The sequence below is a fragment of the Mustelus asterias genome, unplaced genomic scaffold (genome assembly GCF_964213995.1).
Source record: "Mustelus asterias unplaced genomic scaffold, sMusAst1.hap1.1 HAP1_SCAFFOLD_983, whole genome shotgun sequence".
NCBI lineage: Eukaryota > Metazoa > Chordata > Chondrichthyes > Carcharhiniformes > Triakidae > Mustelus > Mustelus asterias.
In genome coordinates, this window is record NW_027590929.1 from 80,166 (window position 1) to 142,231 (window position 62,066).

A 62,066-nucleotide genomic window follows, 5' to 3' on the forward strand; every position below is an offset into this window, starting at 1 on the left:
GTTTCTATATAAATATCTATATGATTATTAAATTTATATACACTGACAGATAATAAATATTAAAGTGTTTCTATATAAATATCTATATGATTAAATTTATATACACTGACAGATAATAAATATTAAAGTGTTTCTATCTATAAATGTCTATATGATTATTAAATTTATATACACTAACAGATAATAAATATTAAAGTGTTTCTATATAAATATCTATATGATTATTAAATTTATATACACTAACAGATAATAAATATTAAAGTGTTTCTATATAAATATCTATATGATTCTCTGTGTGAGGAGGTGGGAGTGAGAAGCGCGCCCCCTCCGGCCGGGAGGAGATGCTGCAGCTGGGAGGACCAGCCCCGCCCCGGCCGCTCCCATTGGCTGGAGGACCAACCTCCGGACCGCGGTCCTCCGAAGGGGGCGTGTCCCGCGCTGCTGCTGCTCCCGGCCCTGATTGGTGGAGAGCGCCTGTCACTCCCAGGGGATGGTCACGTGGGGGGGGGGCGGAGCTGGTGTGGGGGTCACGTGGCCGGGCTGAGGGATCAGAAGGCGCTCTGGTGTTTCTGTGTCTCTCTCACAGTCTCCGGTTCCCGCCTGGAGGAGACATTCGGATGCTCCGGTTGGTATTCAGTCAATGATATAAACAAACCCCCTCTCCCCCCCCCCTCCCAGAGTGCCCCACCGGCCGGATCACACTGCGCAGGCGCGGCTCAGGCAGAGGAATAGGGCGGATTCCCAGGCGCGGGGCAGCCTGGGTAGGGCCACCTGCCATTGTGACCCCGCCCAGGTATTGTGATCCCACCCCCCAGCCATTGTGACCCCGCCCAGGTATTGTGATCCCACCCCCCAGCCATTGTGACCCCGCCCAGGTATTGTGATCCCACCCCCCAGCCATTGTGACCCCGCCCAGGTATTGTGATCCCACCCCCCAGCCATTGTGACCCCGCCCAGGTATTGTGACCCCACCCAGGCCATTGTGACCTCACCCTGCCATTGTGACCCACCCCCACAGCCGTTGTGACCTCACCCAGCCATTGAGGCCTCACCCAGCCATTGAGACCCCGCCCAGGCCATTGTGACCCCACCCAACCATTGTGACCCCGCCCAGGCCATTGTGACCCCACCCAGCCATTGTGAACCAACCCAACCATTGTGACCTCACCCAACCATTGTGACCTCACCCAACCATTGTGACCTCACCCAACCATTGTGACCTCGCCCGGCCATTGTGACCCCACCCAGCCATTGTGAACCAACCCAACCATTGTGACCTCACCCAACCATTGTGACCCCACCCAGGCCATTGAGACCCCACCCAGCCATTGTGAACCAACCCAACCATTGTGACCTCACCCAACCATTGTGACCTCACCCAACCATTGTGACCTCGCCCGGCCATTGTGACCCCACCCAGCCATTGTGAACCAACCCAACCATTGTGACCTCACCCAACCATTGTGACCCCACCCAGGCCATTGAGACCCCACCCAGGCCATTGAGACCCCACCCAGGCCATTGTGACCCCACCCAGGCCATTGAGATCCCGCCCAGGCCATTGTGACCCCACCCAGGCCATTGAGATCCCGCCCAGGCCATTGTGACCCCACCCAACCATTGTGACCCCACCCAACCATTGTGACCCCACCCAACCATTGTGACCCCACCCAACCATTGTGACCCCACCCAACCATTGTGACCTCACCCAGCCATTGTGACCCCACCCAACCATTGTGACCTCACCCAGCCATTGTGACCTCACTGATCCATTGTGACCCCACCCAGGCCATTGAGACCCCGCCCAGGCCATTGAGACCCCGCCCAGGCCATTGTGACCCCGCCCAGGCCATTGTGACCCCGCCCAGGCCATTGTGACCCCGCCCAGGCCATTGTGACCCCGCCCAGGCCATTGTGACCCCACCCAGGCCATTGAGACCCCGCCCAGGCCATTGAGACCCCGCCCAGGCCATTGAGACCCCGCCCAGCCAAAACATTGAATGTATTCAAGGGGCGGCTGGATATCACCCTTGGGGCGAATGGGATCAAAGGTTTTCTTTTGACTTTGATTTATTATTGTCATATGTATCGGGATACAGTGAAAAGTATTGTTTCTTGCGCGCTGTACAGACAAAGCATACCGTTCATAGAGAAGGAAAGGGGGAGGTGCAGAATGTAGTCACAGCTAGGGTGCAGAGAAAGCTCAACTTTAATGTGAGGTTATGGGGGGAAAGCAGGATTAGGCTATTGAGTTGGATGATCAGCCATGATGGTGATGAATGGGGGAGCAGGCTCGAAGGGCCGAATGGCCTCCTCTCGCTCCTAACTTCTATGTTTCTGTGATATTTACTTTTGGGGGGTTTTTCGCGCGTGGGCTGGTCTCACGCAAACACACGCGCGCGCGCACACGACCGAAGGCTCGCGCTGTGTGACCCGCTCTCCATTCACCTTGCAGGGATGTTGCAGGGGGACACTCGGAGGCGGGAAGCGCCGGCGGAACGTCGTGCCGAGATCTGACGCGGGCAGCTTGCTCTGTCGGGGGGCCGGCGCGGATGGAAGGAGAGAAGACCGCCGCTGGCAGAGATGACCCAGGTCAGGCCGACAGCCGGTGCGGACAGAGCTTCGGCCCGCCAGCCGGTCTGGAGGGGGGCGCCGGCGGGGGCCAGCCGGGGGCCAAGCCCTTCCCCTGCCTCACGTGTGGCAAGGGGTTCCCCTACCCCTCCTGCCTGCGGGTCCACCAGCTGGCCCACACCGAGGAGCGGCCCTGCCGGTGCGCCGACTGTGGCAAGCGCTTCAAGAGCCCCCAGGAGCTGCGGCGTCACGGGCGACTGCACTCGGGCACGCGCCCCTACCCCTGCACGGTCTGTGGCAAGCGGTTCGCCCAGTCCTCCAACCTGCTGGCCCACCAGCGGGTCCACACCGGGGAGCGACCCTTCGCCTGCCCGGTCTGCGGCCGGGGCTTTGGCCGCTCCTCCCACCTGCTGCGGCACCGGCTGGTCCACACCGACGCCACTCCCCACGCCTGCTTTGACTGCGGCAAGGCCTTCAAGAGCGGGCAGGAGCTGAAGCGCCACCTGCAGGAGAAGGTGGGCGAGAGGCCCTTCAGCTGCGCCGAGTGTGGCCGGGGCTTTGCCCGCGCCTCCAACCTGCGGGCGCACCGCCGGCTCCACACCGACTCCCGGCCCCACCGCTGCGGGGCCTGCGGCAAGAGCTTCAAGCTGGCCAAGTACCTGAACCGGCACCAGGCCGCACACGCCGGGGGCCGCCCCTGCGTCTGCACCGTGTGCACCAAAGCCTTCGCCCTGCCCTCCTCCCTGCTGGCCCACCGGGAGACCCACACCCAGGAGACCCCCTTCCGCTGCCCCGTCTGCGGCAAGAGCTTCAAGCTGGCCAAGTACCTGAACCGGCACCGCACCAGCCACCGGGGGGACAGTCCCACGGCAAAGCCAACCGGGCACACTGGCACTGCCTCCCAGTAACTCGTACGCGACGCACTTTTTAAAAGTTAAAAGTTTATTTATTAGTGTCACACGTAAGGCTTACATTAACACCGCAATAAAGTTACTGCGAAAATCCCCCAGTCGCCACACTCTGACGCCAGCTTGGGTACACTGACGGAGAATTTAGCATGGCCAATCCACCCAACCTACACATCTTTGGATACTAAGGGACAATTTAGCATGGCCAATCCACCCAACCTACACATCTTTGGACACTAAGGGACAATTTAGCATGGCCAATCCACCTAACCTACACATCTTTGGATACTAAGGGGCAATTTAGCATGGCCAATCCACCTAACCTACACATCTTTGGACACTAAGGGACAATTTAGCATGGCCAATCCACCTAACCTACACATCTTTGGACACTAAGGGGACAATTTAGCATGGCCAATCCACCTAACCTACACATCTTTGGATACTAAGGGACAATTTAGCATGGCCAATCCACCTAACCTACACATCTTTGGATACTAAGGGGCAATTTAGCATGGCCAATCCACCTAACCGACACATCTTTGGACACTAAGGGGCAATTTAGCACGGCCAATCCACCTAACCTACACATCTTTGGATACTAAGGGGCAATTTAGCATGGCCAATCCACCCTAACCTACACATCTTTGGACACTAAGGGACAATTTAGCACGGCCCAATGCACCCTAACCAACACGTCTTTCGGACTGTGGGAGGAAACCGGAGCACCCGGAGGAAACCCACGCAGACACAGGGAGAATGTGCAAACTCCGCACAGACAGTGACCCGAGCCGGGAATCGAACCCGGGTCCCTGGCTCTGTGAGGCAGCAGTGCTAACCACTGTGCCACCCTGCCTATCCACCCAGTCCATGCCCCTCATAATCTTCAACACCTCAATTAGGTCGCCCCCTCAGTCTTCTCTGCTCCAACGCAAACAACCCACGCCTATCCAAAGTTTGTTTATTAATCGCAAGGAGGCTTACATTAACGCTGCAATGAAGTTACTGTGAAAATCCCCTTAGTAGCCACACTCCGGCGCCTGTTCGGGTAACACTGAGGGAGAATTTAGCACGGCCGATGCACCCTAACCAGCACGTCTCCCAGACTGTGGGAGGAAACCGGAGCACCCGGAGGAAACCCACACAGACACGAGGAGAACGTGCAGACTCCGCACAGACAGTGACCCGAGCCGGGAATCGAACCCGGGTCCCTGGCTCTGTGAGGCAGCAGTGCTAACCCACTGTGCCACCGTGCCTCCCTCTTCCTCTCTCCCGACGCACTTGATGGAAAGGTTGACCACGGGTCACAGAATCACACTGAATACTACAGTGCAGAAGAGGCCTTTCGGCCCATCGAGTCTGCGCCAACATGAAAGGCCCAGACCTGGCCACCTAATCCTACTTGCCAGCACTTGGCCCAAAGCTTCAAATGTTATGGCGTGCCAAGTACTCGGATACCAAAAACATAGGAGCAGAATGAGGCCACTCGGCCCATCGAGTCTGCTCCGCCATTGATCCTGGCTGATATTTTTCCCATCCCCATTCTCCTGCCTTTTCCCCATCACCCCCTGATCCCCTTTTTAATCAAGAACCTATCTATCTCTGTCTTAAAGACACTCAATGACCCGGCCTCCACAGCCTTCTGCGGCAAAGAGTTCCACACATTCACCACTCTCTGGCTGAAGAAATTCCTCCTCATCTCTGTTTTAAAGGATCGTCCCTTTAGCCTGAGGCTGTGCCCTCTGGTTCTAGTTTTTCCCACTAGTGGAAACATCCTCTCCACGTCCACTCTATCCAGGCCTCGCAGTATCCTGTAAGTTTCAATAAGATCTCCCCCTCATCCTTCTAAACTCCAATAGCTTCCTTTCATGGCAACTTGTCAAAGGCCTTCTGGAGATCTAAGGTGGAGCAGGTTCAGGACTGAGTTGAGGAGGAACTTCTTCACACAAAGGGTTGTGAATCTGTGGAATTCCCGGCCCAGTTGAGGCTACCTCATTGAATGTTTTTAAGGCAAGGATGGATAGATTTTTGAACAGTGAAGGAATTAAGGGTTATGGTGAGCGGGCGGGTAAGTGGAGCTGAGTCCACGGAAAGATCAGCCATGATCTTATTGAATGGCGGGGCAGGCTCGAGGGGCCAGATGGCCCACTCCTGCTCCTAGTCCTTATGTTCTCGTTATGTTCAATCTGTAATCGCTTTGCAATTGTGTCTTGGCCTCTATACGCCGTGTTTGTGAACTCGCCTCTCCTCTCACCTGGTGAAGGAGCGGCGCTCCGAAAGCTCGTGATTCCAAATAAACCTGTTGGACTTTAACCTGGTGTTGTGAGACTTCTTACTGTGCCCCACCCCGGTCCAACTCCGGCATCTCCTCATCATGGTTAGACCTCTTCAACGATGGAGTGACAACCATATCCCCGTCTGGGGGCAGAGAATTCCAAAGATTCACGACCCCTTTTGAGTGAAAACATTTCTCCTCATCTCATCCAAGATGGCCGCTCCCTTCTCCTGACACTGTTGCTACCCTCCCAACCCCTCCCTCATAGACTCGTAGAGGTTTGCAGCATGGAAACAGGCCCTTCGGCCCAACTTGTCCATGCCGCCCCCTTTTTTTTCAAACCCCTAAGCTAGTCCCAATTGCCCGCGTTTGCCCCATATCCCTCTATACCCATCTTACCCATGTAACTGTCTAAATGCTTTTTAAAAGACAAAATTGTACCCGCCTCTACTACTGCCTCTGGCAGCTCGTTCCAGACACTCACCACCCTCTGTGAAAAAATTGCCCCTCTGGACCCTTTTGTATCTCTCCCCTCTCACCTTAAACCTATGCCCTCTAGTTTTAGACTCCCCTACCTTTGGGAAAAGATATTGACTATCTAGCTGATCTGTGCCCCTCATTATTTTATAGACCTCTATAAGGTCACCCCTCAGCCTCCTACGCTCCAGAGAAAAAAGTCCCAGTCTATCCAGCCTCTCCTTATAACTCAATCCATCAAGTCCCGGTAGCATCCTAGTAAATCTTTTCTGCACTCTTTCTAGTTTAATCATATCCTTTCTATAATAGGGTGAGCAGAACTGTACACAGTATTCCAAGTGTGGCCTTACCAATGTCTTGTACAGCTTCAACAAGACATCCCAACTCATAGAGTCATAGAGGTTTACAGCATGGAAACAGGCCCTTCGGCCCAACTTGTCCATGCTGCCCTTTTAAAACCCCGAAGCTAGTCCCAACTGCCCGCGTTTGCCCCATATCCCTCTATACCCACGGTATCCATATAACTGTCGAAATGATTTTTAAAAGACAAAATTGTACCCGCCTCTACTACTACCTCTGGCAGCTCGTTCCAGACACTCACCACCCTCTGTGTGAAAAAATTGCCCCTCTGGACACTTTTGTATCTCTCCCCTCTCACCTTAAACCTGTGCCCTCTAGCTTTAGACTCCCCTACCTTTGGGAAAAGATATTGACTATCTCGCTGATCTGTGTCCCTCATTATTTTATAGACCTCTATAAGATCACCCCTCAGCCTCCTACGCTCCAGAGAAAAAAGTCCCAGTCAATCCAGCCTCTCCTTATAACTCAAACCATCAAGTCCCGGTAGCATCCTAGTAAATCTTTTCTGCACTCTTTCTAGTTTAATAATATCCTTTCTGTAATGAGATGCCCACACGAGATCTAGTTGATCCAGTATGTATAACATGAGATTCATTGGCTAACCACAACTACTAGTGTGAAACAGGTTCCTGAATGTGACCGAATCCACTGTCACTCCTGCTTTCATCAGGTCCAGGGCTCAACCAGCTTATTTCTGAATACGAGTTTACATAAACCTGGGTCTACCACGATAGGTACAACACGGGGTTAGATACAGAGTAAAGCTCCCTCTACACTGTCCCCATCAAACACTCCCAGGACAGGTACAGCACGGGTTTAGATACAGGGTAAAGCTCCCTCTACACTGTCCCCATCAAACACTCCCAGGACAGGTACAGCACGGGGTTAGATACAGAGTAAAGCTCCCTCTACACTGTCCTCCATCAAACACTCCCAGGACAGGTACAGCACGGGGTTAGATACAGAGTAAAGCTCCCTCTACACTGTCCCCCATCAAACACTCCCAGGACAGGTACAGCACGGGGTTAGATACAGAGTAAAGCTCCCTCTACACTGTAGCCCATCAAACACTCCCAGGACAGGTACAGCACGGGGTTAGATACAGAGTAAAGCTCCCTCTACACTGTCCCCATCAAACACTCCCAGGACAGGTACAGCACGGGGTTAGATACAGAGTAAAGCTCCCTCTACACTGTCCTCCATCAAACACTCCCAGGACAGGTACAGCACGGGGTTAGATACAGAGTAAAGCTCCCTCTACACTGTCCCCCATCAAACACTCCCAGGACAGGTACAGCACGGGGTTAGATACAGAGTAAAGCTCCCTCTACACTGTAGCCCATCAAACACTCCCAGGACAGGTACAGCACGGGGTTAGATACAGAGTAAAGCTCCCTCTACACTGTCCCCCATCAAACACTCCCAGGACAGGTACAGCACGGGGTTAGATACAGAGTAAAGCTCCCTCTACACTGTCCCCCATCAAACACTCCCAGGACAGGTACAGCGCGGGGTTAGATACAGAGTAAAGCTTCCTCTACACTGTCCCCCATCAAACACTCCCAGGACAGGTACAGCACGGGGTTAGATACAGAGGAAAGGTCCCTCTACACTATCCCCCATCAAACACTCCCAGGACAGGTACAGCACGGGGTTAGATACAGAGTAAAGCTCCCTCTACACTTTCCCCCTTCAAACACTCCCAGGACAGGTACAGCACGGGATTAGATACAGAGTAAAGCTCCCTCTACACTATCCCCCATCAAACACTCCCAGGACAAGTACAGCACGGGGTTAGATACAGAGTAAAGCTCCCTCTACACTGTCCCCCATCTAACACTCCCAGGACAGGTACAGCACACGGTTCGATACAGAGTAAAACTGCCTCTATACTGTCCCATCAAACACTCCCAGGACAGGTACAGCATGGGGTGAGATACAGAGTAAAGCTCCCTCTACACTTTCCCCCATCAAACATTCCCAGGAGAGGTACAGCATGGGGTAGACACAGAGTAAAGCTCCCTCTGCACTGTCCCCATCAAACACTCCCAGGATACGTACAGCACGGGGTTAGATACAGAGTAAAGCTCCCTCTACACTGTCCCCCATCAAACACTCCCAGGACAGGTACAGCACGGGGTTAGATACAGAGTAAAGCTCCCTCTACACTGTCCCCCATCAAACACTCCCAGGACAGGTACAGCACGGGGTTAGATACAGAGTAAAGCTTCCTCTACACTGTCCCCCATCAAACACTCCCAGGACAGGTACAGCACGGGGTTAGATACAGAGTAAAGCTCCCTCTACACTGTCCCCATCAAACACTCCCAGGACAGGTACAGCATGGGGTTAGATACAGAGTAAAGCTACCTCTACACTGTCCCCCATCAAACACTCCCAGGACAGGTACAGCACGGGGTTAGATACAGAGTAAAGCTCCCTCTACACTGTCCCCATCAAACACTCCCAGGACAGGTACAGCACGGGGTTAGATACAGAGTAAAGCTCCCTCTACACTCTCCCCCATCAAACACTCCCAGGACAGGTACAGCACGGGGTTAGATACAGAGTAAAGCTTCCTCTACACTGTCCCCCATCAAACACTCCCAGGACAGGTACAGCACGCGGTTAGATACAGAGTAAAGCTTCCTCTACACTGTCCCCATCAAACACTCCCAGGACAGGTACAGCACGGGGTTAGATACAGAGTAAAGCTCCCTCTACACTGTCCCCCATCAAACACTCCCAGGACAGGTACAGCACGGGGTTAGATACAGAGTAAAGCTCCCTCTACACTGTCCCCATCAAACACTCCCAGGACAGGTACAGCACGGGGTTAGATACAGAGTAAAGCTACCTCTACACTGTCCCCCATCAAACACTCCCAGGACAGGTACAGCACGGGGTTAGATACAGAGTAAAGCTCACTCTACACTGTCCCCATCAAACACTCCCAGGACAGGTACAGCACGGGGTTAGATACAGAGTAAAGCTCCCTCTACACTCTCCCCCATCAAACACTCCCAGGACAGGTACAGCACGGGGTTAGATACAGAGTAAAGCTTCCTCTACACTGTCCCCCATCAAACACTCCCAGGACAGGTACAGCACGGGGTTAGATACAGAGTAAAGCTCCCTCTACACTGTCCCCCATCAAACACTCCCAGGAGAGGTACAGCACGGGGTTAGATACAGAGTAAAGCTCCCTCTACATTGTCCCCCATCAAACACTCCCAGGACAGGTACAGCACGGGGTTAGATACAGAGTAAAGCTCCCTCTACACTGTCCCCCATCAAACACTCCCAGGAGAGGTACTGACTCTGGATTGGACAGGACGGAAGAACAACAGAAAGTGCTGGAAAATCTCAGCAGGTCTGACGGCATCTGTGGAGACGGGGAATCTAACCAACGTTTCAAGTCGGGATGACCCTTCGTCAGAACAAAGATAATCAGAAAGGTTTAATTCCGTGTGGGTGAGGCCGGGTGGTTTAACTGGACACTGGGAGTGTAACTGAGGGCACAGGAGGCTGAGAAAGGTGTCCATTTTAGTGATCAGAATGTGTGAATGGCAGAACAGAGGTACAGATGGTTCAGGCGGTTGACTTGAGAAGGGAGAGGGGGTGCGAGAAGGAGAGCGGGAAAGGAGAAGTGGAAATTGGAAGTATGGAAAGGTATCATAAAATCCCTGCAGTCCAGAAGGAGGCCATTCGTCCCATCGAGTCTGTGGACAAAGAAAGAACGTCTACAATAATTTAACAACAAGAATGGCAACAGTGGTTTTAAAATGGCTATTCTGTCTGAGAGTGAAGCACGCTGGGAATCTTGGTCAACCTATAGAAAGCACCCCGGACATTCTCTCTTCCACCTTCTTCCGTCGGGAAGAAGATACAAAAGTCTGAGGTCACGTACCGACCGACTCAAGAACAGCTTCTTCCCTGCTGCTGCTGTCAGACTTTTGAATGGACCTACCTCGCATTAAGTTGATCTTTCTCTACACCCTAGCTGTGACTGTAACACTACATTCTGTACTCTCTCCTTTCCTTCTCTATGAACGGTATGCTTTGTCTGTATAGTGCGCAAGAAGCAAAAGTTTTCACTCTATACTAAGACATGTGACAATAATAAATCAAAATCAAATCAGACCCTACACCCCTCCCTATCTCTGTAACCTCCTCCAGCCCCCTACACCCCCTCCCTATCTCTGTAACCTCCTCCAGCCCCCTACACCCCCTCCCTATCTCTGTAACCTCCTCCAGCCCCCTACACCCCCTCCCTATCTCTGTAACCCTCTCCAGCCCCCTACACCCCTCCCTATCTCTGTAACCTCCACCAACCCCTACACCCCTCCCAATCTCTGTAACTTCCTCCAGCCCCCTACAACACTCCCTATCTCTGTAACCTCCTCCAGCCACTACACCCCCTCCCTATCTCTGTAACCTCCTCCAGTCTCTACACCCCTCCCTATCTCTGTAACCTCCTCCAGCCCCTACACCCCCTCCCTATCTCTGTAACCTCCTCCAGCCCCCTACACCCCTCCCTATCTCTGTAACCTCCCCCAGCCCCCTACACCCCTCCCTATCTCTGTAACCCCCTCCAGCCCCCTACACCCCTCCCTATCTCTGTAACCTCCTCCAGTCTCTGCACCGCTCCCTATCTCTCTTACCCTCTCCATCAGCCTACAATCCTCTCTATCTCTATACTCCTTATACACCTCTGACTGTGCGGCCAAATTCCCCTCCAACTCGATTTCCAAGTTTGCTGACGACACCACCGTAGTGGGTCGGATCTCAGACAGTGACGGGACAGAGTACAGGAATGAGATAGAGAATCTGGTGAACTGGTGCGGCAACAATAATCTCTCCCTCAATGTCAACAAAACGAAGGAGATTATCATCGACTTCAGGAAGTGTAAAGGAGAACATGCTCCTGTCTACATCAACGGGGACGAAGTAGAAAGGGTCGAGAGCTTCAAGTTTTTAGGTGTCCAGATCACCAACAACCTGTCCTGGTCCCCCCCATCCCGACACTATGGTTAAGAAAGCCCCACCAACGCCTCTACTTTCTCAGAAGACTCAGGAAATTTGGCATGTCAGCTACGACTCTCTCCAACTTTTACAGATGCCCCATAGAAAGCATTCTTTCTGGTTGTATCACAGCTTGGTCTGGGGCTCCTGCTCTGCCCAAGACCGCAAGGAACTACAAAAGGGTCGTGAATGTAGCCCAATCCATCACACAAACCAGCCTCCCATCCATTGACTCTGTCTACACTTCCCGCTGCCTCGGGGAAAAGCAGCCGGCATAATTAAGGACCCCCCCCCACGCACCCCGGACATTCTCTCTTCCACCTTCTTCCATCGGGGGGAAAAAGATACAAAAGTCTGAGGTCACGCACCGACCGACTCAAGAACAGCTTCTTCCCTGCTGCTGCTGTCAGACTTTTGAATGGACCTACCTCGTATTGAGTTGATCTTTCTCTACACCCCTAGCTGTGACTGTAACACTGCATTCTACACCCTCTCCTTTCCTTCTCTATGAACGGTATGCTTTGTATTGCGCGCAAGAAACAATACTTTTCACTGTAAATACATGTAACAATAATAAACAAATCAAAATCAAATCAAATAAAGCTGCATATCAAATCTGTGCCAATGACAATCCCACTCAGGCCCTATTCCCGTAACCCTAATTTACCCCGCTAACCCCCCCTGCCACTAAGGGGCAATTTTAGCATGGTCAATCCACCTAACCCGCACATCTTTGGAGTGTGGGAGGAAACCGGAGCACCCGGAGGAAACCCACGCAGACACGGGGAGAACGTGCAGACTCCCCACAGACAGTGACCCGAGGCCGGGGATCGATCCGGGTCCCTGGTGCTGTGAGGCAGCAGCGCTAACCCACTGTGCCACCATGCGAGAAAGTCATAGAGGTTTACAATATGGAAACAGGCCCTTCGGCCCAACTTGTCCATGCCGCCCTTTTTTTTTAAACCCCTAAGTTAGTCCCAATTGCCCCCGTTTGCCCCATATCCCTCTATACCCATCTTACCTGTGTAACTGTCTAAACGCTTTTTAAAAGACAAAATTGTACCCGCCTCTACTACTACCAGGCGACACGGTGGCACAGTGGGTTAGCGCTGCTGCCTCACAGCGCCAGGGACCCGGGTTCGATTCCCCGCACGGTGGCACAGTGGGTTAGCGCTGCTGCCTCACAGCTCCAGGGACCCGGGTTCGATTCCCCGCACGGTGGCACAGTGGGTTAGCACTGCTACCTCACAGCGCCAGGGACCCGGGTTCGATTCCCGGCTTGGGTCACTGTCTGTGCGGAGTCTGCACGTTCTTCCCGTGTCTGTGTGGGTGTTTCCTCCGGGTGCTCCGGTTTCCTCCCACGGTCCAAAAGATGTGCTGGTTAGGTGACTTGGCCGTGATAAATTGTCCTTTAGTGTCAGGGGGACGAGCTGGGGTAAATGCTTGGGGTTGTGGGGGTAGGGCCAGGGTGGGATTGTGGTCGGTGCAGACTCGATGGGCCGAATGGCCTCCTTCTGCACTGTAGGGATTCTATGATTCTATACCTCTGGCAGCTCGTTCCAGACACTCACCACCCTCTGTGTGAAACAATTGCCCCTCTGGACCCTTCTGTATCTCTCCCCTCTCACCTTAAACCTATGCCCTCTAGTTTTAGACTTCCCTACCTTTGGGAAAAGATGTTGACTATCTAGCTGATCTGTGCCCCTCATTATTTTATAGACCTCTATAAGATCACCCCTCAGCCTCCTACGCTCCAGAGAAAAAAGTCCCAGTCTCTCCAGCCTCTCCTTATAACTCAAACCATCAAGTCCTGGTAGCATCCGAGTAAATCTTTTCTGCACTCTTTCTAGTTTAAGAATATACTTTCTGTAATGAGATGCCCACACGAGATCTAGTTGATCCAGTATGTGTAACATGAGATTCATTGGCTAACCACAACTACTAGTGTGAAACAGGTTCCTGAATGTGACCGAATCCACTGTCACTCCTGCTTTCATCAGGTCCAGGGCTCAACCAGCTTATTTCTGAATACGAGTTTACATAAACCTGGGTCTACCACGATAGGTACAACACGGGGTTAGATACAGAGTAAAGCTCCCTCTACACCGTCCCCATCAAACACTCCCAGGACAGGTACAGCACGGGGTTAGATACAGAGTAAAGCTCCCTCTACACTGTCCCCCAACAAACACTCGCAGGACAGGTACAGCACGGGGTTAGATACAGAGTAAAGCTCCCTCTACACTGTCCCCATCAAACACTCCCAGGACAGGTACAGCACGGGTTTAGATACAGGGTAAAGCTCCCTCTACATTGTCCTCCATCAAACACTCCCAGGACAGGTACAGCACGGGGTTAGATACAGAGTAAAGCTCCCTCTACACTGTCCCCCATCAAACACTCCCAGGACAGGTACAGCACGGGGTTAGATACAGAGTAAAGCTCCCTCTACACTGTCCCCCATCAAACACTCCCAGGACAGGTACAGCACGGGGTTAGATACAGAGTAAAGCTCCCTCTACACTGTCCCCCAACAAACACTCGCAGGACAGGTACAGCACGGGGTTAGATACAGAGTAAAGCTCCCTCTACACTGTCCCCATCAAACACTCCCAGGACAGGTACAGCACGGGTTTAGATACAGAGTAAAGCTCCCTCTACACTATCCCCCATCAAACACTCCCAGGACAGGTACAGCACGGGGTTAGATACAGAGTAAAGCCCCCTCTACACTATCCCCCATCAAACACTCCCAGGACAGGTACAGCACGGGGTTAGATACAGAGTAAAGCTCCCTCTACACTGTCCCCCATCAAACACTCCCAGGACAGGTACAGCACGGGGTTAGATACAGAATAAAGCTCCCTCTACACTTTCCCCCTTCAAACACTCCCAGGACAGGTACAGCACGGGATTAGATACAGAGTAAAGCTCCCTCTACACTATCCCCCATCAAACACTCCCAGGACAAGTACAGCACGGGGTTAGATACAGAGTAAAGCTCCCTCTACACTGTCCCCCATCTAACACTCCCAGGACAGGTACAGCACACGGTTCGATACAGAGTAAAACTGCCTCTATACTGTCCCATCAAACACTCCCAGGACAGGTACAGCATGGGGTTAGATACAGAGTAAAGCTCCCTCTACACTTTCCCCCATCAAACATTCCCAGGAGAGGTACAGCACGGGGTAGACACAGAGTAAAGCTCCCTCTGCACTGTCCCCATCAAACACTCCCAGGAGACGTACAGCACGGGGTTAGATACAGAGTAAAGCTCCCTCTACACTGTCCCCCATCAAACACTCCCAGGACAGGTACAGCACGGGGTTAGATACAGAGTAAAGCTCCCTCTACACTGTCCCCATCAAACACTCCCAGGACAGGTACAGCACGGGGTTAGATACAGAGTAAAGCTCCCTCTACACTGTCCCCATCAAACACTCCCAGGACAGGTACAGCACGGGGTTAGATACAGAGTAAAGCTCCCTCTACACTGTCCCCCATCAAACACTCCCAGGACAGGTCCAGCACGGGGTTAGATACAGAGTAAAGCTCCCTCTACACTGTCCCCATCAAACACTCCCAGGACAGGTACAGCACGGGGTTAGATACAGAGTAAAGCTCCCTTTACACTGTCCCCATCAAACACTCCCAGGACAGCTACAGCACGGGGTTAGATACAGAGTAAAGCTCCCTCTACACTGTCCCCCATCAAACACTCCCAGGAGAGGTACAGCACGGGGTTAGATACAGAGTAAAGCTCCCTCTACACTGTCCCCCATCAAACACTCCCAGGACAGGTACAGCACGGGGTTAGATACAGAGTAAAGCTCCCTCTACACTGTCCCCCATCAAACACTCCCAGGAGAGGTACTGACTCTGGATTGGACAGGACGGAAGAACAACAGAAAGTGCTGGAAAATCTCAGCAGGTCTGACGGCATCTGTGGAGACGGGGAATCGAACCAACGTTTCAAGTCGGGATGACCCTTCGTCAGAACAAAGAGAATCAGAAAGGTTTAATTCCGTGTGGGTGAGGCCGGGTGGTTTAACTGGACACTGGGAGTGTAACTGAGGGCACAGGAGGCTGAGAAAGGTGTCCATTTTAGTGATCAGAATGTGTGAATGGCAGAACAGAGGTACAGATGGTTCAGGCGGTTGACTTGAGAAGGGAGAGGGGGTGCGAGAAGGAGAGCGGGAAAGGAGAAGTGGAAATTGGAAGTATGGAAAGGTATCATAAAATCCCTGCAGTCCAGAAGGAGGCCATTCGTCCCATCGAGTCTGTGGACAAAGAAAGAACGTCTACAATAATTTAACAACAAGAATGGCAACAGTGGTTTTAAAATGGCTATTCTGTCTGAGAGTGAAGCACGCTGGGAATCTTGGTCAACCTATAGAAAGCACCCCGGACATTCTCTCATAGAATCATAGAAACCCTACAGTGCAGAAGGAGCCCAATCCATCACGCAAACCAGCCTCCCATCCATTGACTCTGTCTACACTTCCCGCTGCCTCGGAAAAAGCAGCCAGCATAATTAAGGACCCCCCCCCACGCACCCCGGACATTCTCTCTTCCACCTTCTTCCGTCGGGAAGAAGATACAAAAGTCTGAGGTCACGTACCGACCGACTCAAGAACAGCTTCTTCCCTGCTGCTGCTGTCAGACTTTTGAATGGACCGACCTCGCATTAAGTTGATCTTTCTCTACACCCTAGCTGTGACTGTAACACTACATTCTGCACCCTCTCCTTTCCTTCTCTATGAACGGTATGCTTTGTCTGTATAGTGCGCAAGAAGCAAAAGTTTTCACTCTATACTAAGACATGTGACAATAATAAATCAAAATCAAATCAGACCCTACACCCCTCCCTATCTCTGTAACCTCCTCCAGCCCCTACACCCCTCCCTATCTCTGTAACCTCCTCCAGCCCCCTACACCCCCTCCCTATCTCTGTAACCTCCTCCAGCCCCCTACACCCCCTCCCTATCTCTGTAACCTCCTCCAGCCCCCTACACCCCCTCCCTATCTCTGTAACCTCCTCCAGCCCCCTACAACACTCCCTATCTCTGTAACCTCCTCCAGCCACTACACCCCCTCCCTATCTCTGTAACCTCCTCCAGTCTCTACACCCCTCCCTATCTCTGTAACCTCCTCCAGCCCCTACACCCCTTCCTATCTCTGTACCCTCCTCCAGCCCCCTACAACACTCCCTATCTCTGTAACCTCCTCCAGTCTCTACACCCCTCCCTATCTCTGTAACCTCCTCCAGTCTCTACACCCCTTCCTATCTCTGTACCCTCCTCCAGCCCCCTACAACACTCCCTATCTCTGTAACCTCCTCCAGCCCCTACGCCCCTCTCTATCTCTGTAACCTCCCCCAGCCCCCTACACCCCTCTCTATCTCTGTAACCCCCTCCAGCCCCCTACACCCCTCCCTATCTCTGTAACCCCCTCCAGTCTCTGCACCGCTCCCTATCTCTCTTACCCTCTCCATCAGCCTACAATCCTCTCTATCTCTATACTCCTTATACACCTGTGACTGTGCGGCCAAATTCCCCTCCAACTCGATTTCCAAGTTTGCTGACGACACCACCGTAGTGGGTCGGATCTCAGACAGTGACGGGACAGAGAACAGGAATGAGATAGAGAATCTGGTGAACTGGTGCAGCAACAATAATCCCTCCCTCAATGTCAACAAAACGAAGGAGATTGTCATCGACTCCAGGAAGTGTAAAGGAGAACATGCCCCTGTCTACATCAACGGGGACGAAGGAGAAAGGATCGAGAGCTTCAGGTTTCTAGGTGTCCAGATCACCAACAACCTGTCCTGGTCCCCCCCATGCCGACACTATAGTTAAGAAAGCCCCACCAACGCCTCTACTTTCTCAGAAGACTAAGGAAATTTGGCATGTCAGCTACAACTCTCACCAACTTTTACAGATGCTCCATAGAAAGCATTCTTTCTGGGTGTATCACAGCTCGGTCTGGGGTTCCTGCTCTGCCCAAGACCGCAAGGATCTACAAAAGGGTCGTGAATGTAGCCCAATCCATCACGCAAACCAGCCTCCCATCCATTGACTCTGTCTACACTTCCCGCTGCCTCGGGGAAAAGCAGCCGGCATAATTAAGGACCCCCCCACACACCCCGGACATTCTCTCTTCCACCTTCTTCGGTCGGGGAAAAGATACAAAAGTCTGAGGTCACGTACCGACCGACTCAAGAACAGCTTCTTCCCTGCTGCTGCTGTCAGACTTTTGAATGGACCTACCCCGCATTAAGTTGATCTTTCTCTGCACCCTAGCTGTGACTGTAACACTGCATTCTACACCCTCTCCTTTCCTTCTCTATGAACGGTATGCTTTGTATAGCGCGCAAGAAACAATACTTTTCACTGTAAATACATGTAACAATAATAAATCAAATCAAAATCAAATCAAATAAAGCTGCATATCAAATCTGTGCCAATGACAATCCCACTCAGGCCCTATTCCCGTAACCCTAATTTACCCCGCTAACCCCCCCTGCCACTAAGGGGCAATTTTAGCATGGTCAATCCACCTAACCCGCACATCTTTGGAGTGTGGGAGGAAACCGGAGCACCCGGAGGAAACCCACGCAGACACGGGGAGAACGTGCAGACTCCCCACAGACAGTGACCCGAGGCCGGGGATCGATCCGGGTCCCTGGTGCTGTGAGGCAGCAGCGCTAACCCACTGTGCCACCATGCGAGAAAGTCATAGAGGTTTACAATATGGAAACAGGCCCTTCGGCCCAACTTGTCCATGCCGCCCTTTTTTTTTAAACCCCTAAGTTAGTCCCAATTGCCCCCGTTTGCCCCATATCCCTCTATACCCATCTTACCTGTGTAACTGTCTAAACGCTTTTTAAAAGACAAAATTGTACCCGCCTCTACTACTGCCAGGCGACACGGTGGCACAGTGGGTTAGCGCTGCTGCCTCACAGCGCCAGGGACCCGGGTTCGATTCCCCGCACGGTGGCACAGTGGGTTAGCGCTGCTGCCTCACAGCGCCAGGGACCCGGGTTCGATTCCCCGCACGGTGGCACAGTGGGTTAGCACTGCTACCTCACAGCGCCAGGGACCCGGGTTCGATTCCCCGCACGGTGACACAGTGGGTTAGCGCTGCTGCCTCACAGCGCCAGGGACCCGGGTTCGATTCCCGGCTCGGGTCACTGTCTGTGCGGAGTCTGCACGTTCTTCCCGTGTCTGCGTGGGTGTTTCCTCCGGGTGCTCCGGTTTCCTCCCACCGTCCAAAAGATGTGCGGGTTAGGTGACTTGGCCGTGATAAATTGTCCTTTAGTGTCAGGGGGACGAGCTGGGGTAAATGCTTGGGGTTGTGGGGGTAGGGCCAGGGTGGGATTATGGTCGGTGCAGACTCGATGGGCCGAATGGCCTCCTTCTGCACTGTCGGGATTCTACGATTCTATACCTCTGGCAGCTCGTTCCAGACACTCACCACCCTCTGTGTGAAACAATTGCCCCTCTGGACCCTTCTGTATCTCTCCCCTCTCACCTTAAACCTATGCCCTCTAGTTTTAGACTCCCCTACCTTTGGGAAAAGATATTGACTATCTAGCTGATCTGTGCCCCTCATTATTTTATGGACCTATCATAGTCATAGAGTATGGAAACAGGCCCTTCGGCCCAACTTGTCCATGCCACCCTTTTTTTTTTAAAACCCCCTAAGCTAGTCCCAATTGCCCGTGTTTGGCCCGTATCCCTCTATACCCATCTTAACCACGTAACTGGGTAAGTGAGAAAGAAGGCTGATTAAGATGGATGAACAAAGAACAAAGAACAATACAGCACAAGGACAGGCCCTTCGGCCCTCCAAGCCTGCACCGATCATGTGTTCCTAACGAGACCATCCGTTTGTATCCCTCTATTCCCAGTCTGTTCATATGGCTGTCTAGATAAGTCTTAAACGATCCCAGTGTGTCCGCCTCAATCACCTTGCTTGGCAGCGCATTCCAGGCCCCCACCACCCTCTGTGTAAAATACGTCCCCCTGACATCTGTGTTGGACCTTGCCTCCCCTCACCTTGAACCCGTGACCCCTTGTGTTCGTCACCTCCGACCTGGGAAAAAGCTTCCCACTGTTCACTCTATCTATGCCCGTCATAATTTTATACACCTCTATTAGGTCACCCTTCAACCTCCATCTTTCCAGGGAGAACAACCCCAGTTTACCCAATCTCTCCTCATAGCTAAGACCCTCCATACCAGGCAACATCCTGGTAAACCTTCTCTGTACTCTCTCCAAAGCCTCCACGTCCTTCTGGTAGTGCGGCGACCAGAACTGGACGCAGTATTCCAAATGTGGCCTAACCAGCGTTCTATACAGCTGCAACATCATATGCCAACTTTTATACTCTATGCCCCGTCCAATAAAGGCAAGCATACCATATGCCTTCTTCACCACCCTCTCCACCTGTGCTGCCACCTTTAAGGATCTGTGGACTTGTACACCCAGGTCCCTCTGTGTGTCTATACTTGTATAGCTCCCCCTGCATTAGATCTATCAAAATGCATCACTTCGCATTTATCTGGATTAAATTCCATCTGCCATTTCTCCGCCCAATGTTCCAGCCTATCTACATCCTGCTGTATTCTCTGACAATGTTCATCACTATCCGCAACTCCAGCAATCTTTGTGTCGTCCACAAACTGACTGATCACACCAGCTACATCTTCCTCCAAATCATTTATATATATCACAAACAGCAGAGGTCCCAGTACATAAGAACATAAGAAATAGGAGCAGGAGTAGGCCATCTAGCCCCTCGAGCCTGCCCCGCCATTCAATAAGATCATGGCTGATCTGACGTGGATCAGTACCACTTACCCGCCTGATCCCCATAACCCTTAATTCCCTTACCGATCAGGAATCCATCCATCCGCGCTTTAAACATATTCAGCGAGGTAGCCTCCACCACCTCAGTGGGCAGAGAATTCCAGAGATTCACCACCCTCTCGGAGAAGAAGTTCCTCCTCAACTCTGTCTTAAACCGACCCCCCTTTATTTTGAGGCTGTGTCCTCTAGTTTTAACTTCCTTACTAAGTGGAAAGAATCTCTCTGCCTCCACCCTATCCAGCCCCCGCATTATCTTATAAGTCTCCATAAGATCCCCCCTCATCCTTCTAAACTCCAACGAGTACAAACCCAATCTCCTCAGCCTCTCCTCATAATCCAAACCCCTCATCTCCGGTATCAACCTGGTGAACCTTCTCTGCACTCCCTCCAAGGCCAATATATCCTTCCTCATATAAGGGGACCAATACTGCACACAGTATTCCAGCTGCGGCCTCACCAATGCCCTGTACAGGTGCATCAAGACATCCCTGCTTTTATATTCTATCCCCCTCGCAATATAGGCCAACATCCCATTTGCCTTCTTGATCACCTGTTGTACCTGCAGACTGGGCTTTTGCGTCTCATGCACAAGGACCCCCAGGTCCCTTTGCATGGTAGCATGTTTTAATTTGTTTCCATTGAGATAGTAATCCCATTTGTTATTATTTCCTCCAAAGTGTATAACCTCGCATTTATCAACGTTATACTCCATTTGCCATATCCTCGCCCACTCACTCAGCCTGTCCAAATCTCTCTGCAGATCTTCTCCGTCCTCCACACGATTCACTTTTCCACTTATCTTTGTGTCGTCTGCAAACTTCGTTACCCTACACTCCGTCCCCTCCTCCAGATCATCTATATAAATGGTAAATAGTTGCGGCCCGAGTACCGATCCCTGCGTCACGCCACTAGTTACCTTCCTCCAACCGGAAAAACACCCATTTATTCCGACTCTTTGCTTCCTGTCGGATAGCCAGTCCCCAATCCACTTTAACACACTACCCCCAACTCCGTGTGCCCTAATCTTCTTCAGCAGCCTTTTATGGGGCACCTTATCAAACGCCTTTTGGAAATCCAAAAACACCGCATCCACCGGTTCTCCTCCATCAACCGCCCTAGTCACATCTTCATAAAAATGAAGCCCTGCGGAACACCACTAGTAAGAAGTTTAACAACACCAGGTTAAAGTCCAACAGGTTTATTTGGTAGCAAAAGCCACACAAGCTTTCGGAGCCCCAAGCCCCTTCTTCAGGTGAGTGGGAATTCTGTTCACAAACAGGACCTGAAGAAGGAGCTTAAGGCTCCGAAAGCTTGTGTGGCTTTTGCTACCAAATAAACCTGTTGGACTTTAACCTGGTGTTGTTAAACTTCTTACTGTGTTTACCCCAGTCCAACGCCGGCATCTCCACATCATGAACACCACTAGTCACAGACCTCCAATCAGAAAAAGACCCCTCCACTGCTACCCTCTGTCTTCTATGGCCAAGCCAGTTCTCCACCCATCGAGCTAGTTCATCTTTGATCCCATGGGATTTAACCTTTTGCACCAGCCTGCCATGAGGGACCTTGTCAAACGCTTTGCTAAAATCCATACAGACGACATCCACGGCCCTTCCCTCGTCAATCGTTTTTGTCACCTCCTCAAAGAACGCAACCAAATTTGTGAGGCATGACCTCCCTGGTACAAAACCATGCTGTCTATCGCTGATGAGATGAATGGGATGAAAGGAGGAAGGAGAACAAAATTAAATAAATGTAAATGGGGTGAAGGTGGAAGGGAGAGAGAGTTCGTGCTCGGAAGTTGTTGCACTCAATGCTCAGTCCAGAAGGCTGTAAAGTGGACCAGAAAATGCTGGAAAATCTCAGCAGGTCTGGCAGCAGTTGTTATTGATTTAATTTGATTTGCTTTTGTCACGTGTATTAACACACAGTGAAAAGTATTGTTTCTCGCGCGCTATACAGACAAAGCATACCGTTCATAGAGAAGGAAAGGAGAGAGTGCAGAATGTAGTGTTACAGTCAGAGCGAGTCATCGAGGGTTTACAGCATGGAAACAGGCCCTTCGGCCCAACTTGTCCATGCCGCCCTTTTTTTTTAAAACCCCATAGCTACTCCCAATTGCCCACATTTGGCCCATATCCCTCTATACCCATCTTACCCATGTAACTGTCTGAATGCTTTTTAAAAGACAAAATTGTACCCGCCTCTACTACTACCTCTGGCAGCTCGTTCCAGACACTCACCACCCTCTGTGTGAACAAAATTGCCCCTCTGGACACTTTTGTATCTCTCCCCTCTCACCTTAAACCTATGCCCTCTAGTTTTAGACTCCCCTACCTTTGGGAAAAGATATTGACTATCTAGCTGATCTGTGCCCCTCATTATTTTATAGACCTCTATAAGATCACCCCTCAGCCTCCTACGCTCCAGAGAAAATAGTCCCAGTCTATCCAGCCTCTCCTTATAACTCAATCCATCAAGTCCCGGTAGCATCCTAGTAAATCTTTTCCGCACTCTTTCTAGTTTAATAATATCCTTTCTATAATAGGGTGACCAGAACTGTACACAGTATTCCAAGTGTGGCCTTACCAATGTCTTGTACAACTTTAACAAGACATCCCAACTCGCTAGGGTGCAGAGAAAGATCAACTCAATATTTGATTTATTATTGTCACATGTATTGGGATACAGTGAAAAATATTGTTTCCTGCGCGCTATACAGACAAAGCATACCGTTCATAGAGAAGGAAAGGAGAGGGTGCAGAATGTAGTGTTACAGTCATAGCTAGGGTGTAGAGAAAGATCAACTTAATGCGAGGTCGGTCCATTCAAAAGTCTGACAGCAGCAGCAGGGAAGAAGCTGTTCTTGAGTCGGTCGGTACGTGACTTCAGACTTTTGTATCTTTTCCCCGACGGAAGAAGGTGGAAGAGAGAATGTCCGGGGTGCGTGGGGGTCCTTAATTATGCCGGCTGCTTTTCCCCGAGGCAGCGGGAAGTGTAGACAGAGTCAATGGATGGGAGGCTGGTTTGTGTGATGGATTGGGTTTCGTTCTGTATTCCGTGGGAGAGAGAATACAGCCAACGCTTCGGGTCTGGATGACCCTTCATCAGAGCTAAGAGCCAAGAACTAAGAGCTGTAAAATGCCCCTGACGAAGGGTCATCCAGACTCGAAACATTGGCTTTATTCTCCCTCCACAGATGCGGTCAGACTTGTTGGGATTTTCCAGCATTTTCTGTTTTTGTTTCAGATTCCAGCATCCACAGTATCGTGCTGAGGTTTTCCAGGACTTTCTGTTCTTATTTCAGATTCCAGCATCTGCAATATTTTGCTGAGATTCCCCAGCACTGATTTTCCAGCACTTTCTGTTTTTGTCTCCGATTCCAGCATCTGCGGTATTCTGCTGAGGTTTTCCAGCACTGTTTGGTTTTATCTCCAATTGCAGCATCTGCAGTATTGTGCTGAGGTTTTCCAGCAGTGTTGTTGTCTCCGATTGCAGCATCTGCAGTATTGTGCTGAGGTTTTCCAGCACTGTCTGTTTTTGTCTCCAATTGCAGCATCTGCAGTATTGTGCTGAGGTTTTCCAGCACTGTCTGTTTTTGTCTCACTCAACACTTGTCTCGTCAACTCAACACTCTGATCAAGACCTTTGATCCGGACCTTCAGAGCACCCTCCGTGCTCTCATCCCACGTACTCCCCGCGTTGGAGATCTCTACTGCCTCCCGAAGATACACAAGGCAAACACACCCGGCCGTCCCATCGTATCGGGCAATGGGACCCTGTGTGAGAACCTCTCCGGCTATGTCGAGGGCATCCTGAAACCCATTGTACAAAGAACCCCCAGCTTTTGTCGCGACACGACGGACTTCCTACAGAAACTCGGCACACATGGAGCAGTTGAACCAGGAGCGCTCCTCGTCACAATGGATGTCTCGGCACTCTACACCAGCATCCCCCATGACGATGGCATTGCTGCAACGGCCTCAGTGCTCAGCGCCAACAACTGCCAGTTTCCAGATGCAATTTTACATCTCATCCGCTTCATCCTGGACCACAATATCTTCACCTTCAACAACCAGTTCTTCATCCAGACACATGGAACAGCCATGGGGACCAAATTTGCACCTCAATATGCCAACATCTTCATGCACAGGTTCGAACAAGACTTCTTCACCGCACGGGACCTTCAACCGATGCTATACACTAGATACATCGATGACATTTTCTTCCTTTGGACTCATGGTGAACAATCACTGAAACAACTCTATGATGACATCAACAAGTTCCATCCCACCATCAGGCTCACCATAGACTACTCTCCGGAATCGGTTGCATTCTTGGACACACGCATCTCCATTAAGGACGGTCACCTCAGCACCTCACTGTACCGCAAGCCCACGGATAACCTCACGATGCTCCACTTCTCCAGCTTCCACCCGAAACACGTTAAAGAAGCCATCCCCTACGGACAAGCCCTCCGAATACACAGGATCTGCTCGGATGAGGAGGATCGCAACAGACACCTCCAGACGCTGAAAGATGCCCTCATAAGAACAGGATATGGCGCTAGACTCATTGATCAACAGTTCCAACGCGCCACAGCGAAAAACCGCACCGACCTCCTCAGAAGACAAACACGGGACACAGTGGACTTCGTTGTCCAGTACGTCCCCGGAGCGGAGAAGCTACGGCATCTCCTCCGGAGCCTTCAACATGTCATTGATGAAGACGAACATCTCGCCAAGGTCATCCCCACACCCCCACTTCTTGCCTTCAAACAACCGCACAACCTCAAACAGACCATTGTCCGCAGCAAACTACCCAGCCTTCAGGAGAACAGTGACCACGACACCACACAACCCTGCCACAGCAACCTCTGCAAGACGTGCCGGATCATCGACACAGATGCCATCATCTCACGTGAGAACACCATCCACCAGGTACACGGTACATACTCTTGCAACTCGGCCAACGTTGTCTACCTGATACGCTGCAAGAAAGGATGTCCCGAGGCATGGTACATTGGGGAAGCTATGCAGACGCTGCGACAACGGATGAATGAACACCGCTCGACAATCACCAGGCAAGACTGTTCTCTTCCTGTTGGGGAGCACTTCAGCGGTCACGGGCATTCGGCCTCTGATATTCGGGTAAGCGTTCTCCAAGGCGGCCTTCGCGACACACGACAGCGCAGAGTCGCTGAGCAGAAACTGATAGCCAAGTTCCGCACACATGAGGACGGCCTCAACCGGGATATTGGGTTCATGTCACACTATCTGTAACCCCCACGACTTGCGTGGACCTGCAGAGTTTCACTGGCTGTCTTGTCTGGAGACAATACACATCTTTTTAGCCTGTCTTGATGCTCTCTCCACTCCCATTGTTTTGTTTCTTAAAGACTTGATTAGTTGTAAGTATTCGCATTCCAACCATTATTCATGTAAATTGAGTCTGTGTCTTTATAAGCTCTGTTTGTGAACAGAATTCCCACTCACCTGAAGAAGGGGCTCCGAGCCTCGAAAGCTTGTGTGGCTTTTGCTACCAAATAAACCTGTTGGACTTTAACCTGGTGTTGTTAAACTTCTTACTGGGGAGGGGAGGTACAGAGCCGTCCAGGCCCCGCCCCCTCTCTGCTCCCATTGGTTGGAGGACCAGCGGGCAGTGTTGGTCCTCCAGGCCCCGCCCCCTCTCTGCTCCCATTGGTTGGAGGACCAGCGGGGCAGTGTCGGTCCTCCAGGCCCCGCCCCCTCGCTGCGGCTCCCGTCAATCAGGCGCGGGGTCACGTGTCGGGGCGGCACTGACGGTTGCGGCGGCTGCGGAGGCGGCGCGAGCGCGGCTTGGACTCGGCGCCTCAGGTGAATCTTCAGCCGCTTTCTTAACCTCCCGGAGCCGCGCCATTTCGGGACGATTCTCTTTCCCGAACAACAACTCCCGGCCCGATCTGAATCGCCGCTTTAATCCCCCCCCACCTTCATTTGTTCGGGAGGGACGGCGGGTCGGCCGTTAGCGCGCAGGCGCGGACCACGGCAGTCCTCATCGATGGGGGGGGGGGGAGGGGACGGGATGTCGATTATGAGGATCTGAGCATGCGCGGTGGCCAAACTGTTGATGAGAGGGGGGGAGCATGCGCAGTGGCCGGGCTGTTGCGAGGGGAGCGGAGCATGCGCGGTGGCCGGGCTTTTGAGGGGGGAGCATGCGCGGTCGCCGTGTTGATGAGATTGGGGCGGAGCATGCGCGGTAGCCGGGCTTATGCGAGGGCGGAGGAACATGCGCGGCGGTTGGCAGTGGCTTGGGGGGAGTGCACGCGATGTTGACGCATGCGCATCTGGTCTGTGGGTCAGCCGGCGTCGCGGGCCAGCTGGGGAGTGGCGCGTGCGCAGTTGGGGAGTGGGGGCGGGGCTACGGGGCCATTGTTGGAGCGCGAGGACTTACCTGGGCTGGGGGGCGGGGCTAATGGGCCACCTGGACAGAGCAGTGGGAGAAGTCCATTCAGCCCATCGACTCTGCTACCCCCCTCCCATTCAACCAGCACATAGTCTGATATAGAAGAGATCTATAGCACAGAAAGAGGCCATTCGGCCCATCGATAGATGCAGGGAGGATGTCGCCGATGGTGGGGGGAGTCCAGAACCAGGGGGTCACAGTCTGAGGATTCGGGGTAGACCATTTAGGACGGAGATGAGGAGACATTTCTTCACCCAGAGAGCGGTGAGCCTGTGGAATTCATTCCCACAGGAAGTAGTTGATGCCAAAACATTGAATGTATTCGAGAGGCGGCTGGATAGGGCACTGGGGGGCGAACGGGGTCAAAGGTTATGGGGTGACAGCAGGATTAGGCTATTGAGTTGGATGATCAGCCATGATGGTGATGAGTGGGGGAGCAGGCTCGAAGGGCCGAATGGCCTCCTCCTGCTTCCATCGTCTATGTGTCTGTGCCAGCCCCTCAAGCAGTAATCCATTCGAATCCCATTTGCTCCCTGACTACAGTACTCATCCAAACGGTTCTGAATTGTTGTGAGTCCCCCCTATACTATGTAGAGGATACTATTTTATTATTTATTAGTGTGACAGAAAGAAGTCTCACCACACCAGGTTAAAGTCCAACAGGTTTATTTGGAATCACGAGCTTTCGGAGCGCTGCTCCTTCATCCTCCTTCTCTCACTTCATAGAGGTTGACAGCATGGAAACAGGCCCTTCGGCCCAACTTGTCCATGCCGCCCTTTTTTTTTAAACCCCTAAGCGAGTCCCAATTGCCCGCGTTTGCCCCATATCCCTCTATACCCATCGTACCCATGTAACTGTCTAAATACTTTTTAAAAGACAAAATTGTACCCGCCTTCCCCCTCCTTTTGGGGAGCTGCCCCTCTTACTTTGTCCTGATTTAATTTGAGTTTGTTTATTTGGTTTGACCTTAAAATAGGCCACTACTGCCTCTGACAGCTTGTTCCAGACACTCTCCACCCTCTGTGTGAAAAAATTGTCCCTCTGGACACTTTTGTATCTCTCCCCTCTCAGCTTAAACCTATGCCCTCTAGTTTTAGGCTCCCCTACCTTTGGGAAAAGATATTGACTATCCAGCTGATCTGTGCCCCTCATTATTTTATAGACCTCTATAAGATCACCCCTCAGCCTCCAGCACTCCAGAGAAAAAAGTCCCAGTCTATCCAGCCTCTCCTTATAATTCACCTGATGAAGGAGCGGCACTCCAGAAGCTCGTGATTCGAAATAAACCTGTTGGACTTTAACCCGGTGTTGTCAGACTTCTTACTGTGCCCACCCCAGTCCAACGCCAGCAACTCCACATCATTGTTAGTGTCACAAGTAGAACATAGAACATAGAACATTACAGCGCAGAACAGGCCCTTCGGCCCACGATGTTGCACCGACCAGTTAAAAAAAAACTGTGACCCTCCAACCTAAACCAATTTCTTTTCGTCCATGAACCTATCTACGGATCTCTTAAACGCCCCCAAACTAGGCGCATTTACTACTGATGCTGGCAGGGCATTCCAATCCCTCACCACCCTCTGGGTAAAGAACCTACCCCTGACATCGGTTCTATAACTACCCCCCCTCAATTTAAAGCCATGCCCCCTCGTGCTGGATTTCTCCATCAGAGGAAAAAGGCTATCACTATCCACCCTATCTAAACCTCTAATCATCTTATATGTTTCAATAAGATCCCCTCTTAGCCGCCGCCTTTCCAGCGAAAACAATCCCAAATCCCTCAGCCTCTCCTCATAGGATCTCCCCTCCATACCAGGCAACATCCTGGTAAACCTCCTCTGCACCCTCTCCAAAGCCTCCACATCCTTCCTGTAATGTGGGGACCAGAACTGCACACAGTACTCCAAGTGCGGCCGCACCAGAGTTGTGTACAGTTGCAACATAACGCTACGACTCCTAAATTCAATCCCCCTACCAATAAACGCCAAGACACCATATGCCTTCTTAACAACCTTATCTACTTGATTCCCAACTTTCAGGGATCTATGCACACATACACCTAGATCCCTCTGCTCCTCCACACTATTCAAAGTCCTCCCGTTAGCCCTATACTCAACACATCTGTTATTCCTACCAAAGTGAATTACCTCACACTTCTCCGCATTAAACTCCATCCGCCACCTCTCGGCCCAACTTTGCAACCTGTCTAAGTCTTCCTGCAAACTACGACACCCTTCCTCACTGTCTACCACACCACCGACTTTGGTGTCATCAGCAAATTTGCTAATCCACCCAACTATACCCTCATCCAGATCATTAATAAATATTACAAACAGCAGTGGCCCCAAAACAGATCCCTGAGGTACACCACTTGTAACCGCACTCCATGATGAATATTTACTATCAACCACCACCCTCTGTTTCCTATCCGCTAGCCAATTCCTGATCCAATTTCCTAGATCACCCCCAATCCCATACATCTGCATTTTCTGCAGAAGCCTACCATGGTGAACCTTATCAAACGCCTTACTAAAATCCATATATACCACGTCCACTGCCTTGCCCCCATCCACCTCCTTGGTCACTTTCTCAAAAAACTCAATAAGGTTAGTAAGGCACGACCTACCTGCCACAAAAGTAGGCTTACATTAACACCGCAATGAAGTTACTGTGAAAATTCCCCAGTCACCACAGTCTGGCGCCTGTTCAGGTACACTGAGGGGGAATTTAGCACGGCCAATGCACCCTAACCCGCACGTCTTTTGGAGTGTGGGAGGAAACTGGAGCACCTGGAGGAAACCCATACAGATACGGGGAGAACGTGCAGACTCTGCACAGACAGTGACCCAAGCCGGGAATCGAACCCGGGTCCCTGGCACTGCGAGGGAGCAGTACTAACCCACTGTGCCACTACTGTAGTGTAGGCGGTATAAAACACTGGAATCCTCAACTCCACTGTTCATGATTTATGTTCAAGGACATAGAAACATAGAAGATAGGAGCAGGAGGAGGCCATTCGGCCCTTCGAGCCTGCCCCGCCATTCATCACCCTCATGGCTGATCATCCAACTCAATAGCCTAATCCTGCTTTCCCCCCATAACCTTTGACCCCGTTCGCCCCCCAGTGCCCTATCCAGCCGCCTCTTGAATACATTCAATGTTTTGGCATCAACTACTTCCTGTGGGAATGAATTCCACAGACTCACCGCTCTCTGGGTGAAGAAATGTCTCCTCAACTCCGTCCTAAATGGTCTACCCCGAATCCTCAGACTGTGAGCCCCTGGTTCTGGACTCCCCCCACCATCGGGAACATCCTCCCTGTATCTACCCTGTCTCGTCCCGTTACCAAACCCCGCCCCCAATCCCAAACCCCGCCCCCAATCCCCAAACCCCGCCCCCAATCCCCTGGTTCTGGACTCCCCCCACCATCGGGAACATCCTCCCTGTATCTACCCTGTCTCGTCCCGTTACCAAATCCCGCCCCCAATCCCCAAACCCCGCCCCCAATCCCCAAACCCCGCCCCCAATCCCCAAACCCCTGGTTCTGGACTCCCCCCACCATCGGGAACATCCTCCCTGCATCTACCCTGTCCAGTCCCGTTACCAAACCCCGCCCCTAATCCCCAATCCCCGCCCCCAACCCCCACCCCCAATCCCCAAACCCCGCCCCAAACCCCGCCCCCAATCCCCAAACCCTGCCCCCAATCCCCAAACCCCGCCCCCAATCCCCTGGTTCTGGACTCCCCCACCATCGGGAACATCCTCCCTGCATCTACCCTGTCTAGTCCTGTTAGAATTTGATAAGTCTCTGTGAGATTCCCCCCTCATTCGTCTGAACTCCAGGGAAAACAAACCGAACCAAGTCAATCTCTCCTCGTACATCAGTCCCGCCAACCCCGGGATCAGCCTGGGAAACCTTCGCTGCAACTCCCTCGAGAGCAAGAACATCCTTCCTCAGAAAAGGAGACCTAAACTGCACACAATACTCCAGGTGTGGCCTCACCAAGGAGCCTCCCAATTACCTCTGTGCTGCAACTTTATGCCATCTTCCTTAGTTTAAAAACAGCGAGATTCTGTTGCAGCTGTATAAGGTGCAGGTGAGGCCACACCTGGAGTTACTGTGTACAGTTTCGGTCTCCTTACTTGAGAAAGGATATACTGGCACTGGAGGGGGTGCAGAGGAGATTCACTAGGTTGATTCCAGAGTTGAGAGGGTTGGCTTATGAGGAGAGACTGAGTAGACTGGGGCTATACTCATTGGAATTCAGAAGAAGAGGAGAGATCTTGTGGAAACATCTAAGATTATGAAGGGAATAGATAAGATAGAAGCAGGGAAGTTGTTTCCACTGGTGGGTGAAACTAGAACTAGGGGGCATGGCCTCAAAATAAGGGGGAGCAGATTTAGGACTGAGTTGAGGAGGAACTTCTTCACACAAAGGGTTGTGAATCTGTGGAATTCCCGGCCCAGTTGAGGCTACCTCATTGAATGTTTTTAAGGCAAGGATAGATAGATTTTTGAACAGTGAAGGAATTAAGGGTTATGGGGAGCGGGCGGGTAAGTGGAGCTGAGTCCACAAAAAGATCAGCCATGATCTTATTGAATGGCGGAGCAGGCTCGAGGGGCCAGATGGCCCACTCCTGCTCCTAGTTCTTATGTTCTTATCCCCATCACCCTCGATTCCCTTACTGATTAAGAATCTGTCTATCTGAGATTTGAACATACTTGATGACCCAGCCCTCTGCAGTAAAGAATTCCACAGATTCACTCCCCCTCAGAGAAGAAATTCCTCTCCATCTCTGTTCAATGAGTGACCCCTCACCCCCCCCCCCCTTACTCTGAGATTACTCGTGAATGTAGCCCAGTCCATCACACAAACCAGCCTCCCATCCATTGACTCTGTCTACACTTCCCGCTGCCTCGGGGGAAAGCAGGCAGCATAATTAAGGACCCCCCCCACACACCCCGGACATTCTCTCTTCCACCTTCTTCCATCGGGAAAAAGATACAAAAGTCTGAGGTCACGTACCGACCGACTCAAGAACAGCTTCTTCCCTGCTGCTGCTGTCAGACTTTTGAATGGACCTACCTTGCACTAAGTTGATCTTTCTCTAGCTATAACTATAACACTACATTCTGTACTCTCTCCTTTCCTTCTCTATGAACGGTATGCTTTGTCTGTATAGCGCGCAAGAAACAATACTTTTCACTGTATCCCAATACATGTGACAATAATAAATCAAATCAAAACCCCCTCTGGTCCTGGTACCAACGTCTCAACACCTACCTGTTCAACCCCACCGAGAATCCAATCTGCCTCAATAAGATCACCTCTCGTTCTTCTAAACTCCAATGAGTGCATTCCACAACCTACTCAACTCTCCTCACAGGAACATCCCTCCCTACCTGGGATCGACCGAGTGAACCTTCTCTGGGCTATCTCCAATATCTGCCAGTATATCGAAAGGGTGGCACAGTGGTTAGCACTGCTGTCGCACATCGCCAGGGACCTGGGTCCAGTTCTGGCCTTGGGTATAAAGTTAATTGATTAGTGTCACATTACATTAACACTGCAATGAAGCCAATTTGAAAATCCCCGAGTCGCCACACTCCGGCGCCTGTTCGGGTTACACTGAGGGAGAATTTAGCACGGCCCAATGCACCGTCTTTCAGACTGTGGGAGGAAACCGGAGCACCCGGAGGAAACCCACGCAGATACTGGGGGGGGAGAACATGCAGACTCCGCACAGACAGTGACCCAAGCCGGGAATCGAACTGTGAGGCAGCAGCGCTAACCGACTGTGCCACCGTGCCGCCCTTGACTGGTGACTGTGGAGTCTGCACGTTCTCCCCCCGTGTCTGCGTGGGTTTCCTCCGGGTGCTCCAATTTCCTCCCACTGTCCAAAGATGTGCAGGTTAGGTGGATTGGCCGTGCTAAATTGCCCCTTAGTGTCCAAAGATGTGCAGGTTAGGTGGATTGGCCGTGCTAAATTGTCCCTTAGTGTCCAAAGATGTGCGGGTTAGGTGGATTGGCCATGCTAAATTGTCCCTTAGTGTCCAAAGATGTGCGGGTTAGGTGGATTGGCCATGCTAAATTGTCCCTTAGTGTCCACAGATGTGCAGGTTAGGTGGATCGGCCATGCTAAATTGTCCCTTAGTGTCCAAAGATGTGTAGGTTAGGTGAATTGGCCATGTTAAATTGTCCCTTAGTGTCCAAAGATGTGTAGGTTAGGTGGATTGGCCATGCTAAATTGCCCCTTAGTATCCAAAGATGTGCAGGTTACGTGGATTGGCCATGCTAAATTGTCCCTTAGTGTCCAAAGATGTGTAGGTTAGGTGGATTGGCCATGCTAAATTGTCCCTTAGTGTCCAAAGATGTGCAGGTTAGATGGATTGGCCATGCTAAATTGCCCCTTAGTGTCCAAAGATGTGTAGGTTAGGTGGATTGGCCATGCTAAATTGCCCCTTAGTGTCCAAAGATGTGTAGGTTAGGTGGATTGACCATGCTAAATTGTCCCTTAGTGTCCAAAGATGTGCAGGTTAGGTGGATTGGCCATGCTAAATTGCCCCTTAGTGTCCAAAGATGTGTAGGTTAGGTGAATTGGCCATGGTAAATTGTCCCTTCTGTCCAAAGATGTGCCGGTTAGGTGAATTAACCATGCTAAATTGCCCCTTAGTGTCCAAAGATGTGTAGGTTAGGTGGATTGGCCATTCTAAATTGCCCCTTAGTGTCCAAAGATGTGTAGGTTAGGTGGATTGGCCATTCTAAATTGCCCATTAGTGTCCAAAGATGGGTAGATTAGGTGGATTGGCCGTGCTAAATTGTCCCTTGGTGTCCAAAGATGTGTAGGTTAGGTGGATTGGCCATGCTAAATTGTCCCTTAGTGTCCAAAGATGTGTAGGTTAGGTGGATTGGCCATTCTAAATTGTCCCTTCATGTCCAAAGATGGGTAGATTAGGTGGATTGGCCATTCTAAATTGTCCCTTCATGTCCAAAGATGGGTAGATTAGGTGGATTGGCCATTCTAAATTGTCCCTTCATGTCCAAAGATGGGTAGATTAGGTGGATTGGCCGTGCTAAATTGTCCCTTGGTGTCCAAAGATGTGTAGGTTAGATGGATTGGCCATGCTAAATTGCCATTTGGTGTTCAAAGGTGTGCAGGTTAGGTGGACTGGCCATGCCAACTTGCCGCTTGGAGTCCAAAGGTGTGTAGGTTAGGTGGATTAGCCATGCTAAATTGCCCCTTAGTGTCCAAAGATGTGCAGTTCAGCTAGATTGGCCATGCTAAATTCTCCCTTAGTGTCCAAAGATGAGTAGTGGAGAGAGGGTTCTGCACAGGTTAAAGAGACGTGTATTGTCTCCAGGCAGGACTGTTAGTGAGATTTTACCAGCCCAGGCAGGTTGTGGGGGTCACCGATGGTGTGCCATGAACCCAAGCCCCAGTTATGGCCGTCCAGCACGCGGTTGCAGGCCGTTCTGCCCCTTGCATGCAACTTGTTTCCCCTCGCTGCCCGTCCCGCCTCTAACACTGCGGCGTTTTCCTTCCCGATCCCCCCCAGGCACGTGCGCGATGGAGGGAGCGCAGGAGACGGGAAGCGTGGAGCCGGAGGATTCGACAGAGCCGAGAGGAGGGAGCGCCGGCGGAGATCCGGGCCGAGGGAGAGGGGGCAAGGCCTACAGCTGCCCGGTGTGTGCCCGTAGCTTCACCCAGTCGTCCAACCTGTCGCGACACAAGAGGAGCCACGGCGCCGAGCGGCCCTGCCCCTGCCCGGTGTGTGGCAAGGGCTTCCTGTACCCGTCGCAGCTGAAGATTCACATGCTGGGCCACAGCGGCGAGAGGCCCCACTCCTGCCCCCGCTGCGGCAAGGCGTTTGCCCGCATGTCGGGGCTGCTGACCCACCAGTGGGTGCACACCGGCGAGCGGCCCTACACCTGCTCCGTCTGCGGCAACGGCTTCACCGACCCGTCCAGCCTCAGCGTGCACCAGCGGGGCCACACCGGCGAGCGGCCCTACATCTGCGCTGAGTGCGGCAAGGCCTTTGCCCACTCCTCCACGCTGCTGGCCCACCAGCGGGTGCACACCGGCGAGCGGCCCTACGTCTGCCCCGACTGCGGCAAGGGCTTCACCCAGTCCTCGGTGCTGGTGGCGCACCGGCGGCTGCACCGCGGCGAGCGGCCCTACGTCTGCGCCGACTGCGGGCGGGCCTTCACCCAGTCCTCCTCCCTGCTCACCCACCAGCGGGTGCACACGGACGAGCGCCCCTTTGCCTGCCCGCTCTGCGGCAAGCGCTTCCGCTGGCTCTGCAACCTGCGCACTCACCAGCGCACCCACACCGGCGAGCGCCCCTTCGCCTGCCCCGTCTGCGGCAAGCGCTTCGTGGACTCGGGCAACCTGCAGGCCCACCGGCGCACCCACACCGGCGCCAAGGACTTTGTCTGCACGGTCTGCGGCAAGGCCTTCATCCAGCAGGCGGCCCTGATGGTCCACCACCGGGTCCACACCGGCGAGCGGCCCTACGTCTGCGGCACCTGCGGCCGGGGCTTTGCCCTGTCCTCCACCCTGGCCATCCACCAGCGGGTCCACACCGGTGAGCGGCCCTTCGTCTGCCCCACCTGCGGCAAGGGCTTCTCACAGTCCTCCGCCCGCCTCAAGCACCAGCGGGTCCACGCTGGCGATGGGGGGACACAGGAGCCCGCCTCCTGACCCCCCTCCCCTCCTCCCCTCTCCCCATCTCCTCTCCCCATCACCCCTCCCCCTCTCCCCATCACCCCTCCCCCCTTCCCCATCTCCATTCGAATCCCCCCTCCCCCTTCTACATCTCCCCTCCCCTTCCCCATCTCCATTCGAATCCCCTCTCCCCTCCCCCTCTCCCCTTCCCCCCTCTCCCCTTCCCCATCTCCATTCGAATCCCCCCTCCCCTTCCCCATCTCCCCTCCCCCTCTCCCCTCCCCCTCTCCCCATCACCCCTTCCCCACCTCCATTTGAATCCCCCCTCTCCCCTCCCCCTCTCCTCTCCCCATCACCCCTCCCCTCCTCCCATCACCCCTTCCCCATCTCCATTTTAATCCCCCCTCTCCCCTCCCCCTCTCCCCATCACCCCTCCCCTCCTCCCATCACCCCTTCCCCATCTCCATTCGAATCCCCTCTCCCCATCACCCCTCCCCTCTCCCCATCACCCATCCCCTCTCCCCATCACCCCTTCCCCATCTCCATTCGAATCCCCCCTCTCCCCTCCCCTCCCCCTCTCCCCTCCCCCTCTCCCCTCCCCCTCTCCCCTCCCCCTCTCCCCATCACCCCTCCCCTCTCCCCATCACCCCTTCCCCATCTCCATTCGAATCCCCCCATCCCCTCTCCCCATCACCCCTCCCCCTCTCCCCATCACCCCTCCCCCTCTCCCCACCACCCCTCCCCCTCTCCCCGTCACCCCTCCCCATCTCCATTCGAATCCCCCCTCCCCCTTCCCCATCTCTCCTCCCTTTCTCCCTTTCCCCATCTCCATTCGAATCCCTCCCCGACCCCTCATCCATCCCAATCTCTACATTCCCACTCACCCACTGAGGACACCCGGGACCAGACGGCACGGCGGCACAGTGGGTTAGCACTGCTGCCTCGGACCGCCGGCGACCAGGCTTCGATTCCAGCCTCGGGTCACTCACTGTCTGTGTGGAGTCTGCACGTTCTCCCTCCCCTCCCCCAGCCGCCCCGTGTCTGCGTGGGTTTCCTCCGGGTGCTCCGGATTCTCCCCACACTCCAAACATCTGCAGGTGAGGTGGATTGGCCATGCTAAATTGTCCATTAGTGTCCAAAGATGTGTAGGTTAGGTGGATTGGCCATGCTAAATTGTCCATTAGTGTCCAAAGATGTGCGGGTTAGGTGGATTGGCCATGCTAAATTGTCCATTAGTGTTCAAAGATGTGCAGGTTAGGGTGGATTGGCCATGCTAAATTGCCCCTCAGTGTCCAAAGATGTGTAGGTTAGGTGGATTGGCCATGCTAAATTGTCCCTTAGTGTCCAAAGATGTGTAGGTTAGGTGGATTGGCCATGCTAAATTGTCCATTAGTGTCCAAAGATGTGCGGGTTAGGTGGATTGGCCATGCTAAATTGTCCATTAGTGTTCAAAGATGTGTAGGTTGGGTGGATTGGCCATGCTAAATTGCCCCTTAGTGTCCAAAGATGTGTAAGTTAGGGGAATTGGCCATGCTATATTGCCCCTTAGTGTCAGGGGGATTAGCTAATGTTAGTGTGTGAGGTTACGGGGATAGGGTGGGATTGCTGTTGGTGCAGACGTAATGGGCCGAATGGCCTCCTCCTGCACTGTAGGGATTCTATGAATCATTCTCCTGAATCTCCTCTACGCTCTCTCTCCAATGGTTTCACATCCTCTCTCGAGTACGGCCCCCAGAACTGGAGACAGTTTCCAGAGGAGGCCTAACAAACGGGGCGGCACGGTGGCGCAGTTGTTAGCACTGCTGCCTCACAGCGTCAGGGAGCCGGGTATCGATTCCCGGCTTGGGTCGCTGTCCGTGTGGAGTTTGCACGTTCTCCCCGTGTCTGAGTGGGTTTCCTCCGGGTGCTCCGGTTTCCTCCCACAGTCCGAAGGATAGATTGGAATAGAGTTTTATAGAACAGTGCCAAAGGGGCAATTTAGCACGGCCAATCCGCCTAACCAGCACGTCTTTCGAACAGTGGGAGGAAACCGGAGCACCTGGAGGAAACCCACGCAGACACGGGGAGAACGTGCAGACTCCCCACAGACAGTGACCCGAGCCGGGGATCGAACCCGGGTCCCTGGCGCTGTGAGGCAGCAGCGCTAACCACTGTGCTACCGTTGGTCAGAAACATAACGGAATCTTTTACTGCAACATGCCGTCTGGGAATCATAGAATACCTACGTTGTAGAAAGGCCATTCGGCCCATTGGGTCTGCACCAACAACAATCCCATCCAGGCCCTATCCCCGTAACCCCAGGTATTTACCCTGCTGATTCCTCTGACACGGGCAATTTAGCATGGCCAATCCACCTAACCCGCACATCTTTGGACACTAAGGGACAATTTAGCATGGCCAATCCACCTAGCCCGCACATCTTTGGACACTAAGGGACAATTTAGCATGGCCAATCCACCTAACCCGCACATCTTTGGACACTAAGGGACAATTTAGCATGGCCAATCCACCTAGCCCGCACATCTTTGGACACCAAGGGACAATTTAGCATGGCCAATCCACCTAACCTACACATCTTTGGACACTAAGGGACAATTTAGCATGGCCAATCCACCTAACCCACACATCTTTGGACACTAAGGGACAATTTAGCATGGCCAATCCACCTAACCCACACATCTTTGGACACTAAGGGACAATTTAGCATGGCCAATCCACCTAACCTGCACATCTTTGGACACTAAGGGACAATTTAGCATGGCCAATCCACCTAACCTGCGCAGCTTTGGACACTAAGGGACAATTTAGCATGGCCAATCCACCTAATCTGCACATCTTTGGACACCAAGGGACAATTTAGCATGACCAATCCACCTAACCTACACATCTTTGGACACTAAGGGACAATTTAGCATGGCCAATCCACCTAACCTACACATCTTTGGACACTGAGGGGCAATTTAGCATGGCCAATCCACCTAATCTGCACATCTTTGGACACCAAGGGACAATTTAGCATGACCAATCCACCTAACCTGCACATCTTTGGACACTAAGGGGCAATTTAGCATGGCCAATCCACCTAACCTACACATCTTTGGACACTAAGGGGCAATTTAGCATGGCCAATCCACCTAACCTACACATCTTTGGACACTAAGGGGCAATTTAGCATGGCCAATCCACCTAATCTGCACATCTTTGGACACCAAGGGACAATTTAGCATGGCCAATCCACCTAACCTACACATCTTTGGACACTAAGGGGCAATTTAGCATGGCCAATCCACCTAACCTACACATCTTTGGACACTAAGGGGCAATTTAGCATGGCGGGTTAAGTGATGGTCTTGTTATCGCTACGTTATCAATCCAGCTAATGTTCTGGGGACCTGGGTTCGAATCCCTGCTGCCATCAGACTTTTGAATGGACCTACCTCGCGTTAAGTTGATCTTTCTCTCCACACCCTAGCTGTGACTGTAACGCTACATTCTGCACCCTCTCCTTTCCTTCTCTATGAACGGTATGCTTTGTACAGCGCGCAAGACACAATACTTTTCATTGTATCCCAATACATGTGACAATAATAAATCAAAGAACAGCTTCTTCCCTGCTGCTGCCGTCAGACCTTTGAATGGACCTACCTCGCATTAAGTTGATCTTTCTCTCCACACCCTAGCTGTGACTGTAACACTACATTCTGCACCCTCTCCTTTCCTTCTCTATGAACGGTATGCTTTGTACAGCGCGCAAGAAACAATACTTGTATGCTAATCCATGTGACAATAATAAATCGAATCATAGGAGGTTTGCTGGAGCAGCAACTAAGAAGGGATGGGATATCCTATCTTCTGAGAAAGATGGGACACACCCGGCTTGGATCTGCCTCGAGTTTGGGAGAGTAACAGGCGGCTGGATGTGGTCAGCTGGGAATGTAAACGGTTCACTCCTCATTGGGGTGAGAAAACTGGGGTGTGGGGCTAAATCGGAAAGGGCTGGCAGTGAAAGGGACAGGGCCGAATGGCCTGCTTCTGGGCTGGAGGAGTTGTAAAAAAATCCTCAAAGCCACCTCCACGAAATCAATGAGACAAGAGTTTTATTTGATTTATTATTGTCACATGTATTGGGATACAGTGAAAAGTACTGTTTCTTGCGCGCTGTACAGACAAAGCATACCGTTCATAGAGAAGGAGAGGGTGCAGAATGTAGTGTTACAGTCACAGCTAGGGTGTAGAGAAAGATCAACTTAATGCGAGGTAGGTCCATTCAAAAGTCTGACGGCAGCAGGGAAGAAGCTGTTCTTGAGTCGGTCGGTACGTGACCTCAGACTTTTGTATCTTTTTCCCGACGGAAGAAGGTGGAAGAGAGAATGTCCGGGGTGCGTGGGGGGGTCCTTAATTATGCCGGCTGCTTTTCCCCGAGGCAGCGGGAAGTGTAGACAGAGTCAATGGATGGGAGGCTGGTTTGCGTGATGGAATGGGCTACATTCACGACCCCTTTTGTAGTTCCTTGCGGTCTTGGGCAGAGCAGGAGCCCCAGACCGAGCTGTGATACAACCAGAAAGAATGCTTTCTATGGGGCATCTGTAAAAGTTGGTGAGAGTCGTAGCTGACATGCCCAAATTTCCTTAGTCTTCTGAGAAAGTAGAGGCGTTGGTGGGGCTTTCTTAACTATAGTGTCGGCATGGGGGGGACCAGGACAGGTTGTTGGTGATCTGGACACCTAGAAACTTGAAGCTCTCGACCCTTTCTACTTTGTCCCCGTTGATGTCGACAGGGGGATGTTCTCCTTTACGCTTCCTGAAGTCAATGACAATCTCCTTCGTTTTGTCGACATCGAGGCCCAAAACGTGCGACAGTCAGTAAATTGAATAAGTACAAGTTGTGTGAACAAAGGTGACGAAAGACGGAGACTCGGCCTTCCCCCAGACTATGGGAGAGAAGGCCACCCCCGCGGGCGGGCGGGGGGACGATAGAGCTGTCTGGATCTTACTCTCTCCGGCAACTTCCCATACCCACCCTCAAGCTTCCTGATCCTGGTCGCACCAGTTTATCCTGTGGTTAAGACTACTGGCAAACAAGGCCTGTCCACTCTTCGCCTCGCCTTGTGTCGTTTTGGGGTTCCACGTGGCAACAAGCCACGGGAAACTACCCACAACCCCCCTCCCGGCCCATCCCTGGAGGGGCTGAGAACCACCCTTTCCACCCCCCCCCCCGCCCCTGTTCCACCCACCCCAGGAGGCTGGAACTTCCTCCCGGGCTGACTGATTCAAACCCCTCTCCAATATCGTGTGTTCCCTCGCTCGCGATGTGGAGTTCATAGCTGATATCAAAGAACAAAAGAAAATTCCAGCACAGGAACAGGCCCTTCGGCCCCTCCAAGCCTGCACCGACCATGCTGCCCCGACTGAACTAAAACCCCCTCCCCTTCCGGGGACCGTATCCCTCTATTCCCATCCTATTCATGGATTTGTCCAGACGCCCCTTAAACCTCACTGTCGTATCCGCTTCCACTCCCTCCCCCGGCAGCGAGTTCCAGGCACCCACCACCTTCTGTGTAAAAAATCTACCTTGTACATCTCCTTTAAACCTTGCCCCTCGCACCTTAAACCTATGCCCCCTAGTAATTGACTCTTCCGCCCTGGGGAAAAAGCTTTTGACTATCCACTCTGTCCATGCCCCTCATAATCTTGTAGACTTCTATCTGGGACCACGATGGTCTGTAGCAGAACAAGGACTGCAGCGTTTTAAAAGTTTAATTGTTTATTAGTGTCACACGTAAGTCTTACATTAACGCTGCAATGAAGTTACTGTGAGAATCCCCCAGTCGCCACACTCTGGTGCCTGTTCAGGTTCCACTGAGGGAGAATTTCAGCTTGGCCTATGCACCCTAACCAGCACGTCTTTCAGACTGCGGGAGGAAACCAGAGCACCCGGAGGAAACCCACGCAGACACGGGGAGAACGTGCAAACTCCACACAAGGATCCCCCCAACGCACCCCGGACATTCTCTCTTCCACCTTCTTCCGTCGGGAAAGAGATACAAAAGTCTGAGGTCACGTACCGACCGACTCAAGAACAGCTTCTTCCCTGCTGCTGCCGTCAGACTTTTGAATGGACCGACCTCGCATTAAGTTGATCTTTCTCTACACCCCTAGCTGTGACTGTAACACTACATTCTACACCCTCTCCTTTCCTTCTCTATGAACGGTATGCTTTGTCTGTATAGCGTGCGAGAAACAATACTGTATCCCAATGCATGTGACAATAATAAATCAAATCAAACACAGTCACCCGAGCCGGGAATCGAACCCGGGTCCCTGGCGCTGTGAGGCAGCAGCGCTAACCACTGTGCCACCGTGCCACTCAAAGGGAACAGGGATATGCGGGGGGGGGGGGGGGGGGACACAGCACTATCGCGGCCCGATTGGAGAACTTGAGGGTCCAACACTCGAGACTCCAGCAGCGTTCCGAGGATCCCGAGTTGCCGTGACGGGCGAGGTGTTAAAAGTGAAGCCCCCAATGGAAATATCGGTGAGTCGGGCGGACAGCGCGCTCTCTCAGCTAAGAAACACTTAGTTCTTTTCCAGTCCCGTCCAGCGGTACACAGAGCGAGCCCTTCATCCCAGGAAAGACCACGTGTCCTCCGTAACTTCCTGGATCCAAGCTGGATTCTTATTGGTCGGGAGTCAAAGAGGTTTACAGCATGGAAACAGGCCCTTCGGCCCAACGTGTCCATGCTGTCCTTTTTTTTAAAAGTAAGAAGTTTAACAACACCAGGTTAAAGTCCAACAGGTTTATTTGGTAGCAAAAGCCACACAAGCTTTCTGAGCTCCAAGCCCCTTCTTCAGGTGAGTGGGAATTCTGTTCACTTTTTTTTAAACCCCTAAGCTAGTCCCATTTGGCCCATATCCCTCTATACCCATCGTACCCATCTAACTGTCTAAACGCTTTTTAAAAGACAAAATTGTACCCACCTCTACTACCTCTGGCAGCTCGTTCCAGACACTCACCACCCTCTGTGTGAAAAAATTGCCCCTCTGGGCACTTTTGTATCTCTCCCCTCTCACCTTAAATCTATGCCCTCTAGTTTTAGACTCCCCTACCTTTGGGAAAAGATATTGACTATCTAGCTGATCTGTGCCCCTCATTATTTTATAGACCTCTATAAGATCACCCCTCAGCCTCCTACGCTCCAGAGAAAAAAGTCCCAGTCTATCCAGCCTCTCCTTATAACTCAAACCATCAAGTCCCGGTAGCATCCTAGTAAATCTTTTCTGCACTCTTTCTAGTTTAATAATATCCTTTCTATAAGGACTGGAGAGTGGCGAATGTTGTTCCTCTGTTTAAGAAAGGGAATAGAAATGACCCTGGTAATTATAGGCCGGTTAGTCTTACTTCGGTTGGTAAGTTGATGGAAAGGTCCTTAGGGATGGGATTTACGACCATTTAGAAAGATGCGGATTAATCCAGGATAGTCCGCACGGATTTGTGAAGGGCAAGTCGTGCCTCACAAAGTTGATAGAATTTTTTGAGGAGGTATCTAAGTGTGTTGATGGAGGTAGGGCAGTTAATGTCATATACATGGATTTTAGTAAGGTGTTTGATAAGGTCCCCCATGGTCAGCTTATGATGAAAGTGAGGAGGTGTGGGATAGAGGGAAAGTTGGCCGATTGGATAGGTAACTGGCTGTCTGATCGAAGACAGAGGGTGGTGGTGAATGGAAAATTTTCGGACTGGAGGCAGGTTGCTAGCGGAGTGCCACAGGGATCAGTGCTTGGTCCTCTGCTATTTGTGATTTTTATTAATGACTGAGAGGAGGGGGCTGAAGGGTGGATCAGTAAATTTGCTGATGACACCAAGATTGGTGGAGTAGTGGATGAGGTGGAGGGCTGTTGTAGACTGCAAAGAGACATAGATAGGATGCAAAGCTGGGCTGAAAAATGGCAGATGGAGTTTAACCCTGATAAATGTGAGGTGATTCATTTTGGTAGGACAAATTTAAATGTGGATTACAGGGTCAAAGGTAGGGTTCTGAAGACTGGAGGAACAGAGAGATCTTGGGGTCCATATCCGCAGATCTCTGAAGGTTGCCACTCAAGTGGATAGAGCTGTGAAGAAGGCCAATAGTGTGTTAGCTTTTATTAACAGGGGGTTTGAGTTTAAGAGCCGTGGGGTTATGCTGCAACTGTACAGGACCTTGGTGAGACCACATTTGGAATATTGTGTGCAGTTCTGGTCACCTCACTATAAGAAGGATGTGGATGCACTGGAAAGAGTGCAGAGGAGATTTACCAGGATGCTGCCTGGTTTGGAGGGTAGGTCTTATGAGGAAAGGTTGAGGGAGCTAGGGCTGTTCTCTGTGGAGCGGAGGAGGCTGAGGGGAGACTTAATAGAGGTTTATAAAATGATGAAGGGGATAGATAGAGTGAACGTTCAAAGACTATTTCCTCGGGTGGATGGAGCTATTACAAGGGGGCATAACTATAGGGTTCGTGGTGGGAGATACAGGAAGGATGTCCGAGGTAGGTTCTTTACACAGAGAGTGGTTGGGGTGTGGAATGGACTGCCTGCAGTGATAGTGGAGTCAGACACTTTAGGAACATTTAAGCGGTTATTGGATAGGCACATGGAGCAGACCAGGATGATAGGGAGTGGGATAGCTTGATCTTGGTTTCAGATAAAGCTCGGCACAACATCGTGGGCCAAAGGGCCTGTTCTGTGCTGTACTGTTCTATGTTCTAATTGGGTGAGCAGAACTGTACACAGTATTCCAAGTGTGGCCTTACCAATGTCTTGTACAACTTCAACAAGACGTCCCAACTCCTGTATTCAATGTTCTGACCAATGAAACCAAGCATGCCGAATGCCTTCTTCACCACTCTGTCCACTTGTGACTCCACTTTCAAGGAGCTACGAACCTGTACCCCTAGATCTCTTTCAAGTGCCATGAGTAATCCAAAACCTTCCGTGGCTCTGTCCTGATGCCTACGGAGGCTCGGAAGAGCCCGTGAAGAATTCTCCAAGGCTATATTCGCCAGTACTGTCCCAAAATGTTCCACATCCCCGTTGGAAGTGTTTGGGTGCAGAGTACGCAACAGTCAACTGGCCCAGGGTTTGGGCCCATTGTCCGAGAACGAGACTGTGGCTGCAATGATGGAAGTGGAGGGACAGACATGGGTGAGGACGCACCCTGTTCTTCAGAATAGTGCCCTACAAACTTTCAAGGTCGACTGGAATCACACAAGGGGCTTCTGTTTAAAGCCCCATCAGGTAGGTGGCATCTCCAAATGTGTCAGCACTGACCCTCCCACAGTGCGGCGCTCCCTCAGCACTGACCCTCCCACAGTGCAGCGCTCCCTTAGCACTGACCCTCCCACAGTGCGGCGCTCCCTCAGCACTGACCCTCCCACAGTGCGGCGCTCCCTCAGCACTGACCCTCCCACAGTGCGGCGCTCCCTCAGCACTGACCCTCCCACAGTGCGATGCTCCCTCAGCACTGACCCTCCCACAGTGCGGCGCTCCCTCAGCACTGACCCTCCCACAGTGCGGCGCTCCCTCAGCACTGACCCTCCCACAGTGCGGCGCTCCCTTAGCACTGATCCTCCCTCAGTGCGGCGCTTCCTCAGCACCGACCCTCCCACAGTGCGGCGCTCCCTCAGCACCGACCCTCCGACAGTGTGGCGCTCCCTCAACACTGACCCACAGTGCAGCGCTCCCTCAGCACCGACCCTCCCACAGTGCGGCGCTCCCTCAGCACTGACCCTCCCACAGTGCGGCGCTCCCTCAGCACTGACCCTCCCACAGTGCGGCGCTCCCTTAGCACTGATCCTCCCTCAGTGCGGCGCTTCCTCAGCACCGACCCTCCCACAGTGCGGCGCTCCCTCAGCACCGACCCTCCGACAGTGTGGCGCTCCCTCAACACTGACCCACAGTGCAGCGCTCCCTCAGCACCGACCCTCCCACAGTGCGGCGCTCCCTCAGCACTGACCCTCCCACAGTGCGGCGCTCCTTCAGCACTGACCCTCCCACAGTGCGGCGCTCCCTCAGCACCGACCCTCCCACAGTGCAGCGCTCCCTCAGCACTGACCCTCCCACAGTGCGGCGCTCCCTCAACACTGACCCTCCCACAGTGCAGCGCTCCCTCAGCTCCGACCCTCCCACAGTGCGGCGCTCCCTCAGCACCGACCCTCCCACAGTGCGGCGCTCCTTCAGCACTGACCCTCCCACAGTGCAACGCTCCCTCAGCACCGACCCTCCCACAGTGCAGCGCTCCCTCAGCACTGACCCTCCCACAGTGCGGCGCTCCCTCAGCACTGACCCTCCCACAGTGCAATGCTCCCTCAGCACCGACCCTCCCACAGTGCAGCGCTCCCTCAGCACTGACCCTCCCACAGTGCGGCGTTCCCTCAGCACTGACCCTCCCACAGTGCGGTGCTCCCTCAGCACTGACCCTCCCACAGTGCGCCGCTCCCTCAGCACTGACCCTCCCACAGTGCGGCGCTCCCTCAGCACTGACCCTCCCAAAGTGCGGCGCTCCCTCAACACTGACCCTCCCACAGTGCAGCGCTCCCTCAGCACCGACCCTCCCACAGTGCGGCGCTCCCTCAGCACTGACCCTCCCACAGTGCAGCGCTCCCTCAGCACTGACCCTCCCACAGTGCGGTGCTCCTTCAGCACTGACCCTCCCACAGTGCGGTGCTCCCTCAGCACTGACCTTCCCACAGTGCAGCGCTCCCTCAGCACTGACCTTCCCACAGTGCAGCGCTCCCTCATCACTGACCCTCCCACAGTGCGGCGCTCCTTCTGTGCTGACCCTCCCACAGTGCGGCGCTCCCTCAGCACTGACCCTCACACAGTGCGGCACTCCCTCAGCACTGACCCTCCCACAGTGCGGCGCTCCCTCAGCACTGACCCTCCCACAGTGCGACGCTCCCTCAGCACTGACCCTCCCACAGTGCGGCGCTCCCTCAGCACTGACCCTCCCACAGTGCGGCGCTCCCTCAGCACTGACCCTCCCACAGTGCGGCACTCCCTCAGCACTGACCCTCCCACAGTGCGGCGCTCCCTCAGCACTGACCCTCCCACAGTGCGGCGCTCCTGTGCTGACGCTATCTAAATGCAGGATGGTTGCAGAGAGGTGGGGGAGTGGGGCCTTCGTACGTCCACGCTCACTTTGATCGAAGTCACCGGGCTGCCCCGTTGTCTCACCCCGGTCTCTCGTTCCAGGCCCTCGGAGATGGAGTGCTTCCTGCTGAGATTCCCAAAGCTAGCGCCGCGTCCAGATGTCCCCCGAGTGTCGCAATCCCACGGGAGTGGAGTCTCCCTGGCCGGCAGGGAGAGGGGGAGGGGCCGAGAGCGGCGCCGAGGGATCCTACACTTGCCACGTGCATGAAAGGACCTTTGGCCGCTCCTCCAACCTGGCCCGACACCAGCGAGGGCAAGGGGCCCAGTGCGTCTGCGGCAAACGCTTCCCCTGCCCCACCTTGGGGCTGGCATCCCACCGCTGCCTGGGCATCGGACCCGAGGGTGGAGTCTTGCGCCCGCAAATTCGCCACCGCCTCCAGCCTGCTGGAGCATCGCTGGGTCCACACCGGCGAGCGGCACTTTCCCTCCCCCCTCTGCGGGCGCTCCTGCACCCAGTCCGCCGAAGAGAGGCCCTTCAGCTGCCCCCCAGGGCTTTGCTGAGCCAGCCCAGCTTCTCAGGCTCCACCACGTCCTCTAGTTAGCTCAGCGGGGGGATGGGAACAACTGCACCGTCGAGTTGGCCAAGGGATTTCCAATTCTCCAGGGGAGCGAAGGGTGCACCTCACTGAATGCAAATGCCACACTCTCCCTCTCCCGCTCCTCGAACTCTGTTATCGCCCTGTTCCTGATTCCCACCTCCTGTAACCCTCAATGTTTGGAAAAGTAAGGGTCACAGCAGCCTTTGTTGTCTGTTCTGTACGTCTCCAAGACCAACTCAAGATGGGGCTGGAGCGAGGCAACTTCCTGCAAGCTGTGCCCAATTTAGCAAGGCCAAACCAGCTTTGGACACTAAGATGCAATTTAGCATGGCCAATCCACCTAACCGTACATCTTTGGACACTAAGTGGGCAATTTAGCATGGCCAATCCACCTAACCTGCACATCTTTGGACACTAAGGGACAATTTAGCATGGCCAATCCACCGAACCTACACATCCTTGGACACTAAGGGACAATTTAGCATGACCAACCCACCTAAGCTGTACATCTCTGGACACTAAGGTGCAACTTAGCATGGCCAATCCACCTAACCTACACATCTTTGGACACTAAGGGGCAATTTAGCATGGCCAATCTTTAGAATTCGTTTTTCGGAAGTCAGATCAAAAACTGGTGAGACACAGGTTTCTCCGAAAGCCTTCTTTCTTGCATCGGAGGAGAGATCGCGAGACCATACACATCCAGCATGGGTTCGTGAGTCTCTGTCCGACGTACAAAACAGGTTCAGTTATACCCGACGGACATACATCCACATACTTCTGTTAGCCAATAAGGGCATAGCTGTATTGTTAGATTTTGATTAGGTTACTTTCAAGAACATAAGGCGATAGCCACGTAAGGACATGGCTATTAACGTTTCTGATTAGATTGATTTTAAGAACAAAAGGCCAATTGATAAGGCCCTGCCCTCCGAAGCCAGAACCACAATTACCTATCAGCAGTTTCTTTAACGTGATCAGTAGTTTCGGTGAGCCTTGCCGCCCTCACCTCAGGCCCTTTCCAAAACCAGTTTATCCCTCAACTGATTTCTAGTTACGCATCCCAATTTTAACCCTTTCCTCTTCTCAATCTATCTTATATACACATTCTCAAATCCACCTAACCTGCACATCTTTGGACACAGTAAGAGTTTTAACAACACCAGGTTAAAGTCCAACAGGTTTATTTGGTAGCAAATACCATTAGCTTTCGGAGCGCTGCTCCTTCGTCAGATGGAGTGGAAATCTGCTCTCAAACAGAGACACAAAATCAAGTTACAGAGTGCTGATTAGAATGCGAATCCCTACAGCCAACCAGATCTTAAAGATACAGACAATGTGGGTGGAGTGAGCATTAAGCACAGGTTTACGAGATGTCTACTGTCTCCAGACAGGATAGCCCGACGAAGGAGCAGCGCTCCGAAAGCTAATGGCATTTGCTACCAAGTAAACCTGTTGGACTTTAACCTGGTGTTGTTAAAACTCTTACTGTGTTCACCCCAGTCCAACGCCGGCATCTCCACACCATCTTTGGACACTCAGACGCAATTTAGCGCGGCCAATCCACCCAACCTACACATCTTTGGACACTAAGGGGCAATTTAGCATGGCCAATCCACCTAACCTGCACATCTTCAGACACTAAGCGACAATTTAGCATGGCCAATCCACCCAACCTACACATCTTTGGTCACTAAGGGGCAATTTAGCATGGCCAATCCACCTAACCCGTACATCTTTGGACACTAAGTGGGCAATTTACCATGGCCAATCCACCTAACCTGCACATCTTTGGACACTAAGGGGCAATTTAGCATGGCCAATCCACCTAACCTACACATCATTGGACACTAAGGGGCAATTTAGCATGGCCAATCCACCTAACCCACACATCTTTGGACACCAAGACGCAATTTAGCATGGCCAACCCACCTAAGCTGTACATCTCTGGACACTAAGGTGCAACTTAGCATGGCCAATCCACCTAACCTGCACATGTTTGGACACTAAGGTGCAACTTAGCATGGCCAATCCACCTAACCTGCACATCTTTGGACACTAAGGGACAATTTAGCATGGCCAATCCACCTAACCTGCACATCTTTGGACACTAAGGGGCAATTTAGCATGGCCAATCCACCCAACATGCACATCTTCAGACACTAAGGGACAATTTAGCATGGCCAATCCACCCAACCTACACATCTTTGGACACTAAGGGGCAATTTAGCATGGCCAATCCACCTAACCTGCAGATCTTTGGACACTAAGGGGCAATTTAGCATGGCCAATCCACCTAACCTACACATCATTGGACACTAAGGGGCAATTTAGCATGGCCAATCCACCTAACCCACACATCTTTGGACACCAAGACGCAATTTAGCATGGCCAACCCACCTAAGCTGTACATCTCTGGACACTAGGGTGCAACTTAGCATGGCCAATCCACCTAACCTGCACATCTTTGGACACTAAGGTGCAACTTAGCATGGCCAATCCACCTAACCTGCACATCTTTGGACACTAAGGTGCAACTTAGCATGGCCAATCCACCTAACCTGCACATCTTTGGACACTAAGGGACAATTTAGCATGGCCAATCCACCTAACCTGCACATCTTTGGACACTAAGGGGCAATTTAGCATGGCCAATCCACCCAACATGCACATCTTCAGACACTAAGGGACAATTTAGCATGGCCAATCCACCCAACCTACACATCTTTGGACACTAAGGGGCAATTTAGCATGGCCAATCCACCTAACCTGCACATCTTTGGACACTAAGGGGCAATTTAGCATGGCCAATCCACCTAACCTACACATCATTGGACACTAAGGGGCAATTTAGCATGGCCAATCCACCTAACCCACACATCTTTGGACACCAAGACGCAATTTAGCATGGCCAACCCACCTAAGCTGTACATCTCTGGACACTAAGGTGCAACTTAGCATGGCCAATCCACCTAACCTGCACATCTTTGGACACTAAGCTGCAACTTAGCATGGCCAATCCACCTAACCTGCACATCTTTGGACACTAAGGGACAATTTAGCATGGCCAATCCACCTAACCTGCACATCTTTGGACACTAAGGGGCAATTTGGCATGGCCAATCCACCTAACCTGCAGATCTTTGGACACTAAGGGGCAATTTAGCATGGCCAATCCACCTAACCTACACATCATTGGACACTAAGGGGCAATTTAGCATGGCCAATCCACCTAACCCACACATCTTTGGACACCAAGACGCAATTTAGCATGGCCAACCCACCTAAGCTGTACATCTCTGGACACTAGGGTGCAACTTAGCATGGCCAATCCACCTAACCTGCACATCTTTGGACACTAAGGTGCAACTTAGCATGGCCAATCCACCTAACCTGCACATCTTTGGACACTAAGGGACAATTTAGCATGGCCAATCCACCTAACCTGCACATCTTTGGACACTAAGGGGCAATTTAGCATGGCCAATCCACCTAACCTGCACATCTTTGGACACTAAGGGGCAATTTAGCATGGCCAATCCACCCAACCTGCACATCTTTGGACACTAAGGGGCAATTTAGCATGGCCAATCTGTAGAATTTGTTTTTCGGAAGTCAGATCAAAAACTGGTGAGACACAGGTTTCTCCGAAAGCCTTCTTTCTTGCATCGGAGGAGAGATCGCGAGACACATCCAGCATAGGTTCGTGAGTCTCTGTCCGACATACAAAACAGGTTCAGTTATACCCGACGGACATACATCCACATACTTCTGTTCACATACTTCTGTTAGCCAATAAGGGCATAGCTGTATTGTTAGATTTTGATTAGGTTACTTTCAAGAACATAAGGCGATAGCCACGTAAGGACATGGCTATTAATGTTTCTGATTAGATTGATTTCAAGAACAAAAGGCCAATTGATAAGGCCCTGCCCTCCGAAGCCAGAACCACAATTACCTATCAGCAGTTTCTTTAACGTGATCAGTAGTTTCGGTGAGCCTTGTCGCCCTCACCTCAGGCCCTTTCCAAAACCAGTTTATCCCTCAACTGATTTCTAGTTACGCATCCCAATTTTAACCCTTTCCTCTTCTCAATCTATCTTATATACACATTCTCAAATCCACCTAACCTGCACATCTTTGGACACAGTAAGAGTTTTAACAACACCAGGTTAAAGTCCAACAGGTTTATTTGGTAGCAAATACCATTAGCTTTCGGAGCGCTGCTCCTTCGTCAGATGGAGTGGAAATCTGCTCTCAAACAGAGACACAAAATCAAGTTACAGAGTGCTGATTAGAATGCGAATCCCTACAGCCAACCAGATCTTAAAGATACAGACAATGTGGGTGGAGGGAGCATTAAGCACAGGTTTACGAGATGTCTACTGTCTCCAGACAGGATAGCCCGACGAAGGAGCAGCGCTCCGAAAGCTAATGGCATTTGCTACCAAGTAAACCTGTTGGACTTTAACCTGGTGTTGTTAAAACTCTTACTGTGTTCACCCCAGTCCAACGCCGGCATCTCCACACCATCTTTGGACACTCAGACGCAATTTAGCAGGGCCAATCCACCCAACATGCACATCTTCAGACACTAAGGGACAATTTAGCATGGCCAATCCACCCAACCTACACATCTTTGGACACTAAGGGACAATTTAGCACGGCCAATCCACCCAACCTGCACATCTTTGGACACTAAGGGGCAATTTAGCAAGGCCAATCCACCTAACCCGTACATCTTTGGACACTAAGTGGGCAATTTAGCATGGCCAATCCACCTAACCTGCACATCTTTGGACACTAAGGGGCAATTTAGCATGGCCAATCCACCTAACCTGCACATCTTTGGACACTAAGGGGCAATTTAGCATGGCCAATCCACCTAACCTACACATCATTGGACACTAAGGGGCAATTTAGCATGGCCAATCCACCTAACCCACACATCTTTGGACACCAAGACGCAATTTAGCATGGCCAACCCACCTAAGCTGTACATCTCTGGACACTAAGGTGCAACTTAGCATGGCCAATCCACCTAACCTGCACATCTTTGGACACTAAGGTGCAACTTAGCATGGCCAATCCACCTAACCTGCACATCTTTGGACACTAAGGTGCAACTTAGCATGGCCAATCCACCTAACCTGCACATCTTTGGACACTAAGGGACAATTTAGCATGGCCAATCCACCTAACCTACACATCTTTGGACACCAAGACGCAATTTAGCATGGCCAACCCACCTAAGCTGTACATCTTTGGACACTAAGGGGCAATTTAGCATGGCCAATCTGTAGAATTCGTTTTTCGGAAGTCGGATCAAAAACTGGTGAGACACAGGTTTCTCCAAAGCCTTCTTTCTTGCATCGGAGGAGAGATCGCGAGACCATACACATCCAGCATGGGTTCGTGAGTCTCTGTCCGACGTACAAAACAGGTTCAGTTATACCCGACGGACATACATCCACATACTTCTGTTAGCCAATAAGGGCATAGCTGTATTGTTAGATTTTGATTAGGTTACTTTCAAGAACATAAGGCGATAGCCACGTAAGGACATGGCTATTAATGTTTCTGATTAGATTGATTTCAAGAACAAAAGGCCAATTGATAAGGCCCTGCCCTCCGAAGCCAGAACCACAATTACCTATCAGCAGTTTCTTTAACGTGATCAGTAGTTTCGGTGAGCCTTGTCGCCCTCACCTCAGGCCCTTTCCAAAACCAGTTTATCCCTCAACTGATTTCTAGTTACGCATCCCAATTTTAACCCTTTCCTCTTCTCAATCTATCTTATATACACATTCTCAAATCCACCTAACCTGCACATCTTTGGACACAGTAAGAGTTTTAACAACACCAGGTTAAAGTCCAACAGGTTTATTTGGTAGCAAATACCATTAGCTTTCGGAGCGCTGCTCCTTCGTCAGATGGAGTGGAAATCTGCTCTCAAACAGGGCACAGAGACACAAAATCAAGTTACAGAATACTGATTAGAATGCGAATCCCTACAACCAACCAGATCTTAAAAGATACAGATAATGTGAGTGGAGGGAGCATTAAGCACAGGTTAAAGAGATGTGTATCGTCTCCAGACAGGATAGCGCGATGAAGGAGCAGCGCTCCGAAAGCTAATGGCATTTGCTACCAAGTAAACCTGTTGGACTTTAACCTGGTGTTGTTAAAACTCTTACTGTGTTCACCCCAGTCCAACACCGGCATCTCCACACCATCTTTGGACACTCAGATGCAATTTAGCATGGCCAATCCACCTAATCTGCACATCTTCGGACACTAAGGGGCAATTTAGCATGGCCAATCCACCTAACCAGCACATCTTTGGACACTAAGGGACAATTTAGCATGGCCAATCCACCTAACCCACACATCTTTGGACACTAAGGGACAATTTAGCATGGCCAATCCACCTAACCCACACATCTTTGGACACTAAGGGACAATTTAGCATGGCCAATCCACCTAACCTGCACGTCTTTCGGACTGTGAGAGGAAACCGGAGCACCCGGAGGAAACGCACGCAGACACGGGGAGAACGTGCAGACTCCACACAGACAGCGACCCGAGCCGGGAATCGGACCCGTGTCCCTGGCACTTTGAGGCAGCAGTGCTAACACACTGTGCCGCCCGTCAGAGTCTGCACATCCTCCCCCGTGTCTGCGTCGGATTCCTCCGGGTGCTCCGGTTTCCTGCCACAGTCTGAAACATTTGCCATTCTCAAGTTCTGCCTCAGTGTAACCCGAACAGGTGCTGGAGTGTGGCGACTCGGGGATTTCCACAGTAACTTCATTGCAGTGTTAATGTAAGCCGACTTGTAACACTAATAGATAACTATGACTCGATGAATAGACAGGGTAGATGCGGCTAAGAGGTTTCCCTTGGTTGGGGGAGAGTTTAGAACCAGGGTGCAGGTTCAGTCGGCGGTTCGGAAGGGAAATGCAATGTTAGCATTCATGTCGAGAGGGCTAGAATACAAGAGCAGGGATGGACTTCTGAGGCTGTATAAGGCTCTGGTCAGACCCCATTTGGAGAATTGTCAGCAGTTTTGGGCCCCGTATCGAAGGAAGGATGTGCTGGCCTTGGAAAGGGTCCAGAGGAGCTTCACAAGAATGATCCCTGGAATGAAGAGCTTGTCGTATGAGGAACGGTTGAGGACTCTGGGTCTGTACTCGTTGGGAGTTTAGAAGGATGAGGGGGGGATCTTATTGAAACTTACAGGATACTGCGAGGCCTGGATAGAGTGGACGTGGAGAGGGTGTTTCCACTAGTAGGAAAAACTAGAACCAGAGGGCACAACCTCAGGCTAAAGGGACGATCCTTTAAAACAGAGATGAGGAGGAATTTCTTCAGCCAGAGAGTGGTGAATGTGTGGAACTCTTTGCCGCAGAAGGCTGTGGAGGCTAGGTCATTGAGTGTCTTTAAGACAGAGATAGATAGGTTCTTGATTAATAAGGGGATCAGGGGTTATGGGGAAAAGGCAGGAGAATGGGGATGAGAAAAATATCAGCCATGATTGAATGGCAGAGCAGACTCGATGGGCCGAGTGGCCTCATTCTGCTCCTATGTCTTATGGTCTTATAGTCTTCAGTCGGGAAAAAGATACAAAAGTCTGAGGTCACGCACCGACCGACTCAAGAACAGCTTCTTCCCTGCTGCTGCCGTCAGACTTTTGAATGGACCGACCTCGCATTAAGTTGATCTTTCTCTACACCCTAGCTGTGACTGTAACACTACATTCTGCACCCTCTCCTTTCCTTCTCTATGAACGGTATGCTTTGTCTGTATAGCGCGCCAGAAACTATACTTTTCACTGTATCCCAATACATGTGACAATAATAAATCAAATGTGTGACATCATCTTTCCCCCCAGACCATAAGACAAATCAAATCACTCCAGAGGAAATAGTCCCAGTCTATCCAGCCTCTCCTTATAACTCAAACCATCAAATCCCGGTAGCATCCGAGTAAATCTTCTCTGCACTCTTTCTAGTTTAATAATATCTTCCTGAGGTGGCACGGTGGTTCGCGCTGCTGCCTCACAGCGCCAGGGACCTGGGTTCGATTCCCGGCTTGGGTCACTGTCTGTGCGGAGTCTGCACATTCTCCCCGTGTCTGCGTGGGTTTCCTCCGGGTGCTCCGGTTTCCTCCCACAGTCCGAAAGACGTGCCGGTTAGGGTGCATTGACCCGAACAGGCGCCGGAGTGGTGGCGACTGGGGGGATTTCACAGTAACTTCATTGCAGTGTTAATGTAAGCCTTACTTGTGACTAATAAATAAATAAACTTTAAAACTTTGACAATAGGGTGACCAGAACTGTACACAGTATTCCAAGTGTGGCCTTACCAATGTCTTGTACAACTTCAACAAGATGTTAAAATCCAAATAGCCAGACTGGAGTTTCATATCCTGCATCAATAAATCGGGTTTGTTTAAAACATTTGGATCTTGGTTTCGAAGACAGATTAAGAACCGATGGTTGATTAGTTATTGATGTTCCGTCTCCTGTTCATTCCCGTGTCCCGGGGTTGATGGAGGGGCGATGAGGCAGAACAGTGAAACTGATGGATTTGAGTCGCGTTAGGAGTGACGCTTCATCCTCAGTTAAGATTCTGGATATTACATAACAGTAAAAGCAACGCTGTGGAGATGCCGGCGTTGGACTGGGGTGGGCACAGTAAGTAGTCTCACAACACCAGGTTAAAGTACAACAGGTTTATTTGGTAACACAAGCTTTCGGAGCGCCGCCCCTTCATCGGGTGAGTGCCGGAGAGCTTGTGCTACCAAATAAACCTGTTGGACTTTACCCTGGTGTTGTGAGACTTCTTACTTAACCAAAGGGAGAGAGAGAGAGACAGAGACACAGACAGAGAGAGAGAGAGCAACACAGACAAAGAGAGGGCGACAGAGACAGAGAGAGAAAGAGACAGAGAGAGAGAGACAGAATCATAGAAATCATAGAAACCCTACAGTGCAGAAGGAGGACATTCAGCCCATCGAGTCTGCACCGACCACAATCCCACCCAAACCCTACCCCCATATCCCTACACATTTACCCGCTAATCCCTCTAAACTACACATCTCAGGACACTAAGAGACAATTTTTTTAGCACGGCCAATCAACCTAACCCGCACATCTTTGGACTGTGGGAGGAAACCGGAGCACCCGGAGGAAACCCACGCAGACACGAGGAGAATGTGCAAACTCCACACAGACAGTGACCCAAGCCGGGAATCGAACCCAGGTCCCTGGAGCTGTGAAGCAGCAGTGCTAACCCACTGTGCTACCGTGCCGCCTTCAGAGAAAGAGACAGAGAGAGAGAGAGAGACAGAGAGAGAGTGAGACAGAGAGAGAAAGAGACAGAGAGTGAGAGAGAAAGAGACAGAGAGAGAGAGAGAGAGAGACAGACAGAGAGAGAGAGACAGAGAGAGAGAGAGACAGAGAGACAGAGAGAGAGACAGAGTTGAGAGGGTTAGCTCATGAGGAGAGGCTGAATAGATTGGGGCTATACTCATTGGAATTCATTTAATATTTGATTTATTATTGTTACATGTATTAACATGCAGTGAAAACTATTGTTTCTTGCGCGCTATACAGACAAAGCATACCGTTCATAGAGAAGGAAAGGAGAGGGTGCAGAATGTAGTGTTACAGTCACAGTTAGGGTGTGGAGAAAGATCAACTTAATGCGAGGTCGGTCCATTCAAAAGTCTGACAGCAGCAGCAGGGAAGAAGCTGTTCTTGAGTCGGTCGGTACGTGACCTCAGACTTTTGTATCTTTTTCCTGATGGAAGAAGGTGGAAGAGAGAATGTCCGGGGCATGGGGGGGTCCTTAATTATGCCGGCTGCTTTTCCCCCGAGGCAGCGGGAAGTGTAGACAGAGTCAATGGATGGGAGGCTGGTTTGCGGGATGGATTGGGCTACATTCACGACCCTTTTGTAGTTCCTTGCGGTCTTGGGCAGAGCAGGAGCCCCAGACCGAGCTGTGATACAACCAGAAAGAATGCTTTCTATGGGGCATCTGTAAAAGTTGGTGAGAGTCGTAGCTGACATGCCGAATTTCCTTAGTCTCCTGAGAAAGTAGAGGCGTTGGTGGGGCTTTCTTAACTATAGTGTCGGCATGGGGGGGACCAGGACAGGTTGTTGGTGATCTGGACACCTAGAAGCTCTCGACCCTTTCTACTTTGTCCCCGTTGATGTCGACAGGGGCATGTTCTCCTTTACACTTCCTGACGTCGATGACAATCTCCTTCGTTTTGTTGACATTGAGGGAGAGATTATTGTTGCCGCACCAGTTCACCAGATTCTCTATCTCTATTTTCGCAGTAGCTTCATTGTGGTGTTAATGTAAGCCTACTCGTGACACTAATAAATAAACTTAAACTATGGTGACAATGAATGATGGAGTGGCTCGAATGGGTGAATGGCGCCCTTCCTACCCTTATTTTCTATGTCTCTACAAGGGAGGGATGAAAACCTTCAGAAAAATTATTTTTCTCAGCAAGACACAAAACCAAATGAATATTTATAATCTTATTAATAAATGTATCTCTCATATTACCCCTTATTGTCCAAAGATGTGTAGGTTAGGTGGATTGGCCATGCTAAATTGTCCCTTAGTGTCCCAAAGATGTGTAGGTTAGGTGGATTGGCCATGCTAAATTGTCCCTTAGTGTCCCAAAGATGTGTAGATTAGGTGGATTGGCCATGCTAAATTGTCCCCTTAGTGTCCAAAGATGTGCAGGTTAGGTGGATTGGCCATGCTAAATTATCCCCTTAGTGTCCAAAGATGTGTAGGTTAGGTGGATTGGCCATGCTAAATTGTCCCCTTAGTGTCCAAAGATGTGTAGGTTAGGTGGATTGGCCATGCTAAATTGTCCCTTAGTGTCCAAAGATGTGCAGGTTAGGTGGATTGGCCATGCTAAATTGTCCCTTAGTGTCCAAAGATGTGTAGGTTAGGGGGATTGGCCATGCTAAGTTGTCCCTTAGTGTCCAAAGATGTGTAGGTTAGGTGGATTGGCCGTGCTAAATTGTCCCTTAGTGTCCAAAGATGTGTGGGTTAGGTGGATTGGCCGTGCTAAATTGTCCCTTAGTGTCCAAAGATGTGTAGGTTAGGTGGACGAGGTGGTTAGATATATAATATGATTAAAGCTATTTATATCTATAAATATCTATGTGATGATTATAAATCTCCCTCTGCACATTAACAGGTATATAATGATTATTAAAGTTATTTATATCTATATGATGATATATGATGAGGGACCTGGGTTCGATTCCCGGCTTGGGTCACTGTCTGTGTGGAGTTTGCACGTTCTCCTCGTGTCTGCGTGGGTTTCCTCCGGGTGCTCCGGTTTCCTCCCACAGTCCAAAGATGTGCGGGTTAGGTTGATTGGCCATGCTAAAATTGCCCTTGGTGTCCTGAGATGCGTAGGTTAGAGGGGTTAGTGGGTAAATGTGTAGGGATATGGGGGTAGGGCCTGGGTGGGATTGTGGTCGGTGCAGACTCGATGGGCCGAATGGCTTCTTTCTGTACTGTAGGGTTTCTATGATTTCTATGATTATGATTATTAAAGTTATTTATATCTCTATGATTATAAATCTCCCTCTGCACATTAACAGATATATAATGATTATTAAAGTTATTTATATCTATATGATGATTATACATTCCCCTCTGTACATTAAGATATATAATGATTATTAAAGTTATTTATATCTATATGATGATTATACATTCCCCTCTGTACATTAATAGATATATAATGATTATTAAAGTTATTTATATCTATATGATGATTATACATTCCCCTCTGTACATTAACAGATATATAATGATTATTAAAGTTATTTATATCTATATGATGATATATGATGAGGGACCTGGGTTCGATTCCCGGCTTGGGTCACTGTCTGTGTGGAGTTTGCACGTTCTCCTCGTGTCTGCGTGTGTTTCCTCCGGGTGCTCCGGTTTCCTCCCACAGTCCAAAGATGTGCGGGTTAGGTTGATTGGCCATGCTAAAATTGCCCTTGGTGTCCTGAGATGCGTAGGTTAGAGGGGTTAGTGGGTAAATGTGTAGGGATATGGGGGTAGGGCCTGGGTGGGATTGTGGTCGGTGCAGACTCGATGGGCCGAATGGCTTCTTTCTGTACTGTAGGGTTTCTATGATTTCTATGATTATGATTATTAAAGTTATTTATATCTCTATGATTATAAATCTCCCTCTGCACATTAACAGATATATAATGATTATTAAAGTTATTTATATCTATATGATGATTATACATTCCCCTCTGTACATTAAGATATATAATGATTATTAAAGTTATTTATATCTATATGATGATTATACATTCCCCTCTGTACATTAATAGATATATAATGATTATTAAAGTTATTTATATCTATATGATGATTATAAATCTCCCTCTGCACATTAACAGATATGTGTAATGATTGTATTTGGAAAGATGTCTGGAAGCAACTTTGTCCATTGGGCTGAGCTGGGAGGCTGACCAGCGCTCCCCCTCTGGCCGGGAGGAGAAGCAGCAGCAGGCGGTGGCCGCTCCCTCCGCTGGGGGTGGGCGGACCTGATCTCTGTCCCGCCCCGCCCCGCCCCGCCCCCCCCTCCGCGCCGGCCTTCCTGATTGGTTGGAGGACCGGCCGCCGGCCGTGGTCCTCCAAGGCTCCCGATTGGCTGGGCCGGGCTGTCAATCAAAGAAGAAGGGGGGGGGGTGGTCACGTGGTGTCCGGACCGAGCCGCCGTCGACGCCGAAGCCGCTGCTTTTTGCTGCCGCCTCAGGTTTACTTTTTGCCGGGGGGCCGGAGGGGAAACTCACCGGGAGCCGCCAGTCCGGATTCATGTGCGTCTCCTTCTTCTCTCTCTCCCCTTCTGTCGAGATCAGTCAGATTTAAAACCCGAACAACAATCGGCTGCGGATGAGGTGGAGGGGGGGGGGGGGAGGGGGAGGGGGAGGACGGTTAGCCCACCCTGACCCAGCATGCCGCAGGCGGGTGGGTCCGACGCGCACTCACTGCGCAAGCGCCGACCTGGGTGGTGGTGCATTGAGCATGCGCGCCTCCACTGGCCGTCTCATCCGGGCGGAGGAGCTGACTTGAGCATGCGCGGCTGCTCGGGCGGGTGACCTGAGTGGCGCCTGCGCGGTTGCTCGAGCGCTGGAGCTGAATTGAGCATGCGCAGCTCTTGGTGGGGGGGGCGCAGGAGCGGACTTGAGCATGCGCGGCTTTCGGATGGACAATGCGAGTGAAAGCATGCGCGGCGTGGAGAGCCGCGCCTGCGCAGTGTTCCCCGCCGGCCTGGTGGATAGGGCGGTTCCAGGCGCGCGGGGGTGCCTGGGTAGAGGTGGCCGCCATTTTAACTCCCAGCCCCCCCCTCCACCCCCCTGCTTCAGCCGCCCTCCCCTCCCCCCTCCACCCCCTGCTTCAGCCCCCCTCCCCTCCCCTCCCCCCCCCCCCGCATCAGCCCCCCTCTCCCACATCAGCCCCCCCCTCCACCTGGCATCGCTCCACCCCCGCATCGGCCCCCCCCCCCGCCACCACCGCGCCCCCGCATCGGCCCCCCCTCCACCCCCCAGCATCGCCCCCCCCCTGCATCGGCCCCTCCCCCCCCCCCGCATCGGCCCCTCCCCCCCCCCCCCCGCATCAGCCCCTCCCCCCCCCCGCATCAGCCCCCCCACTCCACCCCGCATTACTCATCCCTCCACCCCCCGCAACAGCCCTTCCTCCACCCTGGCATCGGCCCCCCCCCACATCAGCCTCTCCTCCACCCCCGCTGCATCAGCCCCCTCCCTCCACCCCGCGTCAGCCCCCCCCCACCCGCATCAGCCCCCCCCCCCCCGCATCAGCCCCCCCCCCCCCTCCCCCCACTTTAGCTTCCCCCTCAATCCTGGGGTAGTCTGATCCAGTCCTCCCTCCCTCTCTGTTTCTGTAATAAAGACCCCGCCCCACTCATAATATTTAACAATCACAGAACCCAAAAGTGCAGAAGGACGCCACTCTGTCCATTGGGCCTGCCCGGCCAGCAATCCCACTTTATCCCCATAACCCCATGCTTTTACCCGAGCTAGTCCCCCTGACACTAGGGGGCAATTTAGCAATGATTGTTACACTCGTCTCTGCTGTTCTGTGCGTGCGTGACTGCGGGGTTCACCGTGCTCCCTCTCTCTGATCTTGTGCAGGTCGACGGAGATGGAGGAGGCGCGGACGGAGAGCCCGGAGGTTCCGGCCGCCCCCGAGAAGCCGGAACCGGCGGCGGAGACTCGGAGCCCCGGCGAGAAGCCCTTCCACTGCCCGGGCTGCGGCCTGGGCTTCCGGCGCTCCTCCAACATGGCCCGGCACCGGTGCCGACAGGGCGGCGAGCGGCCCTACCCCTGCGGCGACTGCCCCCGGGCCTTCAACTACCCGTCGGAGCTGGCCATCCACCGCCGCAGCCACACCCGGGAGCGCCCCTTCATCTGCTCGGCCTGTGGCAAGGGCTTCCTCTACTCCTCCAACCTGCTGACCCACCAGCGGGTCCACACCGGCGAGCGCCCCTTCGCCTGCCCGCTGTGCGGCAAGGGCTTCACCCGCTCCTCCAGCCTGGCGGCCCACCGCCGGGTGCACTCGGAGGAGCGGCCCCCACCCCTGCGGGGGGCTGCCCCCCGCCGCTTCAAGAGCGAGAAGGAGCTGAAGATCCACCAGCGTCTGCATGAGG

General features: G+C 51.9%; 2 protein-coding genes across 2 annotated transcripts; both read left to right on the forward strand.

The window, feature by feature from the left end:
* Nucleotides 1-529: 529 nt before the first annotated feature.
* On the forward strand, nucleotides 530-35,772 carry LOC144487699 (uncharacterized). Its single transcript, XM_078205781.1, has 4 exons — nucleotides 530-625; nucleotides 2,456-3,475; nucleotides 26,202-26,347; nucleotides 34,499-35,772. The coding sequence occupies exons 1-4, from the start codon at nucleotides 618-620 to the stop codon at nucleotides 35,641-35,643; spliced, it is 2,319 nt and encodes a 772-aa protein (XP_078061907.1). The 5' UTR covers nucleotides 530-617; the 3' UTR covers nucleotides 35,644-35,772.
* A 24,311-nt stretch (nucleotides 35,773-60,083) lies between these two features.
* On the forward strand, nucleotides 60,084-62,062 carry LOC144487700 (uncharacterized; the record flags this gene model as incomplete). Its single annotated transcript, XM_078205782.1, has 2 exons — nucleotides 60,084-60,216; nucleotides 61,552-62,062. Coding segments are annotated over exons 1-2 (513 nt in total), but the record flags the coding sequence as incomplete, so codon positions are not given.
* Between the last annotated feature and the right edge of the window lie 4 nt (nucleotides 62,063-62,066).

What these genes read in the sequence shown, in the direction of transcription:
- LOC144487699 (XM_078205781.1), top strand. An exon ending in CACACTGGCACTGCCTCCCA is followed by an intron (nt 3,476 to 26,201) that starts GTAACTCGTACG and finishes CATTGGTTGGAG; the next exon opens with GACCAGCGGGGCAGTGTCGG. An exon ending in GCTTGGACTCGGCGCCTCAG is followed by an intron (nt 26,348 to 34,498) that starts GTGAATCTTCAG and finishes GATCCCCCCCAG; the next exon opens with GCACGTGCGCGATGGAGGGA.